This window comes from Helianthus annuus, chromosome 13, assembly GCF_002127325.2.
Source record: "Helianthus annuus cultivar XRQ/B chromosome 13, HanXRQr2.0-SUNRISE, whole genome shotgun sequence".
NCBI classification, from domain to species: domain Eukaryota; kingdom Viridiplantae; phylum Streptophyta; class Magnoliopsida; order Asterales; family Asteraceae; genus Helianthus; species Helianthus annuus.
The window spans coordinates 8,907,318-8,979,406 of record NC_035445.2 but is presented as its reverse complement, the minus strand read 5'-3'; the positions used below and the strand labels follow the sequence as shown (position 1 = coordinate 8,979,406).

At 38.5% G+C, this 72,089-nt stretch overlaps 2 protein-coding genes and 1 long non-coding RNA gene across 3 annotated transcripts; 1 reads left to right on the top strand and 2 right to left on the bottom strand.

Annotated features, from left to right (window-relative positions):
* The first annotated feature begins 59,454 nt into the window (after positions 1-59,454).
* Positions 59,455-62,164, top strand: LOC110897627 (ras-related protein RABA1f). Its single transcript, XM_022144387.2, has 2 exons — positions 59,455-59,851; positions 61,535-62,164. The coding sequence occupies exons 1-2, from the start codon at positions 59,631-59,633 to the stop codon at positions 61,956-61,958; spliced, it is 645 nt and encodes a 214-aa protein (XP_022000079.1). The 5' UTR covers positions 59,455-59,630; the 3' UTR covers positions 61,959-62,164.
* An 88-nt stretch (positions 62,165-62,252) lies between these two features.
* Positions 62,253-65,012, bottom strand: LOC110902537 (RING finger protein 44). The gene is made up of 5 exons (XM_022149119.2): positions 64,568-65,012; positions 63,998-64,213; positions 63,499-63,869; positions 62,764-62,931; positions 62,253-62,626 (listed from the first exon to the last, which is right to left on the bottom strand). Exons 2-5 carry the CDS (start codon positions 64,158-64,160, stop codon positions 62,498-62,500), a joined length of 831 nt encoding a protein of 276 aa, XP_022004811.1. The 5' UTR covers positions 64,161-64,213; positions 64,568-65,012; the 3' UTR covers positions 62,253-62,497.
* A 2,098-nt stretch (positions 65,013-67,110) lies between these two features.
* On the bottom strand, positions 67,111-69,114 carry LOC110902536. The gene is made up of 3 exons (XR_002571191.2): positions 68,661-69,114; positions 68,048-68,524; positions 67,111-67,437 (listed from the first exon to the last, which is right to left on the bottom strand). It is a non-coding gene; the product is annotated as an uncharacterized LOC110902536 (long non-coding RNA).
* Between the last annotated feature and the right edge of the window lie 2,975 nt (positions 69,115-72,089).

Genomic DNA, 72,089 nt, shown 5'->3' with positions numbered 1-72,089 from the left:
TGTCACGTTTGAAAGAGTAAACTACATCGCCGAGCTTGAAAACAATCTTCTAAGCATCTCACAAATCTGTGATCGAATGTATACAACCCATTTCACGGATAAAGAATGTTTGATCTTGAAACCAGGGTTTGTTGTCCCCGAAGAATGGATTATCATGAGAGCACCAAGAGTCAATGATCTGTATGTATTGGACATGAGTGTAGCTACTACAACCACGGGTACTCATTGTTTTATGTCAAGAGAAACGGAAAAAGAATCACAGTTGTGGCATCGAAAGATAGGCCACATTCACCTACGAAAAATGAATCACCTGGTGCATAATGACTTAGTTACTGGTGTTCATGTGAAAGGTTTTTATCTGGAAGGGGAGTGTATTAGATGTGTAAAAGGCAAGCAGAAGAAAAAGTCACACCCTAAAAAGCAAGTCAATTCAGTCTCAAGACCTCTGGAGAGACTTCACATGGATCTTTTTGGTCCTGTGAATGTCAAAAGTATTACAGGAGATCTCTACTGTCTTGTAGTTACTGACATTTATTCCATATTTTTGTGGGTATCATTCTTAAAGACAGAAGATGAGACGTTTGAAAGCTTGATGGCGTTGTTCAGAAAAATTGAAAATTTGTACCAGAGGCGTATCAAAAGAATCAGAAGTGATAATGGTACTGAATTCAAGAACAACAAGATGGAAGAATTTTGTGATGAAAGAGGTATATTGCATGAGTTTAGTGCTCCGTACACTCCACAACATAATGGAGTTGCTGAACGTAAAAACAAGACACTAATCGAAACGGCTAGAACAATGCTTGCTGATTCAAAGTTACCGATAAATTTTTGGGCAAAAGCAGTTGCAGCCGCATGCTATACGCTCAACAGAGTTCTCACTGTCAAGAAATTCAACAAAACGTGCTTTGAGTTGATCAATAACCGCAAACCAAATTTGAAGTATCTTGAACCGTTTGGGTCTCCCTGTACAATTCTAGAGCCTTTTGGAAAGTTTGGTGCTAAAAGTATTGAGGGAATATTCAACGGTTATGCAAGTCCATTACGTCAAGTTTTCGTTCCAAGTCTGAAACGGATTATTGAAGCTCACAATGTTGAATGTCAAGGTAATACAATGCCGCCGTAAAATCCTGGAGATTCATGGCGCTATCATTATGACACTTTGTGGGATTCGTTTGACGTGATGGAAGATCCAGAAGGAGAAGAGGATTTCTTTGATGAGTTGGATATTTTGAGGGAGTATGAGTCATCACAAGAAAGATTCCCAGCTGAGTATTCTAGGCAACCACGACAAACTTCAAACGATGATGAAGCCGGCCCAAGCAATGCTGGAGAACATGATGATGTTCAATAAAATGAAGTTGCTCCTGATAATCAGACGACAGAGAATGATAATCAAGAATCTGAGAACGGGCCAACATTTGATCGTGGTGATTAAGAGTCTGAGGGGGAGTAGATCCAGATTTCAGATCAAACAATTCCAGTCAGTGAACAAGATGCAAATCAAAATGTCATAAATTTGGAAGGCGAGGTAGATGTTCCAGGCGAGGTGATGCCAAGAACTCTTTCATATCATCCAGAGGAGTTGATTATTGGAGAATTGCAATCAGGCGTCCGCACCAGACGACAAATTGACCAAGGCCTTACTTGTTTTTATTCTACTGTTACTCCTTTACAAACAGAATTTTCACTTAGTTGTTTCATTTCGCAGATTGAGCCGAGAACGTACAAAGAAGCTCTAACTGAAGATTCTTGGGTCAACGCTATGCAAGAGGAGCTAAACCATTTTGAAAAATTGGGTGTTTGGAAACTGGTGGATCTGCCTGATGGTCCCAGGAAGATAAACACCAAGTGGGTGTTTAAGTGCAAAAGAGACGACCGAAGGGTTATTATCCGAAACAAAGCTCGATTCGTTGTCCAGGGCTTCAGTCAGTAGGAGGGTATAGATTTCACAAAAGTATATGCTCCCGTTGCTAGACTTGAAGCAATTCGAATCTTCCTAGCATTTGCATCATGGAAAGGATTCAAAGTGTACCAGCTTGATGTAAAGTCGGCCTTTCTTTTTGGCAAAGTGAAAGAGGAAGTCTATGTCGGACAGCCACCGGGCTTTACCGACCCAATTCATAAAGACAAGGTTTATCTCTGGGATAAGGCGTTATACGGCTTACACCAGGCCCCGAGAGCCTTGTATGAGACCTTGTCTCAACATCTGCTAGCCAATCACTTCATCCGCGGAAAGATAGACGCCGCCCTCTTCACAAAAGAAGTCGACGGACATCTTCTGATAGTACAGATCTACGTGGATGACATAATTTTCGGGTCAACAAATGATGAACTCTGCAAAGACTTTGAAAAAGTTATGAAGCAGAAATTTGAAATGTCATCGATGGGTGAGATGAAATTTTTCTTGGGGCTTCAGGTTGATCAACTACCCGAGGGAACTTTCATACATCAGACGAAGTATGTTCATGATGTCTTAGAGAAATTTGGGATGTCCGGGACTACTCCAGCCGCCGCCCCATTAGCGACAAATCATTGGATAAATCCTGATCTCACCGGAGATAAAGTGGATGAAACATTGTATCGCTCCATGATCGGATCGCTGATGTATCTGACAGCTTTAAGACCCGATATCAAGTATCCTACCTGCCTCGCAGCACGGTTTCAGTCAAGCCCCAGAGCATCACATTTGATGATTGTGAAAAGGATATTGCGCTACCTGAAAGGAACTCCATCTTTGGGGTTGTGGTATCCAAAAGAAAGCGATTTCACGCTTGAAGGGTATTCTGATTCGGGATTTCGGATGCTGCAAAGTCAACGCTAAGTCAACAACAGCGGGGTGCCAGTTTTTCGGACCACGGTTGGTCACCTAGCAATGCAAGAAGCAGACCTCTGTAGCTTTATCCACATGTGAAGCTGAGTATGTATCTGCTAGCAGCTGCTGCTCTCAGATCTTGTGGATCCAGCAACAGATGCGCGACTACGGTTTGCAATTTCTTAACTCCCCTATCTTTGTTGATAATGAGGCAGCAATAAACATCACAAAAAATCCTGTTCATCACGCTAAAACTAAACACATAGAAATTCGTCATCACTTCATTCGCGATTGTTTCGAGAAGAAGTTGATACGAATTGAGAAAATCCACACTGACGAGCAAAAAGCTGATTTACATACCAAAGCATTTGATAAAACACGTTTTAAATATCTTTTAAAACTAAATGGTATGATGCTTTTATCGGTGTTGGATGGAATCATTGGCGTTGATGAAGATACCACTGTAGATGATGTTGAAAAGCAATCTGCAATGGTTTGTCGATTTTTTACTTGTTTTGGTCTTTAGGGGGAGATAGGTTATAATTCCAGAAAATACAAAAACAATAAAAAATTGAAAAACCCAAAAACATGAAATATTTCAAAAAATCCAAAAACAATAGAAAAAGTGAAAAAGAGCTTGTGTATAAAGGGAAAATGATAGTACATTAGCTAGACAGTTACAGTATGCTAAAGATATGTAAAGTTTTAAAATCATTAAACAGTCTCGCTGATGATGTGCCGATAGGTTTTTACACATTTAGTAGGTTTGTTCGGGATATAAGCATAAAATTCAAACTTACTTATATCGTGGGAACATCTCTCGGATATATGGGTAACCCCCGAAATCTTGTTTGAAAGGTCCCTCTTTCTGAGATACTAGGTCTTTATACTCAGTGATATCTGGGGTATTATCCCGGGACTTCTGATTTTGCGGAAGCAATGGCCTAGTCCCCATATAATACTTTGTGCTTGCTTGAAATAAAGCTCACCCTTAGCATAAAAATGATGAAACATTGCAAAATGCTAATCATGTGCTGTTGAAGAAAAGATTCTCTAAAGGGAACACACCAAAGTCGAACCTTCATCTCTCTGTTGAACGGAAGTTCTGACCTGAGCTCTCACGGTTTCGCATTTGACCCCTTACAGATATCATCTAGGTATACTCACTTGTAAGACTGAATATTGGGATCTGGATACGGGAGTATATTCAAGAGGTGGGACACACATATAAGTTTAAGTCATTAATTCACCTAAATCATATCCTCAACAGATTGAAATTTGTGTGAAAATTTAATGAGGACCAGTTTATCGACAATCTAAGCGAATTGTTTAATTCTTAGTATGTTATGAAGCTTAACGGTACTTGTAACTTGTCGGTAGCTGATATGATTCCCTAACACGCTCACCAAAAATATGTTTGTAAATAGTTTACAATTCATGCTTTATTTCTTTCTAGTTTAGAAACTTTATTCAAAAATCAAAAAGATTTTATATTTCTGCTTTATTTTCCGACAAACCAAAGCAGAGAGCTGATCTTCAGATTCACAGTCTGATGCTGATGCAGGAAGTTTTCAAAACTGGGAGATGGATTGTGAGCTTATCATGAATAAAACCTCAGAAAATTCAAAGTCTATGCAAATTCATTAACTTGAAACTTGTAATTTTCAGAAAAAGATTGATCAAAATATCAGTATGTTTTGTTTCGAGTCAACCAAGGTCATTAAGTTGAACTTGGTGGGCAAATTAAGTACCTAGGGTCATTAACTTGGACCTAGATACTTAAGTGGATTTTCAATCACTGATAAAATCAAAATGACAACAAGTCAAAAAGTCAATGTTTTTGAGAGTCAAAGGATCACTTGGATCGGACAAGCTAACCGATCGGCCAGCATTGCTAGTCGATCGAAAAGCCAAGCCGAGTCAAGGCCCGCTATAAATAGTCGGTCAAGGGTTCAGTCAAACGGTTACAATATCCGATCGGCCGACCTATTCTCTCTCAAATTATCTACTGATTTTCTTGATTCTTGATTCTCTTTGGAATTAGATCATTGGTTTGTTGATTTGCACATCATTCACAATGCCAAATGTATGTTTTTCACGTCCAAATCTGATAAATTTTTATATGTTCTTCGTGTTCTTCGCTGTCGGTCCTTTAAACTTAGATATAGGAAGATTTAGTAACTTTTGATGAGATTTAAACATAGGGTTTTGTTCGGAATGCTTAGATCTATAGATTTGCCGGATCAATTTGTGTTAAAACATGTTTAATCTGTGTAGATCTGAGAATTATGTGTTACGGAAGTCGGAGATGTTTTTGTCAAATTAAACCCTGGTTAGAACGAATTAGACAAGAATGAACATAGGGTTTTGATCGCGACAAGATTATGCAAATAGATCTGTGTTCAATTTTTGTTAATATTTGTCTGAAAATTTTTGAATCTCTTGTGTTTTCTTAACTGTTCTTGAACGAGATACCAGCCGATCGGCTAGCCCAGCCGATCGGACAGCCACCAGAGTGTGTACACTTGTGTTGTTATTTGATAGGACAATTCATGCCTTGAAAATTGTGCCTTTATGTATTGTAAAATGTTTGTCATGATATGTAGTGTGCTAGCTGATCGGTCAGCATTGCTAGCCCATCGAACAGCATTGCTAGCCGATCGGTCAGCATTGTCGGTCGATCGGACAGCATCCTTAACATTACATTGAAATCTATGAAAAATCCCCGACCGATCGGTCAGCATTTGCCAGCCGATCGGACAACATTTTTGTTACTCCATTGCTGTTCAAACTATGATGCTAGCCGATCGGACAGGCGTTCGATTGAACAGCAACCATTGTCACTACACTGATGTTCAAATAGAATTGCTAGCCGATTGGACAGCGTCTGCCAGCCGATCAGACAACATTCTATCTTTCCTTGATATCTGTGCAATATGACAGTTCGATCGGAAAACATCACTAACCGATCGGACAGCATCACTAGCCGATCGGACAGCATTGCCAGCCGATCGAACAGCATTACTAACCGATCGGACAGTATTGATTATTTGATCAAACAAGACATGCTAACCGATCGATCAGCCTTACCAGAACAAGTTTCACAAGATGAGCCATCCGATCGGACAATAATGCTAACCGATCGGACAAGCCATTCGATCCTCTAGTTCTATCACATAGGAGTCTCAGTGTTAGAAAAATTTTCAAAAATTTAAATCTTTCATCCTTATTTCTCAAAGACCTGTGAAATTGATAATACATATATTTACAGGGAAGAGGAAAGGACACAAATAAAGGTCACAATGTTTACTGCGTGATTGATGCCGATAACACGAATGGTACGGTGGTTGAAAAGATGGCCAAATTTTTTAGAGAAAGCAGAGTGGCAAAGGCTTTGTCTGACAGAACAGTTATTTATGAATCTCATGTTAGAGCTTTCTGGAACACAGCAAGATATGAAGAATCAGACAAGATGATACACTCAGTTTTGAGAAAGAAGGACCAAACAGGAAAAGACATTGATGTAGAATTTAAGTTTGATGTTGGAGATCTTAGAAGAGTTCTAGACTTGAGAGATTCCGATAACGACCCAACAATCATGTCTGAACGTCTTGCTAAAGGCATGTGGTGTAGAATGGGATTTTCTGGTCATCTCAATGATAAGATGACTAAGACAAGTTTTTCAAAGGCTTATAGATACTTGATGCACTGCATGGTACACTCATTGTCACACAGGAAAGGAGCTTATGATGAAGTTTCTGATTATATCATGAACACAGTCACTAGCTTGGTATTGAACAGACGGTACAACATTTCTCAAGTGATCTTTGAGTTTATGAAGGAGAACTGCCAGGCGAAAGGAGACAGATATATCATGTATCCAAGATTCATTATGATGTTGATCAATGATAAGATCAAGGATCTTCCAAAGATCAGAAGTGACATTATGGATGTGAGAAACATGACATATGATACAATTGTAAGAATCACCAAAGAAAATGATGCAAAAACGAAACAAATGATATGTAAGATCAAGGATCCAGAATATGTTGCTCCTGAGAATGAGAGATGGAGACATGACAAAAGTGATTCTGACAATGAAGACGTAAAGATGAGTGAAATGATTGAGAAGAAAACAAGATGGTGGTGTGCAAGAGATGGGAAAAGGAAGAGAACTCCAAAGTCGTCCCCTGTTGTTTCTATTCCAAAGGATGGAGAAAAGGGTATAGTGAAAGGGGGAGTTTTAAGGAAATTAGAATTTTAACTATTATAAATTTTCTAATGAATCTGTCAATATTTGTTTTGTAGGGTCTTCTGGAGAACCACAACAAAGACTGGTAGATGAAACTGTCTTGGAGCCATCTGTAGCTATTGAGCAAGGAATTGATCTTTTGAATCAATCATTTGAAAGCTATCTGAAGAAGAACGAGGAAGCAGCGGCACAAAAGGATCAAGGATCAAGTGCTCAAGATCCTGAAGATGAGGATCAAGATAACTCGAGTGAGGATGATTCTAAAGCAACCCAATCAGAATCTGAACTGGATCCAACAATTCTTGGGAGAGGGAAAGCTCAGTTAAAGAAGAAACCTTTAAAGAAAAAGAAAGCATCAGATGAAGAAGATTCGTCTTATGATCCTGATCAGCCAAAGAAACAAGTAAAGAAACGAAAAGCAGTTCAAGCTGGGGTAATTCCAAGAAATGTTAGAGCAAAGAAATCAGGAGCTGAACTGCGAAAAGATAAAGGTGGAAAGAAAGAGAAACATCTTCAGAAGTCAAAGGTTCTTGAAGCAGAAAAAGATCAAAGTATTGAAACTCCAAAAGAACCTGAGGTACAAAGTATTGAAGAACCTGTGGTGAAAGCTCAAGAAAGAACAAGAGGTGATGATGATTATGTTGAAATCACTGGATTCAAAGCTGCTACTCCACGTCCTCCTCCACAAGATAAACCAGGATCGTCACATCCTAAAGATTCAAAGTTTGATTACATTTTTGAAGGTCTTCCAGAAGCAATGGGAATTTACACAGAAGACATTCCTGAAGACGATTATGACATGTTCAACAATGAAGCAGTACAATAATTGTTACAAAAGGTCAACAAGTTGGAAAAAGATAAAGCCAAAAGAGAAGCAGAGCGTGATATTCTAAAGAAACAGGTTGATAATTTGATGAAAGCTTCTAATCAAGTCAGAGTAGTGTTGATAGACCAAGAGGAAACAATGAACAGAATGAAGAATGAAGCTCATGATAATTCAAAGGTGTTTGAACTGTTGACAGCAAAAATTGCTTTGTTAAATGTGAAGATAAAGAACTTGGAAGATGTGAATCAGACTCTTAATCAGCTTCTCAGTGAGATGAGTGAAGCTTCATCAAACGAAATGAAGGCAATGAAGTTGGAAATGGAAGCCATGAAGGCAGACAAAGTAGTGAAGGATGAACAACTTCATATGTTATACTCTGTAATGGAGAGTCACCTAAAGATGGATGTTCATGCTGCCTTCAATGAAATTGATGTAAAAAGAGCTGAAGAAAGGAGAATTGAACGAGAAAGACGTCTAGCTGAAGAAGCCACCCAAAAGAATAAAAATGTGATTGAAGATATTCAAGAAGCTGGTGGATCTTCAAGTCAGCCAGAAGTTGGTGGTTCATCATCTCAACAAGATATTGAAATGGTTGATGATCAAGAACAACATGTTGATGGGATTCAAGAACAAGTCATGGAAGATGTCATTGATGAACAAGTTCAAAACTTCATGATAATTGGTGAGTCTTCTGAACCTTTGATGTTGACAATGTTCTTCGAAGAGTAGCTGTTATTCAAAGGAAGAGAAAAGCTAGAGAAATGTTGTTGTTAGAATGGAAGACGAAGCAGTTTGTTCTTGTTGGAGATGCTCGCTTAGTGCCTTATAGTGTTAAGGAAATTGCTCGTCAAATGAAGATAAAAGAAAGGCGAAGAAAGGCAAGAATAGCACGTGGAGAGATTGTTGATGATGATTCAGATATAGAGTTATTTGGAGAAGATGAAGAAGAAGATGAAGATGATAATGACGAAGAAAAAGATGACAAGCCTGATGATCATGATGATAAAGATGATAAGGGAGATGATGGTAACGATCAGGGTGCTTCCGAGTTATTGATCAGAGATCCAATTGTTCAAGAAAGAATCGATGAATTGATGAATGATGAAATCAATGAACAAGAGGATGACTTACAAAATGAAGCTTCATCATCCGGAAAGCAGCATGCTGATCAGGTATTTCTTTCAAACCCAATTGTCATTTATTTGAATGTTTAACAAGAAGGAGAGGTTGAAGTTCGGATAACTAGAGCTGAGATGCTAGAAGATTTGGGATTAGAAGATGGAAAGTTTAAATTTGATATTGAGGACGAGATTCCTCAGTCACCAGCAAAGATTTTGAGCCAATATATGCATATGAAGCTGATCATTACGATGATGTCATTATTGAAGATGCTTCAGATTCATCTGATGATGAGATTGATTTTCATTATGCTGGAGTTGATGAAACATTTCCTTCATTAGCTGAAATGTTCAAAGATAGAAATGAAGAGGAAATCAGAAGGAAAATCGTTGAAAAAGTCTCTACTGAAGGTGTTCCTGAAACAATCCCAAGAGAAATTCTTGCTGAAGAGCGAAAGAAGTGGTTCAAGGTTATGCCTAAAGAAAGAAAATCTCTTAGAGCTCTCCAGTATTTCACTCACAACAAAAATTTGTCATGGGGAGACATTTTATCATGGGGATATCTTGAAGATCTCAAAGTCTATGCCATCAGAAGAGAAGAAGGTGTTCAGTACTTCGAATTTTTGCCAGATATCAGTTCTTTACCATGGTGGGATGTAGATGAGTTGGTGAAAACAAAGAATATAAAGCAGTTCTACTATGGTCCAGAAGTTAGACAACATGATCAAGATTTGTGGAACTACATCAAATGGCAGGCAAAGAATGGTTATCCAGATTGGAAGCCATAACATCCAAAGCAGATTGTTACATACCTGGAGAATGGAAGAAAAGATATAACTTTGGATGTTAAGCCGCCTAAATGTTTGAAGAATATGCCTCTCAGAGCCATCGAGCAATATTTTCATGATTTATTTCAAGGATGGTTTTACAACGAAACAACGGCTGAGGCAGTTATCTCTCTTTATGACAAGTCCACTGGAAAATCTCAAAGTATCAGTATATTGGATCCAATGTGGCTTGTCAACTGCTCGAAGAAAGACATTGATTGCTTGTTCCTTAACAAGATCGTTTATGAAAAAAGAGACAAAGCTCAAGCAATGCAATATCAATCTATTGTGGATGTATGCTTCGCTCAAGACATCAATTCAGGTAGATATTGGAAGTCTAAATGGAGAAACATTGAAATTGAAGAGTTCTTGAAAAGATACAAGCGCAGTCAAAGATCTGAAGCAATAGCAAAGAGAGCAGCTGAATTGGGAAGACGGAGGATGGGGATTGTGCCACCAACAGATCAGACACCAATTGAATCAGAAGAAAACAAGATTCCTAAATGGGATCGAAAGCGTGATGGTGACCCAGAATATAGGAAATGGTGGATGACTGAAGGTAGACACAAAATACGAAGAATGTTAGAAGAAAGAGAAGAAAAGAGGAGACAAAAGGCTAAAGAGCGAAGACAGAACAGGAAGAAATGAAGACTATGCTGGAAGGAACAACAGCTACATCCGTGGGGGAGTCTGTTAGTGTAAAAACGTATGTAGCTTCCGTCAGCATGTAGTCATATTTTTGTATGTTTATGAATAGTTTATGTTTGTATGTATGATAGTTAGTTTAGCAGGTCAGGATATGGCATGTTATTGTTAAGTGCTGACTTGTGTTGACTATGCCAGCCGATCGGCTAGTCCAGCTGATCGGACAGCCCAACCGATCGGACAGCCCAACCGATCGGACAGGTTGTTCGATCAGTCAGCAATGTCAGTCGATCGGCTAACCCAGCCAATCGGCCAGCACTCATCCTATCCTGACACTGCCTATAAATAGCTGGCCGAACAATTCATTTGTAACTTTTGCTACTTTGACTCTCTGGAGAACTCATGTCAGTCTGAACTTTCAGAGGCACTCGTGTACTTTCATATCTGATAAATGAAAGATCAGACAGCATTTTAGAGTTGAATACATTGTCGTATATCTGTGGTTTGATTATATGGATTCCGCACATTAGTCAAAGCCGATTCATCTAAGTTTCCATCAAACAGATCCTATCCAAGGGACCAACACTAAGCAATAGTTAAGACCCATGGATTATTAAGTACTATTCCAAAGTTAAAGAGACCCTTTGGTGGTCTAGTTAAAGAGATCATACATTGATCTAGTTAAAGATATCATTCATTGATATAGTTAAAGAGACCCTTTGGTGGTCTAGTTAAAGAGATCATGATCTAGTTAAAGATATCATTCGTTGATATAGTTAAAGAGACCCTTTGGTGGTCTAGTTAAAGAGATCATGTGTTGATCTAGTTAAAGATATCATGTGTTGATCTAGTTAAAGAGACCCTTTGGTGGTCTACTTAAAGAGATTGATTCGTCAATCTAGTTAAAGAGATCATGTGTTGATCTAGTTAAAGAGACCCTCTGGTGGTCTAGTTAAAGAGGTCGTTCGTCGATCTAGTTAAAGAGATCATGTGTTGATCTAGTGAGATCATTCGTCGATCTAGTTAAAGAGATCCCTTGGTGATCTAGTTGAAGAGACTCTTTGGTGGTCTATTTAAAGAGATCATTCGTTGATCTAGTTAAAGAGACTCTACGGTAGTCTAGTCAAGTCATCAGAGGATTATTCGTTTGTTGGTGCATACATTTGTCGACTTCGTCTTGTATCGAGTCTTGTACTAGATTTGTTAGATCAGGGCACGTTGTTCGAGAAAATAGCAGATTTATGTGTTAATTATGGAGATTCCGCTTGAATGAGCTGATTCCGCTTGAAATGTCATGTGTCACTTTCAAGCGAAATCAACAAGTTCTTATTCCGCTTGAAATGCACCTTGTCACTTTCAAGCGAAACCTGATGTCTATATATAGCAAGTTCAAGCGAAATCTCAAAAACAGTTCTTGATTTGGATACCGAGGTGCTGCCGGTTTTTCCAGTGATTGTAATCAGTGTTAAATCAATCAGAAAGAAGTTTAAAGTGATTTGCAAGCTGTTTCGAAGTCTATTTCTCTGTTTCCGCCTTTGAAATAGATTAAAACTCCTCTAAACGACTCGTTTGGGTCACAACTCGATCCTACATGTTTGATTTTTCCCCTACACATTATAAAATGAACTGTGCGGACTGTGCAAGGAATTACGTAATTATGGATGCATACATAATTATGGAATTCAGTGCACAGAAACCACATCAAGTTTTGTCATGTGTAAGAACCTATAGTGATAAGAATAACGAAACGGGAACAATGTAATAAGGGCATGGTGGACACGCCGATGGTACTTCCTATATATAAGTGTTCCTTATTACATTGCAAGCGTGATGTTATTTAAGTTACTAGAAGTTTAGGACCTTGACCATTGTTGTTTTATCTCTCTGACTCCAAATTTCGAGCACACACAAGTTTCCTATAATAGTCTTCAGAGGAAACATTCTCTCTATCCGTTGTTCGAAACTCCAACTCCTTGTCGAAATCACACGCTTTCCATATTTTACTGCAACAAGGACATCACTTTGACAATTAGATGACACTCTTGAGGTTCGGTAGAATCATACACAAACCTATTAGAATGGAGTTAAGATCTTCGGATCTGAACTCTTCCCTATAAACAACAGACGGGTACGAATAACAATGTTCGCTGGAAATCCAAACGTGGCCCAGAGTTTTACTCAGGGAACGGAGGATCATATGAAAGCGGAACATCCCCATCTGTTTTCACAAGTTTCCTCTAAATTAAATTTAAGGACGAAATTTCCTAAAGTAGGGGAGACTGTGACACTTGTGCCTCTACGACCATCATACAAATACGAATCTAATGAAATCTTGTGTTTCATTCCTGGGATTTGTCCAATTACATGTAACAGTTACACATATCAATTCTTGTTCGATTTCAAGCTTTTTAACACTTTCTGGAAAGTTATACACAAACTTTTACATAAACGTAATCAGTTTAACGTGACATACACTCCGGAATAGTGACACAAGCTTAACACATTAAATAACCTTTATATAACTTAGAAATAAGTTTTGAAAGGTTTGGTATGGCTAAAACAAGTTTATTCGATCACAGGGACTAATTGCGACAAACTGCAAAAGTCTTCCAATTCGTATAACAACGTACACTCCAGAACAAGATCATAAGCTAAACACACCCTAAATACCCTTTACATAGCTTAGAAATAAGTTTTGAGGGATTCGGTATGCGAAAATGCGCTTATTTGATCACAGGGACTAAAAGCGTCAAAACTGCGAAAGTTTGCATATACGTGCATATCTTGCGTTCTGACCATATCTGGACATCCAAAAATTTTTTATAAACACTAGAATATTGTATTTTAGTGATAGAAATGCAAAAATACCATTCTTCGCTTAATTTGGATCGTTTTCGCATCCGTTCGAGTTTCATCGTAGTTAACCAAAAAACGCAATCGTATGACCAAACGAGCCGACATCCGTGATATTTCCAAGCATTTTTTAAGCCCCCTATACTTTAACATCCTTGTAGAGCCTTGAAAATTGGTTAACGGGGGTTAAACGCGTCAAAAATCAAGCTTTGAGCTGCAGGGACCTGTTTTGCCAATTCTAAAAAGTCTGGCCTGAGTGCTCACGAAGCGCGACGACCCTGGTCCTTTGCTGTCGTGCAGCGCGATGCCTATATCTGGGCAGAAACTTCTTTGTTGGAACCAGCTCTTTTTTCTAACTTAGTTTTTCAATGTTGTGGGCTATTTTAAGTGATGAGCAAGGCTTTGATTCTCAACCACACACTTGTATTGATTTTGTTGATCCTTGGTGAGCACACATGATCTTGTGGCTTCAATTCAACTATAAATAGGCCTCAAATCTGCCCGTTTTTCTTGCTCATTTCCAATTTCTCATCTCAAACTCTAAGTAGAGGCTACCACTTTGTTGGAGGCCGCTTACTTGAGTTTCTCTAGTCATTTTTCTAGCCTTAGAGCACTTGTAAGTGTTCTTTCATGGCTTATTCATTCATTTCAGCAACTACAAGCTGAAAGTCAAACAGTTTGACTTTCGGTTTTGACCATGAATTGGTTAAGTCAAAATTCAATTGAACTTTGCAACATGATCGTAATCACGATGGTTATAATCCCTTGCGGTTATACCTATTGATACCACGTTTACTAGTCGAAGTGATGAGTCAAAGTTTCGATTAAAATGCACGTTTATGTGCATTTTGCGACGAAACTATTTTCGGGTATCAAAACATTTTGTTTTGATACCAAATCAGTTTTCTAACCTAGTTAAACATGTTTTAACATGTTTAACTTGTCACTTTTAGTTTAGTGCTTGTTTAGGGTCGTAAGTCAAGCGGTCTAAACAACCGCTTAAACTTTCGAACCCGACCCGTTTGGTCGATCATTAGGATCCGACCAAACATATTTTGTGACCATAGTTATATAAGGAATAGCCTTCCGAGGTTATACCTTATGGTCACTTCGTTTAATTAATTATATGATAGGTAGATTATATACCTTAGGAAAATGACCAAAATGCCTTTTTTGTGCATAATTTCTATTTAAGCCTATGAAACCTAAATTTTGACACTTAAACTGATTATGCAACATTATTAAACATGTTAGGGCATATAATATGTCACACCCCCAAAATCCACATGCGGAGTATCACTGCATGGAGGCGTGACATGACCAGGATCAAGCCACCAATCATATTGAACAATGTAAATAGTAAATGTAATTCAACCAAACCAATTTGAAAGGTGTTCAAAACATAAGTATTTTCAATGTTTAGCGGAAGCATAAATGTAAACCCAACATAAGTATAAAGTTTGAAATGTCATAAATGTTTAACAACGCATCCATGATCCATGTCCACAACGACCGTGCCTCCCTGTGCAAGCTCCATGTGTACCTAACGACATGCAAGGCATGTAACAGAGAGTCAACAACTAGTTGAGCGAGTTCACAGTTGGTTGTTTAGTTATAGTGTTCGTTTCGTAAATCGTATGTTTGTTTAGTAAACCATGTATCATATTTATTTGTATCGCGGCCCTCCAGGCATGTTTGCGAAGATTAGTGGGAGTTTCCCATGTATTGTAGACTAGTTATATTTGTATCGCGGCCCTCCAGGCATGTGTGTGAAGATTAGTTTTGTATCGCGGCCATTCCAGGCATGTGTGTGAAGATTAGTGTTTGTATCGCGGCCATTCCAGGCATGTGTGCGAAGAGTAGTGGGGCTTCCCCATGTATCACTAGTCTAGCAATATCTATAAGTGACCTTCCCCTAACGAGGTAAGTGGTACGTAATTCCAATCACAATGTAAGTACAAGTAATCATTCCATCCCATTCCCTACCGCGGGAATCCCATGCCTTGGTAAGAGTGTGAACTCACCTTAGTTTTGCTCGGCGGAATTAAGTTACTTGTTCCCAAATAAATCAGTCAAAGCCCGAAAAGGTTGATCGATAGGCTGAAGTCTCGAAGGGGAAAATCCCCTACCGCACATTATATCTTGATGGGGCAATGTTTTGTTTAGGGTTTGCAAACAGGTTAATGTATTCATATAACACCTCACATAAACAAATAATTGAGAAACAGGCTTGGACTGGTTTGAGCTTGCGAAGCCGGCCCAAAGGGGTAGCCAAAAGTTTAATAGTCAAACATATACTAATACCACTCAACTCATAACAGTGGGCCAAAGATTTGCTTATGTGTGGGCCGACATGATTTGGAGTTAAAAGGGATGTATGCGTATAAACCTGAGGGGAGGGAAATGGGCCGAGCCCAGTTTATTGCCGAGAAGGTTTTGGGCCGGTTATTGATTGGGCCGAGGACTGGTCCAAGGCCAATGAGGAGTATGGAGAGGTGAGGTGTGCGGTCGCCGGGGTTTTGTGCGATCCTAGAAGAAATGTGCGACCAAGGGTTCCCATATGTTGTAATCACAAGATGCACAAGAAATCAAACCCATTCTCCTAAGTAAATACATTCACATTTAATACTTCACACGACACGTATAAATAATTCATGAGCGTTCAATGTAGTTTAATCAATCAACTTGTATCGTAGAGTTCATGTAGGTTACATTTACATTTAATATTTCATAACATTACACAATACTTAGGCTTTTACTAAACACCAACCCAAACCATATTTCAAATATCCATACATCAAGCACGAGTTGCAACGTCAACGAATTAAGAAAAACAGAATTGTGAATACGCAATGCATAGAGAAAAGACCAAGAAATTTCGGGTTGTCACGTCATCCCCAACTTGAAAGAAATTTCGTCCCAAAATTTAGCACGTAGTTACTGAGGAAGCTAGTTAGGTTGCATGGTTTCCTGGCTTTCCTGGGTTGTCACATCATCCCTCCGTTGGTTTGGAATTTCGTCCCGAAATTCCGCAGTAGCTTCAGCCTTAGTAGTGGTTTCATTGCTCCCGAACAACAAGGGATATTTGTGTTTCATTTGGTTTTCTCGTTCCTAGGTGAACTCTGGGCCACGACGGGAGTTCCAACGAACTCGAACAAGGGGTATTCTGGTGTGCTTGAGGACCTTAACATCCCGGTCCGTGATTTCAACTGGTTCCTCGACGAAATGTAATTGTTCGTCGATAGTTAGTTCCTTCAAAGGAACTATGAGGGTCTCATCTGACAGACACTTCTTCAGATTCGACACGTGGAAAACGTTGTGAACTGCACCGAGTTCTGGGTTCAGTCTGTAGGCCACTTTGCCTATTCTTTCTGTGATTTCGAACGGTCCGACATACCGCGGATTGAGTTTGCCCCGTTTACCAAAACGAACTACACCCTTCCAGGGTGAGACTTTGAGTAGCACTCGATCCCCAACCTGGAACTCGAGCGGTTTCCTGCGCTTATCAGCGTAGCTTTTCTGACGGTCACGAGCTGCCGCCATGCGTTGTCGTATCTGTGCAATCCTTTCAGTAGCATCAACTACAAGTTCTGGACCTGTGATTTGACTATCGCCCACCTCTGCCCAACAGAGAGGGGACCGGCGTTTACGTCCGTATAATGCCTCGAATGGAGCGGCCTGGATGCTGGTGTGGTAACTGTTATTGTACGAGAACTCCACTAACGGGAGATGCTTTTCCCAGCTGTTGCCGAAATCGATAACACATGCCCAAAGCATGTCTTCGAGAGTCTGGATAGTGCGCTCAGACTGCCTATCCGTCTGAGAGTGATAAGCCGTGCTCATGTCTAATCGTGAGCCAAAAGCTTTGTGCATCGCTTGCCACAGTTCTGAAGTGAATCGTGCATCACGATCCGAAATAATAGAGGTTGGCACTCCGTGCCTCGAAACCACTTCTTTCAAGTAGATGTCTGCTAAGGTAGAGAACTTGTCTGTTTCTGTGATAGCCAAGAAGTGTGCAGACTTAGTGAGTCGATCCACGATCACCCAAATGGTATCGTTACCACGCTGAGATCTAGGTAGGCCAGTAACAAAATCCATGGAAATTTCCTCCCATTTCCATTGTGGTATCTTTGGTTGCTGAAGTAGGCCTGATGGTTTCTTTTCTGCTATTCCGTCTTAACCCTCGCGCAGGTCAAACACTTGCCGACGTAAGTTGCTATGTGGGCCTTCATGCTAGGCCACCAATACGTTGTTCTGAGATCGTAGTACATTTTATCCGAACCTGGATGTACCGAGTAGCGAGACTTGTGTGCTTCATCCATCACAAGTTCTCGAAAGTTGCCATAGAGTGGGACCCAAATGCGTCCTGTTACGTAATAGGCGCCGTCTTCCTTTTGTTCTAATCGCTGCCTTGAGCCGCGTAAGGCTTCAGCCCTGACGTTTTTCGGTTTCAATGCTTCTACCTGAGCATCTCGTATCTGTGCAGGAAGACTAGATTGAATAGTAAGTTGTAATGCTCGTACGTGTCTAGGTGCCGTATCCTTTCGGCTGAGAGCGTCAGCGAAATGTTGGCTTTGCCTGGATGGTACTTGATGGCGCATTCGTAATCATTCAGTAGTTCGATCCATCGACATTAACGCATGTTCAACTCCTTCTGCTTGAAGATATGCTCGAGACTCCTGTGATCGGTGTAGATAGTGCACTTGGTACCGTACAGGTAATGTCGCCATATCTTAAGCGCGAAAACAACAGCTCCCAGCTCTAAATCGTGTGTGGTGTAATTCTGTTCGTGGATCTTAAGTTGGCGCGAAGCGTAAGCAATAACTTTATCCTGTTGCATCAATACACAGCCAAGACCCTGAATCGATGCGTCGCAGTAGACCACAAAATCGTCTGTGCCCTCTGGCAATGAGAGAATAGGTGCGCTGCAGAGTCTATCTTTTAAATGCTGAAAAGTTGTTTCCTGTGTATTACCCCAACGATAAGTAACACCTTTCTGTGTCAGTAGTGTAAGCGGCTGTGCAATCTTTGAGAAATCTTTGATAAACCTCCTGTAGTAACCTGCCAAACCCAAGAATTGGCGAATTTCCGTTGGTGTACGTGGTGCAGGCCAGTTCCTAATCGAGTCTACCTTGGATGGATCAACATGAATCCCATCCTTGTTTACCACGTGGCCTAGAAAGTGGACTTCACAAAGCCAGAAGTCGCATTTCGAAAACTTGGCGTATAACTATTATGTTCGAAGGAGCTTCAAAATAAGTTGTAAATGCTGCTCGTGTTCCTCCTGACTCTTAGAGTAGATCAGGATGTCGTCGATGAAGACTATGACAAACTTGTCTAGGTAGGGTTTGCACACTCTATTCATAAGATCCATAAAGACTGCAGGTGCGTTCGTTAATTCGAATGGCATGACAAGAAACTCGTATTGGCCGTAGCGAGTTCTGAATGCTGTTTTGGAGACGTCCTCATCCCGAACTCTCAGTTGATGGTAACCTGACCTCAGATCAATCTTCGAGTAGTAGCTCGACCCTTGCAGCTGGTCGAACAAATCATCAATATGTGGAAGAGGATAGCGGTTCTTCACTGTCACCTTGTTGAGTTCACGATAATCTATGCACATCCTGAAGGTACCGTCTTTCTTTTTCACAAATAATACTGGAGCTCCCCAAGGCGAAGAGCTAGGACGAATAAAGCCCTTATCCAAGAGCTCTTGTAGTTGTTTGGACAGTTCTTCCAGCTCAGTTGGAGCTAATCGATACGGTGCGCGAGCTATTGGTGCTGCTCCAGGAGCTAGTTCAATCTGGAATTCGACATGGCGATGAGGCGGTAGCCCAGGTAAATCTTCAGGAAACACTTGAGGAAATTCATGTACAACTGGGATATCCTCTAATCTCTTCTCTTTCGTTGATGCGTCTGTAACAAGTGCCAAAATGGCAGTGTGTCCCTCTCGCAAACATTTCTGAGCGTTCAGAAAGGAGATGATGCCAACCACGGCACCACTCTTGTCGCCTTGAACTTCGAGAGGTTCTTTACCAGAACGAGGTATACGAACAATCTTCTCCTTGCATAAGATCTCTGCTTTTTGTCACTGGGAGTAGCAGGAGTAGCAGAAGTGGTAGCGGTAGTAGTAGCACTGATATGTTTAGGCAGCCTGTTCTGTTCCATTGCTTGATCTATGAGGCGATGAGCAAGACGTGTAATATCCTGGATGTTATCAAGGTTGGCCGATGTCACATGGCTTTGAATTTTTGGTGCTAGCCCTTTGAGATACAACTCAATACGCTTGATAGGAGGGTCCACCATAGTTGGACACAAGATGGCCAGCTCGTTTGACCTTTTCGTATAAGCCTCAATTTCTGACCCCGTCATTTTCAAATGAAAGAACTCCACTTCTAACTTGTGGATGTCATCACGTGTGCAGTATTCCCGTTTGATCAGTTCCTTGAAATCATTCCAAGGGGTGGCGTTAGCAGCTGCCAATCCTAACATCTGAACTTGCGCATTCCACCAAGTCAGCGCAACGCCTTCTAGTGTACCAGTGGCGTACTTCACCCTGCGATCCACAGGGCATTCACACATCTCAAATACGGACTCGAGCTTTTCAAACCAATGGAGGAGTCCAACTGCTCCTTCAGTGCCACTGAACATGCTAGGATGACAGTCCATGAAATTCCTGAAAGTGCAAACAGGTGGCTGAGCGTGTTGACCTGTTGTGTATAAGAACAGGACAAGGTTAAACACAAGAGTTGGTTTAGGAGTGTAGGATCTAAAGATCCTAGTGTGAGTTATGACTGCAGGGTATACCTCCTGCTTGTGCGGCTGCAAGTGACGCAGCAACTTGTTCGTTAATGAGAGCCGTCAACTGGGCTTGTGTCATGTTAATGCGTCCAGCCATGATCTTCATAGCAAAGGTAACATGAGTGAGAGAGGTTCGTGAAAAGTGCAATGACAGAAGAGAGTAAGCACAAAAGTGTTCTCAAGCAATAGTTGTTACGTATATCTAAGCATACCATGAGCAAAGTTCTATGTAATCTAGTAAGTAGGCAATAAAACATATACCATATCATCTAGAATGTTGAGTCTTGCACGTGGAGCGAGGCGTCGTTGTGGATCGTTTAGCACTGAACAGGTTATAGTCTGGTTTTAATAAAAACGTTTTCCCCTTATTAAAACCAAGTTATGTATAACCAATGGCTTTGATACCAATCTGTCACACCCCCAAAATCCACACGCGGAGTATCACTGCATGGAGGCGTGACATGACCAGGATCAAGCCACCAGTCATATTGTACAATGTAAATAGTAAATGTAATTCAACCAAACCAATATGAAAGGTGTTCAAAACATAAGTATTTTCAATGTTTAGCGGAAGCATAAATGTAAACCCAACATAAGTATAAAGTTTGAAATGTCATAAATGTTTAACAACGCATCCATGATCCATGTCCACAACGACCGCGCCTCCCTGTGCAAGCTCCATGTGTACCTAACGACCTGCAAGGCATGTAACAGAGAGTCAACAACTAGTTGAGCGAGTTCACAGTTGGTTGTTTAGTTATAGTGTTCGTTTCGTAAATCGTATGTTTGTTTAGTAAACCATGTATCGTACTTATTTGCATCGCGGCCCTCCAGGCATGTTTGCGAAGATTAGTGGGAGTTTCCCATGTATTGTACACTAGTTGTATTTGTATCGCGGCCCTCCAGGCATGTGTGCGAAGATTAGTTTTTGTATCGCGGCCATTCCAGGCATGTGTGTGAAGATTAGTATTTGTATCGCGGCCATTCCAGGCATGTGTGTGAAGAGTAGTGGGGCTTCGCCATGTATCACTAGTCTAGCAGTATCTATAAGTGACCTTCCCCTAACGAGGTCAGTGGTACGTAATTCCAATCACAATGTAAGTACAACTAATCATTCCAACCCATTCTCTACCCCGGGAATCCCATGCCTTGGTAAAAGTGTGAACTCACCTTAGTTTTGCTCGGCAGAATTAAGTTACTTGTTCCCAAATAAATCAGTCAAAGCCCGAAAAGGTTGATCGATAGGCTGAAGTCTTGAAGGGAAAAATCTCCTACCGCACATTATATCTTGATGGGGCAATGTTTTGTTTAGGGTTTGCAAACAGGTTAATGTATTCATATAACACCTCACGTAAACAAATAATTGAGAAACAGGCTTGGACTGGTTTGAGCTTGCGAAGCCGGCCCAAAGGGGGAGCCAAAAGTTTAATAGTCAAACATATACTAATACCACTCAACTCATAACAGTGGGCCGAAAATTTGCTTATGTGTGGGCCGACTTGATTTGGAGTTAAAAGGGATGTATGCGTATAAACCTGAGGGGAGGGAAACGGGCCGAGCCCAGTTTATTGCCGAGAAGGTTTTGGGCCGGTTATTGATTGGGCCGAGGACTGGTCCAAGGCCAATGAGGAGTATGGAGAGGTGAGGTGTGCGGTCGCTGGGGTTTTGTGCGATCCTAGAAGAAATGTGCGACCGATGGTTCCCATATGTTGTAATCACAATATGCACAAGAAATCAAACCCGTTCTCCTAATTAAATACATTCACATTTAATACTTCACATGACACGTATAAATAATTCATGAGCGTTCAATGTAGTTTAATCAATCAACTTCTCTCGTAGAGTTCATGTAGGTTACATTTACATTTAATATTTCATAACATTACACAATACTTAGGCTTTTACTAAACACCAACCCAAACCATACTTCAAATATTCATACATCAAGCACGAGTTGCAACGTCAACGAATTAAGAAAACAGAATTGTGAATACGCAATGCATAGAGAAAAGACCAAGAAATTTCGGGTTGTCACATAATACTTATCATAGGGCTAGTTAGACCATCCGAATGTGCATTTGCACAAATTACGCGTTATAGTAGCATAAACTACCTTAACGGGTCATAACGGGTCATAAGCACTTAGGATAGTTATCAAATCAGAATGTAGGCTTTGTTAAACCATATCATATGAGTTCAATACTCATTTGGTTTACAAGACCTCATTCTATCTGATCTCCCGATTTAGGTCCTGGTTATTAACATAGTAATCCGATACTAGGTGCCACTTGATTCCTTGATTTCCCAAGCTTTGTTATATCACTTAATCAAGGATACTTGCAATCTCAAGTGAGTAAATAGCTCCCCTCTTTTATGCTTTCAATTGTTTTGGGGTGACTCATATGTGCTAAATGCCTTTTAAGTTTTCATAAACAAATTCTATGGTTTATATAAACACGAAGATTTCAATAATGTGAACGAACTTGTTGGGGCGTTAGTCGAAAGACATACGAATGACATTCATTAACTACGATCAAGCCGACCAATAGTATGTTATGGTACCATAGGATCTGACAAATCCCGTTTTTGGACCATCCCTTTGGTGGGTAATGTGGGTAACGACAGAAACTGTTTTCCGGTTAACAAATCATGTGTTGGTTTGTTAGTCTTGTTAAAGAGGTCTTTCAGGGCCTATTAAAAATACCCAATGGGTGGTATAGTTAAGTCAGAACACAGGTTTGAATGTATTCATTAAAGAACGACCAAAAGTTGTATTTCGCAATTAAAATACGAACGATTGAACGATGGTTTATAACACGGACAATTGGAAAGATTTGAACGATTGAAACTATTTGAACTATTTTGGACGAATGTTTTCAAACGATGACACACAACGAGGTTTACTTAAAGATATAAACCAGACAATGTTTACTTTTAAAGACGATTTAATACTTGGTTTTACAAGGACAAATGTTTTCAGTCAAGATTCATGGCTACAATGGTTTTGGTTTTAATTATAACAACTTTTAAAGTTGATAAAACATATTGCAATATCAAACACTTTTTGATTTCAAGGTACATACTTGACAACTCTTGTAGTTGGACAAGGTATTGCAATATGGATTCAAAGCCGTGCCTGTAACGCTTCGCATTTTTGCAGTTTCTATTTATAGCAAGTTGTATTGTACTTTCTCGATTTAATCAGTTGTACTCTCGTTATATCCTATTTGTAATCCGAGACTTGAAATCATAATGAAAATGCATTGTTTTGATCACATCCTTGTCATAATTCTATGTTTTGTGTGCACGACACAATACGATTGAAAACACGTTAAACTATTTCACACATGTGAAAACCTTGGGAATATATTCTAATTTACAACTCTCGAACAATCCTTACCAAGAGATTACCCTAAACCGTACAAGACTCAAGAATTAGTGCGCTAATTCGGTTAAAACAAATAGTTATAAAAATTATTAAATTATATTCTAAATAATTAAATTAATAAAGTTAATTACATAAAAGTATTAATAAATGAATTATAAATAAAAAAAAGTTTAATTTTTTTAATTAAAGAGGTTAATCTAGTTAATTAATTAATGTGAGGGTTAACTAAGTTAGTTAAACTAATATTAAAACTAACAAGGTTAATATATGAGCTAAGTTCAAGAGGTGGTATGTTAACTATGTTAGTAAGTTAGGTTAACTCAGTTAGTCAGTTCAGAAACCACAGGGACAAAACTGTAACATTGTAACAGAAAATAACAAAAAGGGGGTCTCCTGGGTGAGAACCGGCCCTTGTGCGGTTCGAACCCGGGTCTCCTACTTCACACACACGCGCATTAACCAGACGGGCTACCGTCATCGCTGGTTATAACTCGCATCCTTTAATTCTCATACTCACTTTCGAACCTTCCATTTTTTAAAGAGATCCAGCCAAAACAAATCGACAGCAAGACAAGTTGACCTTCCTTTTCTGCGAAAGATTTGATTCCAGTAAATAAATCTCGTTCCAATCATTCCCAAAATACCCGATCTCATTCCTTTATTCGGTTCAATCACAGATCATTTCCGAATTTACGTGACCTCATAGATGGCCTATACATACCGAGTCACTCCATACCGAATTCACACCTCTCACCTTCACCTTTGTCCCGAGACCACACAACCCCTCTGCTCCTCTGCACCTCGCCGGAACTCGCCGGAGAAGACAACTCCAGTCGCCGGAAATCAAGCTGACCATCGGAACTTCGCCGGGACCTTCACGAGCACGTTTCGGTATAACTCCTTCGCCCATGTTCTTCTGTTTAAATCTGGTTAACATAAGCTTGACATGTACTGAACGTTTCAAATATATATATACGAACTGTGCATTTGATCTAATATAAATTAATTAAAAAGACGAGGACAACACCAAACTGGACTTAGTCCAGTGGTGTTGCTACCGACTTGTTGCACAATGGGCGCGGGTTGCCGGCCTGTTGGCCAATTTTTTTTTTTAGATTTGTTATTTTCTTATTTGTTTAATAAGATTATGATGATTAATAGTATTATTAGTATTATTATCATTATGATTATTATTGTTATCACTGTCATTATTATTATTGTTGTTATTTAAAAGTGATCTAGATATAAGAGACTAATATTAAAGATTTGATTAATATTAGATATAAAACTATCAAAAGGAATTAGTCTTAATTATTATGGAGATGAACCTGATTATCATTAATTATATTACTTTGGTAATTATACTATTATTTTTACTATCACTAAATATCGTATTATTATTATTAGTAAATAGTAAACAATATTATTGATATTACTATAAAAATCACTATTTCTACGAATACTAACAAATTAATAAACTTAATACATGTTATTTTAATACCATTCAAGTTAATCTTAATATTTTACTAATACTAGTCATTTTAATATTATTATTACTACCTATACAAATATCATTAGCATGGATATTATTATCAATCTTAATAAGATTTGTGATAATAATTAATATTATTTTCTCTATTAGTTGGAATTTCCCTACAACGTCACATTATTAAATTCCTTTAAATCACCATAGGAGTCTTTAACCCAAAACAAACCATATTAACATATCTCAATCAATTAGGGTAATCGCTTGGAACTTCTTGGATAATCTCTACTCTAGTCTCTTTCCCAAGAAACGCAACGCAATCTAAGGTGAGTATACATGACCCGTTTTCCATTTTCACACTTTTGGGTGCAATATGTATTCTATATCAAACACGTTATTCACTTCAAACAGCTTTATGCACACTCTATCCAAATTGCACGTGATACATTTGATTCATGTTATACATGTTATGCTACTGTAAACTCTCATGACTATGTGTTCATTAACTTTGCAAGCCTCCCCTAACAATGGTAGCGCTATAGGTTGAGAAACGCCCCTCCCGTTATTCTCCCGGGTATTGTTAGGTTAATCTATGTTAAAACCTCCCGTTATTCTTTGGGATTGGCACGTTAATTGCGTTAAACTTTGGTTTGGACACATAGAGTAACATCGTTTCGAGTATATACTGTTAATGTGAAATCATGTTATTCACGTTGGATATGAGCAACTCAAACTTTTTATTATATTATGTATCAAACTTGTATACTCGCCAACATGTTTTTATTGAATTTATTTTAATACATATTGCAGGTTGATTGATCAAGATTCAAGAAAACAAGCTAGGATGGCATTAGAAACCCATTTTAGCAATTAAAAAAATGTTTGGATTTATGTTTTAATGTTTGAGACTTTGTACTACTTTTCTAGTTTTAATAAAATGATTTAATTCATATTGTCACAATTAGTGTTATGTTGTTTTGAGCAATTTGTTCGTCTCATCCCGATGTTTCCGCCATCGGTTGGGGTGTGACAGATTGGTATCAGAGCCCTAACCATAGGAAATTAGGAATGCCTTGCCTAGTCTATAGTTTAAGAGCTTATTCACTATGTGTTGCTTAAAACAACTTCCTTTCTGTCTTCTTTGCTTCCCTCTACTTTCTTGGACTCTTAATATACATGCCTTTCCTAAGGCTAACACAATACACTTGGAGGCTTTGAAGACACTCTTATAACACAATCGAAACGACTCATCAAAATAGGGGTGATTCCCACATTTGGTGATGACTTTCACTCAGCTATACTTTAAATTTTGCACGAAATCTACCCTCATGTTAGGAGTGATATCCAAATCTTGAAGGAAATTTCCATTTCATATTCTAGTGGACCCTTATCTTTGGATAAGTACCAACCACACTAGGGTTCGATGTTATCAAGTAAGAGGTGAAACTCGCATCTTGTTAACTAGTCCCACTCCTCGATTTTTGCTCTCGCCAAAGTTTCGATTTTCCCAATCGATTAAGGACGTGTAGTAACTGGAAGGACAAATATCTTAGTCGCTCCTTGATGATAGTATTTGTCTATTAGGCCAAAGCACGTTTCCTTAATTCGAGAAGGACTTCGATTTACTTTGGAAGTGTCGTATGTTACGTTCCGTGACAATCCATGTTTTACGTTAAATCTCTTTTTATGTTATCTCAATTTCTATGTGATTTACATTTGAGCGTTATCTTCATTTCAAGCTAGGAGTCATCACTCACACTATCGTCGCAATCTAAAACAATTAATGATACTCTTTCGTAAACAAACTAAATTTATTATGCTTCCATTTTGCATGTTACTCAATGTGGATAATTCATGTTATACTATGTGAAATTCTATGTGAAACAAGATGCTATATGGTGCATTCGTGAAAACAATTTTTTCCTAAACAAACAGTATGATTAAAGTCTCGTCCATTCTTCGTTTTGAATTCGTAGATGTCGTCATCTCGTCAACTTTCCCACTCATCCAAGAAGTCAAAGATCAGTTCGCAAAAGAGAATGATGACTTTCATGGCCAAGCAATTTACTCGCTATGGTCACTTTGCCCCTTACTGTCGCAATACCCTTGCACCTGCCCAAAACCCTAAACCAGCCAACGCAGTGAGAGTCTGTTTCAATTGTGTGGATACTACGCACCTTCGTCCTCAATGCCCTCAACTAAAACAAGAGTTACGCCAACCAGCTCCACGTGGTCGTGCTTTTCACCTCAACGTCAAGCAAGCTCAAAACGACAATGAAGTCGTTACTGGTACGTTCCTCGTTAACAACTTATATGCTTCGATTTTGTTTGATACTGGTGCGAATAAAAGTTTTGTATCTATTGAATTCGAATCATTGTTAAATTGCTCACGCTCAAAACTACCTAAGTCATTCTCAGTCGAAGTTGCCAATGGCAAATCTATTCTAGTTGACACAATTCTTCGTAATTGCACTCTCACTCTAAATGAGCATACTTTCTCCATCGACCTTATACCCATGGAATTGGGAAGCTTTGGTATCATAGTAGGCATGGATTGGCTTCGTAAGAACCATGCTGAAATCGCTTGTCACGAAAAGTGCGTTCGATTGCCTCTTCCATCTGGTGACACCTTGCATGTCTTTGGAGACCAACCCTCTCGAGGACTAAAGTTGATGTCATGCACCCAAGCGAATAGATACTTACGATAACGGTACTTTGCCTTTTTAGCCCACGTAGTGGAAGAAAAAGGCAAGGGAAAGAGCGTAAGCGACATTCCAGTGGTGTGTGATTTCCCTGACGTCTTCCCAGAGGATTTACCTGGCCCCCCTCCATCTCAATCTGTTGATTTTCGTATTGACCTCGTACCTAGTGCAACTCCTGTTGCTCGGGCTCCATATCGTCTTGCACCATCTGAGATGCAAGAGCTTTCTAGCCAACTTCAAGACCTCCTCGATAAAGGCTTCATACGACCAAGTACCTCGCCTTGGGGTGCTCCTGTTCTATTCGTCAAGAAGAAGGACGGCTCATTTCGCATGTGCATCGACTATCGTGAGCTCAACAAGCTCACTGTCAAAAATCGTTATCCCCTCCCTCACATCGACGATCTTTTTGATCAGCTTCAAGGCGCAACGTGCTTCTCCAAGATAGACCTTCGATCTGGCTATCATCAACTTCGTGTCCTTGAAGAGGACATTCCAAAAACCGCCTTTCGCACTCTCTATGGGCACTACGAGTTCGTGGTTATGCCTTTTGGCTTGACTAACGCATCCGCTGTGTTCATGGACCTAATGAATCGTGTTTGTAAACCATATTTGGATCGCTTTGTAATCGTTTTCATCGATTATATTCTTATTTACTCAAAAACTCGAGCTGATCATGAACGTCATTTACGCCTCATACTCGAACTTTTGCGTGGTGAACGGTTATACGCAAAGTTTTCCAAGTGCGAATTCTGGATCAAGGAAGTCCAATTCCTTGGTCACGTCGTTAGCGAGAAGGGAATTCATGTCGATCCTGCCAAAATTGAAGCAGTGAAGAGTTGGATAGCACCTAGAACCCCATCAGAAATCCGTTCATTAATAGGATTGGCAGGTTACTATCGTCGATTCATCTCAAATTTTTCGAAAATTGCTGTTCCCCTTACCATGTTAACCCAATAGGAAAAACCTTTTGTTTGGGGTCTCGAACAAGAGGAATCCTTTCGAACTCTCAAGGACATGCTTTGCAATGCTCCTATTCTAACTCTCCCTGATGGAACTGATGACTTCGTGGTATATTGCGATGCATCGAATCGTGGTCTTGGTTGCGTTCTCATGCAACGAGACAAGGTCATCGCTTATGCCTCTCGATAATTGAAAATTCATGAGAAAAATTACACCACTCACGACCTCGAACTTGGCGCGGTTGTCTTTGCGTTAAAGATTTGGCGACACTACCTATATGGTACAAAGTGTGTGTGGTTTTCACTGACCACAAGAGCCTACAACATATCTTTAATCAAAAGGAACTAAATATGCATCAGCGTCATTGGGTGGAATTGCTTAACGACTACGACTGCGAAATTCGCTACCATCCTAGAAAGGCGAATGTCGTGGCCGATGCTCTTAGTCGTAAGGCTCACTCTTGTGGTATTCGTTGTTTTCAAATCACCAGTGACCTTCACACTTGCATTCGTGAGGCACAATTTTCGTCAGCCAACGAAGGAAGTCTGATTGTCGAAATACGAGGTGGTTCTATAGACCAACTTGTAACAAAATCAGATGGACTTCAATACTATCTCGATCGAATTTAGGTGCCAAATCGCGACAATCTGCAAGAATTCATCATGAACGAGGCTCACAAATCCAAATACTCGATTCATCCTGGTGCTGATAAGATGTACCACGACCTTCGTACGTCCTATTGGTGGCCTGGTATGAAGAAAGACATTGCCTCTTATGTTTCTAAATGTCTCACCTGCTTGAAAGTCAAGGCTGAACATCAGCGTCCGTCTGGCTTGCTTGAACAACCAGAAATTCCTGTTTGGAAGTGGGATAGCATTGCTATGGATTTCATAACCAAACTCCCTCGAACGCCTTCTGGTCATGATAGCATATGGGTCATCATCGACCGTTTAACCAAGGCAGCTCACTTCTTGCCCATTCGCGAAGACTACAAGGTTGAAAAGCTTGCTCGAGTGTATACTGATGAAATCATTTGTCGTCATGGCATTCCCCGTGACATCATCTCTCACCGCGATGGTCGTTTCACGTCTCGTCTTTGGCAAATATTCCAATCCGCTATGGGTACTCACTTAAACCTCAGTACGGCCTTCCATCCCCAAACAGATGGACAGACAGAACGTACTATCCAAACCCTAGAGGATATGCTACGCTCTTGTGTCATTGACTTTGGTGGTAGTTGGGATAAGCAATTACCTTTGGTCGAATTCTCGTACAATAACAGCTATCACTCTAGTATTCAAATGGCTCCATTTGAAGCATTGTATGGACGCAAATGTCGATCTCCTATCGGCTGGCATGAGATTGGGGATAAATAACTTACTTGTCCTGAGATCATACAAGAAACAACAGATAAGATCCTACAAGTCCGTGACAACTTACTCAAGGCCAGAAGTCGTCAGAAGAGTTATGCCGACAAAAGACGTAAACCATTGGAATTCAATGTTGGCGATCGCGTACTACTCAAAGTGTCTCCTTGGAAAGGAGTGGTTCATTTCGGTAAAACGGGTAAACTTGCCCCTCGCTATGTTGGTCCTTTCAAGATTCTTGAAAGGGTTGGCAAGGTGGCTTATAAACTTGACCTACCCCAAGAACTAAACAACGTACATCCAACCTTTCATGTATCGAATCTCAAAAAGTGTTTGGCTGAAGAAGGACTTCATGTTCCAGTCGACGACTTGCAAATCAATGAGTCCCTCCATTTTGTGGAAAAGCCAGTCGAAATCGTGGATCAAGGAACCAAGCAACTCAGGCGCAGCAAAATTCGCATAGTTAAAGTGCGATGGGAAGGGAAACGTGGTGCCGAGTTCACTTGGGAACTTAAGAGCGATATGAAGACTAAGTATCCACATTTGTTCAATCAGTCATCCTCCTAAAGATTTCGAACCTTCCATTTTTTAAAGAGGTCCCGCCAAAACAAATCGACAGCAAGACTAGTTGACCTTCCTTTTCTACGAAAGATTTGATTCCGGTAAATAAATCTCGTTCCAATCATTCCCAAAATACCCGATCTCATTCCTTTATTCGGTTCAATCATAGACCATTTTTGAATTTACGTGACCTCATAGATGGCCTATAAATACCGAATCACTCCATACCGAATTCACACCTCTCACCTTCACCTTTGTCCCGAGACCACACAACCCCTCTGCCCCTCTGCACCTCGCCGGAACTCGTCGGAGAAGACAACTCCAATCGCCAGAAATCAAGCTGACCATCGGAACTTCGCCGGGACTTTCACGAGCACGTTTCGGTATAACTCCTTCGCCCATGTTCTTCTGTTTAAATCTGGTTAACATAAGCTTGACATGTACTGAACATTACAAATATATATATATATATATATATATACACAAACTGTGCATTTGATCTAATATAAATTAATTAAAGACACGAGGACAACACCAAACTGGACTTAGTCCAGTGGTGTTGCTACCGACTTGTTGCACAATGGGCGCGGGTTGCCGGCCTGTTGGCCAATTTTTTTTTTTTAAGATTTGTTATTTTCTTATTTGTTTAATAAGATTATGATGATTAATAGTATTATTAGTATTATTATCATTATCTTAACTAATATTATTTTTGGTACTAACCTTAATAAAAATATTATCATTATGATTATTATGGTTATCACTATCATTATTATTATTGTTGTTATTAAAAAGTGATCTAGATATAAGAGACTAATATTAAAGATTTGATTAATATTAGATATAAAACTATCAAAAGGAATTAGTCTTAATTATTATGGAGATGAACCTCATTATCATTAATTATATTACTCTGGTAGTGATACTATTATTTTTACTATCACTAAATATCGTGTTATTATTATTATTAGTAAATAGTAAACAATATTATTGATATTACTATAAAAATCACTGTTTCTACGAATACTAACAAATTAATAATCTTAATACATGTTATTTTAATACCATTCAAGTTAATCTTAATATTTTACTAATACTAGTCATTTTAGTATTATTATTACTACTTATACAAATATCATTAGCATGGATATTATTATCAATCTTAATAAGATTTGTGATAATAATTAATATTATTTTCTCTATTAATTGGAATTTCCCTACAACATCACATTATTAAATTCCTTTAAATCACCTTAGGAGTCTTTAACCCAAAAGAAACCATATTAACATATCTCAATCAATTAGGGTAATCACTTGGAACTTCTTGGATAATCTCTACTCAATTAGGTGAGTATACATGACCCATTTTTCATTTTCACACTTTTGGGTGCAATATGTATTCTATATCAAACACGTTATTCACTTCAAACAGCTTTATGCACACTCTATCCAAATTGCATGTGATACATTTGATTCATGTTATACATGTTATGCTACTGTAAACTCTCATGACTATGTGTTCATTAACTTTGCAAGCCTCCCCTAACAATGGTAGCGCTATAGGTTGAGAAACGCCCCTCCCGTTATTCTCGCCGGTATTGTTAGGTTAATCTACGTTAAAACCTCCCGTTATTCTTTGGGATTGGCACGTTAATTGCGTTAAACTTTGGTTTGGACACATAGAGTAACATCGTTTCGAGTATATACTGTTAATGTGAAATCATGTTATTCACGTTGGATATGAGCAACTTCAAACTTTTTATTATATTATGTATCAAACTTGTATACTCGCCAACATGTTTTTGTTGATTTTATTTTAATATATATTGCAGGTTGATTGATCAAGATTCAAGATAACAAGCTAGGATGGCCTTAGAAACCCATTTTAGCAATTAAATAAATGTTTGGATTTATGTTTGAATGTTTGAGACTTTGTACTACTTTTCTAGTTTTAATAAAATGATTTAATTCATATTGTCACAATTAGTGTTATGTTGTTTTGAGCAATTTGTTCGTCTCATCCCGATGTTTCCGCCATCGGTTGGGGTGTGACAGGTTGGTATCAGAGCCATAACCATAGGAAATTATGAATGCCTTGCCTAGTCTATAGTTTAAGAGCTTATTCACTATGTGTTGCTTAAAACAACTTCCTTTCTATCTTCTTTGCTTCCCTCTACTTTCTTGGACTCTTAATATACATGCCTTTCCTAAGGCTAACACAATACACTTGGAGGCTTTGAAGACACTCTTATAACACAATCGAAACGACTCATCAAAATAGGGGTGATTCCCACATTTGGTGATGACTTTCACTCAGCTATACTTTAAATTTTGCATGAAATCTACCCTCAAGTTAGGAGTGATATCCAAATCTTGAAGGAAATTTCCATTTCATATTCTAGTGGACCCTTATCTTTGAATAAGTACCAACCACACTAGGGTTCGATGTTATCAAGTTAGAGGTGAAACTCGCATCTTGTTAACTAGTCCCACTCCTCCATTTTTGCTCTCGCCAAAGTTTCAATTTTCCCAATCGATTAAGGACGTGTAGTAACTGGAAGGACAAATATCTTAGTCGCTCCTCAATGAGAGTATTTGTCTATTAGGCCAAAGCACGTTTCCTTAATTCGAGAAGGACTTCGATTTACTTTGGAAGTGTCGTATGTTACGTTCCGTGACAATCCATGTTTTACGTTAAATCTCTTTTTATGTTATCTCAATTTCTATGTGATTTACATTTGAGCGTTATCTTCATTTCAAGCTAGGAGTCATAACTCACACTATCGTCGCAACCTAAAACAATTAATGATACTCTTTCGTGAACAAACTAAATTTATTATGCTTCCATTTTGCATGTTACTCAATGTGGATAATTCATGTTATACTATGTGAAATTCTATGTGAAACAAGATGCTATATGGTGCATTCATGAAAACAAATTTTTCCTAAACAAACATTATGATTAAAGTCTCATCCATTCTTCGTTTTGAATTCGTAGATGTCGTCATCTCGTCAACTTTCCCACTCATCCAAGAAGTCAAAGATCAGTTCGCAAAAGAGAATGATGGCTTTCATGGCCAAGCAATTTACTCTATTGATTCGAAAATGGTCCAGCCTAAGCCTGTCACCTTCAACTACAAACATTTTGCTTCTTGTCACCCCAAACCTTTCACTGGCAAGGAAGGTGTGACAGCTATGCTTGAATGGTTCAACAGCATAGAGGTTACCTTTATCAATAGTGAATGTCCTGACGAACTAAAGACACGTAGTGCTACTGGTGTCTTCCAAGCAAGAGCCCTAGAATGGTGGGAGAATGAGAGGAACATTCGTTCGAACGAATTAGCGTATGCTTTGCCATGGGAAGAATTGAAACAACTCATGATGGAGGAATTCTGCCCTCCTCATGAACAGCAAAAGCTTGAGGAAGAGTTTTGGGCTCTCAAGCAAATTGGAGATGACAACCTTGCGTACACCACCCGTTTCAAGCAATTGAGTTTCATTGTACCCCACCTCGTTCTCACCATTGATCGTATGATTAGGAAGTATACCAACGGTCTACCCCCTACCATGAGAGACACCATTGAGGCAGCCAAGCTTGATAACATTGAGGCTGTCTATCGGCTCATTGCTAGCTTGAACAACAATCGCATACGCGACAAACAAGCTGTTGCAGCCGCCAAAGCAACTTCCACTGCTAGACCAGCTCACCAAATCACCCATCAACCCAATGGTAATTGGGGCAAGAAATGTCAATTTTAATACCCTGTTTGCAATGCGGTTGTACCAGCTGCACCCCAAAACCAAGAAAACCCTGAGAAGAAACAATACACTAGAACCCACCCAAAATGCGCCATTTACCTATTTCACCACCCACCCACCAACAAATGTCGCCATTGGACCTCTTGCAACCTCTATGGTCAGTTTGCCCCTTACTGTCGCAATACCCTTGCACCTGCCCAAAACCCTAAACCAGCCAACGCAGTGAGAGCCTGTTTCAATTGTGGGGATACTACGCACCTTCGTCCTCAATGCCCTCAACTAAAACAAGAGTTACGCCAACCAGCTCCACGTGGTTATGCTTTTCACCTCAACGTCAAGCAAGCTCAAAACAACAATGAAGTCGTTAATGGTACGTTCCTCGTTAACAACTTATATGCTTCAATTTTGTTTGATACTGGTGCGGATAAAAGTTTTGTATCTATTGAATTCGAATCATTGTTAAATTGCTCACGCTCAAAACTACCTAAGTCATTCTCAGTCGAAGTTGCCAATGGAAAATCTATTCTAGTTGACACAATTCTTCGTAATTGCACTCTCACTCTAAACGAGCATACTTTCTCCATCGACCTTATACCCATGGAATTGGGAAGCTTTGATATCATAGTAGGCATGGATTGGCTTCGTAAGAACCATGCTGAAATCGCTTGTCACGAAAAGTGCATTCGATTGCCTCTTCCATCTGGTGACACGTTGCATGTCTATGGAGACCGACCCTCTCGAGGACTAAAGTTAATGTCATGCACCCAAGCGAATAGATACTTACGCAAACGATACTTTGCCTTTTTAGCCCACGTAGTGGAAGAAAAAGGCAAGGGAAAGAGCGTAAGCGACGTTCCAATGGTGTGTGATTTCCCTGACGTCTTCCCAGAGGATTTGCCTGGCCCCCCTCCATCTCGATCTGTTGATTTTCATATTGACCTCGTACCTGGTGCAACTCCTGTTGCTCGGGCTCCATATCGTCTTGCACCATCTGAGATGCAAGAGCTTTCTAGCCAACTTCAAGACCTCCTCGATAAAGGCTTCATACGACCAAGTACCTCGCCTTGGGGTGCTCCTGTTATATTCGTCAAGAAAAAGGACGGCTCATTTCGCATGTGCATCGACTATCGTGAGCTCAACAAGCTCACTGTCAAAAATCGTTATCCCCTCCCTCGCATCGACGATCTTTTTGATCAGCTTCAAGGCGCAATGTGCTTCTCCAAGATCGACCTTCGATCTGGCTATCATCAACTTCGTGTCCTTGAAGAGGACATTCCAAAAACCGCCTTTCGCACTCGCTATGGGCACTACGAGTTCGTGGTTATGCCTTTTGGCTTGACTAACGCACCCGCTGTGTTCATGGACCTAATGAATCGTGTTTGTAAACCATATTTGGATCGTTTTGTAATCGTTTTCATCGATGATATTCTTATTTACTCAAAAACTCGACCCGATCATGAACGTCATTTACGCCTCATACTCGAACTTTTGCGTGGTGAACGGTTATACGCAAAGTTTTCCAAGTGCGAATTCTGGATCAAGGAAGTCCAATTCCTTGGTCACGTCGTTAGCGAGAAGGGAATTCATGTCGATCCTGCCAAAATCGAAGCAGTGAAGAGTTGGATAGCACCTAGAACCCCATCAGAAATCCGTTCTTTCCTAGGATTGGCGGGTTACTATCGTCGATTCATCTTAAATTTTTCGAAAATTGTTGTTCCCCTTACCATGTGAACCCAAAAGGAAAAACCTTTTGTTTGGGGTCTCGAACAAAAGGAATCCTTTAGAACTCTCAAGGACATGCTTTGCAATGCTCCTATTCTAACTCTCCCTGATGGAAATGATGACTTCGTGGTATATTGCGATGCATCGAATCGTGGTCTTGGTTGCATTCTCATGCAACGAGACAAGGTCATCGCTTATGCCTCTCGACAATTGAAAATTCATGAGAAAAATTACACCACTCACGACCTCGAACTTGGAGCGGTTGTCTTTGCGTTAAAGATTTGGAGACACTACCTATATGGTACAAAGTGTGTGGTTTTCACTAACCACAGGAGCCTACAACATATCTTTAATCAAAAGGAACTAAATATGCGTCAGCGTCGTTGGGTGGAATTGCTTAACGACTACGACTGCGAAATTCGCTACCATCCACGAAAGGCGAATGTCGTGGCCGATGCTCTTAGTCGTAAGGCTCACTCTTGTGGTATTCGTTGTTTTCAAATCACCCAGTGACCTTCACACTTGCCTTCGTGAGGCACAATTTTCGTCAGCCAACGAAGGAAGTCTGATCGTCGAAATACGAGGTGCTTCTATAGAACAACTTGTAACGAAATCAGATGGACTTCAATACTATCTCGATCGAATTTGGGTGCCAAATCGCGACAATCTTCGAGAATTCATCATGAACGAGGCTCACAAATCCAAATACTCGATTCATCCTGGTGCTGATAAGATGTACCACGACCTTCGTACGTCCTATTGGTGGCCTGGTATGAAGAAAGACATTGCCTCTTACGTTTCTAAATGTCTCACCTGCTCGAAAGTCAAGGCTGAACATCAGCGTCCGTCTGGCTTGCTTGAACAACCAGAAATTCCTGTTTGGAAGTGGGATAGCATTGCTATGGATTTCATAACCAAACTCCCTCGAACACCTTCTGGTCATGATAGCATATGGGTCATCATCGACCGTTTAACCAAGTCAGCTCACTTCTTGCCCATTCGCGAAGACTACAAGGTTGAAAAGCTTGCTCGAGTGTATACTGATGAAATCATTTGTCGTCATGGCATTCCTCGTGACATCATCTCTGACCGCGATGGTCGTTTCACGTCTCATCTTTGGAAAACATTCCAATCCGCTATGGGTACTCACTTAAACCTCAGTACGGCCTTCCATCCCCAGACAGATGGACAGACAGAACGTACTATCCAAACCCTAGAGGATATGCTTCGCTCTTGTGTCATTGACTTTGGTGGTAGTTGGGATAAGCAATTACCTTTGGTCGAATTCTCGTACAATAACAGCTATCACTCTAGTATTCAAATGGCTCCATTTGAAGCATTGTATGGACGCAAATGTCGATCTTTTATCGGCTGGCATGAGATTGGGGATAAACAACTTACTGGTCCTAAGATCATACAAGAAACAACGGATAAGATCCTTCAAGTCCGTGACAACTTACTCAAGGCCAGAAGTTGTCAGAAGAGTTATGCCGACAAAAGACGTAAACCATTGGAATTCAATGTTGGCGATCGCGTACTACTCAAAGTATCTCCTTGGAAAGGAGTGGTTCGTTTCGGTAAAACGGGTAAACTTGCCCCTCGCTTTGTTGGTCCTTTCAAGATTCTTGAAAGGGTTGGCAAGGTGGCTTATATACTTGACCTACCCCAAGAACTAAGCAACGTACATCCAACCTTTCATGTATCGAATCTCAAAAAGTGTTTGGCTGAAGAAGGACTTCATGTTCCAGTCGACGACTTGCAAATCAATGAGTCCCTCCATTTTGTGGAAAAGCCAGTCGAAATCGTGGATCAAGGAACCAAGCAACTCAGGCGCAGCAAAATTCGCATAGTCAATGTGCGATGGGAAGGAAAACGTGGTGCCGAGTTCACTTGGGAACTTAAGAGCGATATGAGGACTAAGTATCCACATTTGTTCAATCAGTCATCCTCCTAAAGATTTCGAGGATGAAATCTCCTAAAGTAGGGGAGACTTTAACGCTTCGCATTTTTGCAGTTTCTATTTATAGCAAGTTGTATTGTACTTTCTCGATTTAATCAGTTGTACTCTCGTTATATCCTATTTGTAATCCGAGACTTGAAATCATAATGAAAATGCATTGTTTTGATCACATCCTTGTCATAATTCTATGTTTTGTGTGCACGACACAATACGATTGAAAACACGTTAAACTATTTCAAACATGTGAAAACTTTGGGAATATATTCTAATTTACAACTCTCGAACAATCCTTACCAAGAGATTACCCTAAACCGTACAAGACTCAGGAATTAGTGCGCTAATTCGATTAAAACAAATAGTTATACAAATTATTAAATTATATTCTAAATAATTAAATTAATAAAGTTAATTAAATAAAAGTATTAATAAATGAATTATAAATAATAAAAAGTTTAATTTTTATTAATTAAAGAGGTTAATCTAGTTAATTAATTAATGTGAGGGTTAACTAAGTTAGTTAAACAAATATTAAAACTAACAAGGTTAATATATGAGCTAAGTTCAAGAGGTGGTATGTTAACTATGTTAGTAAGTTAGGTTAGCTCAGTTAGTCAGTTCAGAAACCACAGGGACCAAACGTAACATTGTAACAGAAAATAACAAAAAGGGGGTCTCCTGGGTGAGAACCGGCCCTTGTGCGGTTCGAACCCGGGTCTCCTACTTCACACACACGCGCATTAACCAGACGGGCTACCGTCATCGCTGGTTATAACTCGCATCCTTTAATTCTCATACTCACTTTCGAACCTTCCATTTTTTAAAGAGATCCCGCCAAAACAAATCGACAGCAAGACAAGTTGACCTTCCTTTTCTGCGAAAGATTTGATTCTGGTAAATAAATCTCGTTCCAATCATTCCCAAAATACCCGATCTCATTCCTTTATTCGGTCCAATCACAGACCATTTCCGAATTTACGTGACCTCATAGATGGCCTATAAATACTGAGTCACTCCATACCGAATTCACATCTCTCACCTTCACCTTTGTCCCGAGACCACACGACCCCTCTGCTCCTCTGCACCTCGCCGGAACTCGCCGGAGAAGACAACTCCAGTCGCTGGAAATCAAGCTGACCATCGGAACTTCGCCGGGACCTTCACGAGCACGTTTCGGTATTACTCCTTCGCCCATGTTCTTCTGTTTAAATCTGGTTAACATAAGCTTGACATGTACTGAACATTACAAATATATATATATACAAACTGTGCATTTGGTCTAATATAAAATAATTAAAGACACGAGGACAACACCAAACTGGACTTAGTCCAGTGGTGTTGCTACCGACTTGTTGTACAATGGGCGCGGGTTGCCGGCCTGTTGGCCAATTTTTTTTTTTAAGATTTGTTATTTTCTTATTTGTTTAATAAGATTATGATGATTAATAGTATTATTAGTATTATTATCATTATCTTAATTAATATTATTTTTGGTACTAACCTTAATAAAAATATTATCATTATGATTATTATGGTTATCACTATCATTATTATTATTGTTGTTATTAAAAAGGTGATCTAGATATAAGAGACTAATATTAAAGATTTGATTAATATTAGATATAAAACTATCAAAAGGAATTAGTCTTATTATTATGGAGATGAACCTCATTATCATTAATTATATTACTTTGGTAGTGATACTATTATTTTTACTATCACTAAATATCGTGTTATTATTATTAGTAAATAGTAAACAATATTATTGATATTACTATAAAAATCACTGTTTCTACGAATACTAACAAATTAATAATCTTAATACATGTTATTTTAATACCATTCAAGTTAATCTTAATATTTTACTAATACTAGTCATTTTAATATTATTATTACTACTTATACAAATATCATTAGCATGGATATTATTATCAATCTTAATAAGATTTGTGATAATAATTAATATTATTTTCTCTATTAGTTGGAATTTCCCTACAACGTCACATTATTAAATTCCTTTAAATCACCTTAGGAGTCTTTAACCCAAAACAAACCATATTAACATATCTCAATCAATTAGGGTAATCACTTGGAACTTCTTGGATAATCTCTACTCTAATCTCTTTCCCAAGAAACGCAACGCAATCTAAGGTGAGTATACATGACCCATTTTCCATTTTCACACTTTTGGGTGCAATATGTATTCTATATCAAACACGTTATTCACTTCAAACAGCTTTATGCACACTCTATCCAAATTGCACGTGATACATTTAATTCATGTTATACATGTTATGCTACTGTAAACTCTCATGACTATGTGTTCATTAACTTTGCAAGCCTCCCCTAACAATGGTAGCGCTATAGGTTGAGAAACGCCCCTCCCGTTATTCTCGCGGGTATTGTTAGGTTAATCTGTGTTAAAACCTCCCGTTATTCTTTGGGATTGGCACGTTAATTGCGTTTAACTTTGGTTTGGATACATAGAGTAACATCGTTTCGAGTATATACTGTTAATGTGAAATCATGTTATTCACGTTGGATATGAGCAACTTCAAGCTTTTTATTATATGATGTATCAAACTTGTATACTCGTCAACATGTTTTTGTTGATTTTATTTTAATACATATTGCAGGTTGATTGATCAAGATTCAAGAAAACAAGCTAGGATAGCATTAGAAACCCATTTTAGCAAATAAATAAATGTTTGGATTTATGTTTGAATGTTTGAGACTTTGTACTACTTTTCTAGTTTTAATAAAATGATTTAATTCATATTGTCACAATTAGTGTTATGTTGTTTTGAGCAATTTGTTCGTCTCATCCTGATGTTTCCGCCATCGGTTGGGGTGTGACAGTGCCAACCAAGCACGGGGCCGTGTAAAGCTACTGTTTTCAAGTATAAAATGAGGTGTTTGGCTCATTTATAAACCATCCCTTGGAAAACCATTTCGCTCACACTTGCCACCACTCCACCACCACTATACCACCATCATCCACCACTATCATCCATCATCCATCCTTAGAGTGTGTGTGTAGTCTCGGGATCCAAGATCGATAGTAAGAGTTTTTGTCAAACAAATGCCATGCTTAGCTAATCTCTTACATCACTTGGTGAAGACAAAATCATTTATGTATTACTTTTGATTTCCTAGCTTTGGTAAGTTTTTATTTGGGTTTGTATTAGCGACTTTAATAACTAATTGAAGGTGAACTTTAATTAATTATTTCTTCATGTTTTGTTGATTCACTCATTCGTGTCTTTACGGTCTATATAAAGCGCGTTAACTGCCTAGAAGGGGTTAGAAGGGTGGTTGGTAAAGTTCTTGCATCGTTCGGTGTATGGATCCTGCGAGGACCTGATTCAAGCTTATTAGCACTTCCCTTGAGGCAGATAACATCAAATCGGAGGAAGTAAGAACGGCTTGTAATCCCTTATAAATTAATTACTATTAAAACTTTAAACCGGCCTTGCGGGACTCTATCCCTGCTGACTCGGACCAATATGGCCGAGGGTAGCATTGCCTCCAAAAGAGGGACATGTCACTTTTTGTATTAATAACTTTAATTATCTTTCAATAATCCGGCCTTGCCGGACTGTATCTCTTCTAAGTCAGACCAATATGGCTGAGGGTAGCGTTGTTTCCAAAAGAGAGACATGCCACAATAACTAAGATAATCTCTTAAAAAACCCAAAGCGGGGAAATCATCAAAGGATACGTAAATGAAAAATCGGATCCAAGTGATTCTATCTTGTCTATCTGTTTTATTTATTTTATTTCTTTATTGTTATTTATTTAAAAACAGAAACAACAATTTTCTCCATATTTGGTTAGATTAAACGCCGACGCTATTCCGGTATTAAAAGCTTTTGTGTCCTTAGATGACCTCGGTATCTTACCATCACTATGTTACGCTAACGATGGGTGCCCTTGCCCTAGCTTGTTGTAGAGAGTGATAGTTCTATATCGTGTTTTATAAATTTAAAGCTTGATTAAAAGGTAAAAAGGTACTAAAAATACATTAAAAAAACCGTACACGCTCCGACACGTCACCCCCTGACCCTCCTATAGTCCCGCTCTGAATCATGTAACATGCTAGTGCTTTTTAATTAAAAACATAAAACAAAACCAAACTTAAATTTAAAAGAACAAAATGTTGTTATTTGTGATGTATTTTTTCTTAAAAAAAATATTTAATGTGTGAAAAAATTATGGCGGTTTAAAAATCGTGTAAGAAGTTTGTTTAAAAGTCAATAGTATGTTTTAAATGATTTTACAATATTTTTAAAAGTTGTAATTACCTATAAGAAGTTTGTTTAAAAGTCAATAGTATGTTTTAAATGATTTTATTATAAGTTTTAAAAGTTTTAATTACCTAAAGTGCTACAACTACGTAAAATTAACGTCATAGTACAATGTAAGGCTGTGGGTGTGGGATGGTAGTTTGGGTCATAGATTGGCACATGAGATATGATTCGCGTGATATGTCACACCCCGGCCGCGTATAACATGCAACCGTGGCGGAAACGCCGGGGAGTGTTGTGGACAGAATTAAATTGTTTCACGCCCCGTTACTTGAATCATTTACCCAAACCAATCCACCATGTAAATTGTTCATGTGTAAACCAAATGTCAAGTGTTATTGTAATCCATGTCAAGTGTTTATGCTCAAGTGTAAACCACCAAATGTATATGTCAATGTCGACGTGTTTATGTTCAATGTAAATCATGTAATGTGTAATCCCAAAATGTATCATGTATGGTAAGCGAAATGTATCAACTTAAACCATATGCACAAAACAAGTCGTTGAAGTAAAACGTGGTTTAAATCAGCGTTATGTTCTGCGGGAAATGCATGCTCTATTGATATTAACATTTATGTGGTATTGTAAACTATGCATACATCCAAGTCTTGAGACTGCGGCGATAAACCCTTAAACAAATTAAAGGTTTATCTAAGTTATGTATATCGAATTCGGTCATTCCTTCCAGTCCTATCAAACCCAGGACTTCAGGAATGGGAGTTGTCAATTCCTATGGTACCACTACCTACTAACGAACGGCGTAGCTAATGTTAATGAATGTATTGTCCCATGTTAAACATACCATAAATATCCTTTACATGGCTTAGAAATAGGCTTTGAGGGGTTTGGTATGCTAAAATAAACTTTTGGGTCATTCAGGGACTAAAAGTGTCAAAAAGTGCACAAGTTTGCACTTTTGCGCATAACTTACGTTCTGAATACATCCGGACATCCAAAAATTTATGTAAGCATCCTTATATTATGCCTTAGTGTTTGGCATAAGAAAAATCCATTCGTCGCGTCATTTGGATCGTCTTTCACACTTATGCGCATTCCGTCGTAATTAAGCGAACACCGCGATCGTACGGCCAAACGAACCAACATCCGACACATTTTTGAGCACAATGTTTAGGCATCATTTTAGGGCCTTAAAGTTGGCTTTACGGGCCTTAGAAATGTCGGAAATGGCTTAAACACGCAACAGGGACCAAAACTGTCATTTTTCAAAGTATGTGCAGATCAGACGGGCTCAGGCGGCCCGCCTGAGTTTTTGCATATCCTGATGCGGGCCGCGTGGGGATGTCTGACAAAAAGATTTTGCATTTAATGCAGAATCTGGCCTTTCGTTCGATCAAAGGGCGATGCCTTTTCACCCAAATGAAGGGCCAAGGGCCAAGTTCAGTGTATTTAACCCCTGGACACATGTACGCACGAGATCAAGGCACGATATTCGATAAAACGATCCTAACGGTTCCACTTTTCCTATAAATACCCCCCCCCCCTTTAGTGTAAAAATCACAAAATCAGATCCTAAAGCTCTAAGTTGAAACCATTGTTTCATACCTGAGCTGTTTGATCTTGATTTGCACTCGGGGACCCTCCGTAAGTCTTCTTTCGCTCTTTTATTCGCTTTTCGAGTCCGAAAGTCAACGTTTTGTTGACTTTCTGCATTGACCAGCTTATGGTCGATGCGAAGTTCATGGAACTTCATAACGTGAGCGTGATCATGATGGTTATGGTCCATAGTGACCATACCTACTGATCACCACGTTATCTAGGCTCAGTGACGAGTCGTAGTTTCGGCCAAAATGTGCATTCTTGCATATTTTGTAACCAAACTACTCGTGAGCATCAAAGCCGTTTGTTTTGATGTCAAACCTGTTTTCAAACTTAGTTAAGCATGTTCTAACATGCTTAGCTCGTCACTTTTAGTTTAGTGCTTATATAGGGTCGTAAGGTAAGCGATCTAAACCATCGCTTATGCTTTCGAACCCGACCCATTTTGTCGGTCATTAGGACCTGACCAAACACATTAGGTGACCATAGCTATAACCTTCCGAGGTTATACCTTGTGGTCACGATGTTAGGCGTTCCAGACGCGTTCTACGCGAACGACGCGTAAGGTAGCATAAGCTACCTAAACGGGTCGTGATGGACCGTAAGCACTTAGGTTAAGTTTCATTTTAGTATGTAGGCTTTGTTGAACCATATTACACGAGTCTCCATACTCGTTTGGTTTACGAACCCGCGTACTGTCCGATCCTTCCGATTTGGTCAGGTATATTAACATAAGCTACCTATTAGGTGCCGTTGATATTCCGTGATCTTTAGCATTATCTGGTTATTATACAAGGAACTCAAAGCAATCTCAGGTGAGTACATTGAACCCCATCTTTTACATGTTTTCGAGGAGTCAATGTGAGTACATAGAACCCCTCTTTTACTGTTTTTCCAAACTGTTTTGGGGTGAAACACATGTGCCTATCTGTTACATTCATGCTTTCCATGTTTTCACATAATATGCCTGCTATGTTATTAATACATGATTTCATTACATTTTATGCTATGTATGCCCATTGTGTGCGTACTTAGTACATTGATTTACATTACATTTCTGTTGCATATGTTTACTCAGCATATGGACACATTGATTTACATGAACATTTCTGTTGCATATGTTTACTCAGCATATGGACACATTGATTTACATGAACATTTCTGTTGCATATGTTTACTCAGCATATGGACACATTGATTTACATAAACATTTCTGCTGCATATGTTTACTCAGCATATGGGCACATGCCTTCATTTTGTTATGACATTTGGTTTGTTTAACATGGGACAATACATTCATTAACATTAGCTACGCCGTTCGTTAGTAGGTAGTGGTACCATAGGAATTGACAACTCCCATTCCTGAAGTCCTGGGTTTGATAGGACTGGAAGGAATGACCGAATTCGATATACATAACTTAGATAAACCTTTAATTTGTTTAAGGGTTTATCGCCGCAGTCTCAAGGCTTGGATGTATGCATAGTTTACAATACCACATAAATGTTAATATCAATAGAGCATGCATTTCCCGCAGAACATAACGCTGATTTAAACCACGTTTTACTTCAACGACTTGTTTTGTGCATATGGTTTAAGTTGATACATTTCGCTTACCATACATGATACATTTTGGGATTACATATTACATGATTTACATTGAACATAAACACGTCGACATTGACATATACATTTGGTGGTTTACACTTGAGCATAAACACTTGACATGGATTACAATAACACTTGACATTTGGTTTACACATGAACAATTTACATGGTGGATTGGTTTGGGTAAATGATTCAAGTAACGGGGCGTATGTAATATGATACAAACATGGTGGATACGCCGCTGGTACTTCCTATATATAAATGTTTGTATAATATTACATATTGTGGCGTTATCTAAGTCATTTCAGTTTAGACACATTACACTTTACATAAGTAACATATTCTTCACAAGACATTATTTTCACAAACAACTTATCTTATTCAACTCATTTTACTTGGTTATTCGTTTAACCTTGCAATTATCTATACATATCGTTTGATGTTATCGTTTTTCAAATGATTTGCAAAGCAAAACAAATTACAAGGTTCATGACTGACTGTTATTAAACATTCTTTAAAACTCAAGTCATGAACCCCATTTTCACAAAACCTATGTATCTCACAGGCATTTTTATGCTGACGTACCTACTTTCACATGTGTTTTCAGGAGCTATTCCATAGGACGATGATCATGATTCTAGGGCGGACCTGTGCCTTAGAGCCTAAAAATGAAGTTTGAACTAGCTTAATTATGTTTTGATTTCCGTACTCTCTTTCCAAGACAATGTAACACCTTTGTTTATAAATAAAATACAACTTGTATGCCATGGTCATGAAACAATTTAATTCTGTCCACAACACTCCCCGGCGTTTCCGCCGCGGTTGCATGTTATACGCGGCCGGGGTGTGACAGAAGAGTTGGTATCAGAGCCATTGGTTATAGGGAATTAGGTTATTAGTAATGCTTTGACCTAGACTATAACTTTCTAGGACCCTAACACAAGTTATCTTGTGTTTAGAGTTTAAAACATGCACATCACCTATCCTTAGGTGATAACCACAACGGGAACTTCGGTCCCGAATCCGCTTTGAAAATTAATCATCTGTTCTAGGATGATTGATTACTAGGTTTTGAACCCCTTTGGATTTTCAAAAATCCCGTCAAAGTGTTGGGTTAATAGTGTGAACACGTGCGAACTGGAAGGGTGAATGCCTGTACCCTGAGTTTTCTGTCTAAGGCTAGAGTGTTCGTACAAATCCACATAATCGGACCAGTCACTCTTACCTGGGAACTCTTGGGGTGAGTGTTCACTTATAGGCGAGCATGTCTTCACGATACACTAATTCTGACCCATTTACTTTGACTAGACATTTCATATCGTTTGTTTGCATTGCGATGCATAACCACCATCTTTGCTTTTATTGATTCTGTTTCATCTCATTCTCTACACCCAATCATCTCACTCGTCTCCTTTCATGTTTTCCTCTTCCAGAATGCCTCCTCGACGCGACAACCAGATAGCTACTGCCGAGCTGGCGGAGATTATTGCGCAGCAGATGGCTGCTCAATTTCCGAATCTCTTTGCTCAATGGAACCAGGCCAACAACAACAATGGTACATGCAAATACAAGGATTTTAACTCGGCTAAGCCACTCAAGTTTAGTGGTTCTGAGGGAGCAACTGGGCTTCTTCAGTGGTTCGAAAGCATCGAGAACACTTTCCGTCATGTGCAGTGTCCTGACAATCGCAAGGTCGAGTTTTCTTCAAGCGTGTTTCAGAAGAGGGCTCTTACATGGTGGAATGGGGTTATGAGAGATCAAGGTGCAGAAGTTGCTCTAGCTCAAACATGGGCTGAACTGAGAGCTCTTATGATGAGGGAGTTTTGTCCTCGTCATGAGCAACGAGCGTTGGAGAAAGAGTTTGATGTTTTGAAGCAAGATAGTGGCGAGCACAGGGCTTATACGGATAGGTTTGAGGAGTTGAGTCTTCTTTGCCCAACTATGGTTACCCCACTCGATAAGGCCATCGAAAGGTACATCGACGGCCTACCTGACTCAGTACAAGACATCCTTACTGGTAGCAACCCTACCACACTCCGTCAGGCAATCGAGTTATCGGCGACGTTGACTGAGTCGCAGATCCGAAAGAATAAACTACACAGGAAGGGCGACAAGGGCAAGAAACAGTCGGCTGACAAGGAGGATAGTAAGAAAGGTCAGAACAAGAAGGGAAAGGACTCTGGTTCCTCAAGGGGGTCAAGGAAGCGTAAGGCTTCCCAAAATTTTGCTGTCACTGCCCAAGCAAACCAGGCAGCTCCCAACCAGCCTCCAGCAAAGAAACCCTACTCAGGAAGTGCACCTTTGTGCAATCGATGCAACAGTCACCACCAGCCACAATATCAGTGCCGTTTCTGTACTAACTATGGGAAATCGGGTCATCTTGCCGATGTTTGTCGGTTTGCTCAGAATCACGCAGTCCAGAACCCTGCTCAACAGGTTGCTCAACAACAGGGTCAGGCTGCACGACCAAACTACCCACCAGGTGCATGTTATAATTGTGGGGATCTGACCCACTACAGAAATCGGTGTCCAAAACTAGTCAACCAGAACCAGAATGCAAACCAGAATCCGGCACCGGCTCGAGGACGAGTCTTCAACATGAATGCACAAGAAGCACAAGCAGACAACGAGGTGGTGAACGGTACGTTCTTTATTAATAATCAGCCAGCATCTGTTCTTTTTTATTCGGGTGCCGACAAGAGCTTTGTGTCATTGTCTTTTGAGACAATGCTTCGCGTGTCTAGAACGAAACTAGGTAAACCTTTGACAGTAGAGGTTGCCAGTGGTGAACCCATTGTTCTTAATTCCGTTCTACGCAACTGCCAGTTAAACCTTAACGACCATATTTTTCCTATCGACCTCACGCCAATGCAACTTGGAAGCTTCGACGTTATTGTGGGAATGGATTGGTTATCTAAACATCGCGCAGAGATAGTTTGTTCTGAGAAAATTGTTCGTGTGCCGCTGTCTACAGGCGAGATCCTACAGGTTCGTGGTGAGAAGCCTGCCGGTGGTCTCAAACTTATGTCTTGTTTTAAAACACGGAAGTATCTGCGAAAGCACTATGTGGCTTTCCTAGCACATGTTACAGCAGATAAAGGCAAGGGTAAGACTATTTCAGATATTCCTGTCGTTCGGGATTATTCCGAAGTATTCCCTGAAGACTTACCTCGTCTACCTCCAGCACGCCAAGTCGAGTTCCGTATTGATCTCGTACCTGGTGCAAATCCCATTGCCAGAGCTCCATACCGTCTTGCACCGTCCGAGATGCAAGAATTATCTAAACAGCTTCAGGAACTCTCCGACAAAGGTTTTATCCGTCCTAGCTTTTCACCTTGGGGTGCTCCCGTTCTTTTTGTAAAGAAGAAGGATGGATCCTTTAGGATGTGTATCGATTATCGCGAGCTTAACAAGCTTACCATCAAGAATCGATATCCCCTACCTCGCATTGATGATCTCTTTGATCAATTGCAAGGCGCTTCTTATTTTTCGAAGATTGATCTTCGATCTGGATATCATCAGCTCCGTGTGCATGAAGAAGATATTCCAAAGACAGCGTTCCGTACTCGTTATGGACATTATGAGTTCACAGTCATGCCATTCGGTTTGACTAATGCTCCTGCTGTTTTCATGGACTTAATGAATAGGGTCTGCAAGCCTTATTTAGATAAGTTCATCATCGTTTTCATTGACGACATTTTGATATATTCTAAGACGCGAGCTGATCATGAGCAACATCTTCGTCTTACTTTGGAACTCCTAAAGAAAGAACAACTTTTCGCCAAATTCTCCAAATGTGAATTCTGGCTTAAAGAGGTTCAATTTTTAGGACATATTGTCAACGAACAAGGTATTCATGTAGATCCCTCCAAGATCAGCGCGATTAAGGATTGGGATACACCTACTACCCCTACTGAAGTTCGTTCTTTTCTTGGTCTAGCGGGTTATTACCGCCGCTTCATAGAAAATTTCTCGAAGATTGCAGTTCCTCTAACTGCTCTAACTCAGAAGAACAAGCCATTTGATTGGGGAGTCAAACAAGAGGAAGCGTTTCAGACTTTGAAACAAAAGCTTTGCGACGCGCCTGTCCTAACATTGCCTGAGGGCAACGATGATTTCGTCGTTTATTGCGACGCATCTAAATTAGGACTTGGCTGCGTCCTGATGCAAAGAAACAAAGTCATAGCATACGCATCAAGGCAGTTGAAGATACATGAGAAAAACTACACCACTCATGATCTTGAGTTGGGTGCAGTTGTCTTCGCTCTTAAGATTTGGAGACACTACTTGTACGGTACAAAATGTGTGGTTTTCACTGATCACAAGAGTCTTCAACACATCTTCAACCAGAAAGAACTCAACATGAGGCAAAGACGTTGGGTTGAACTCCTAAACGACTACGATTGCGAGATTCGCTACCATCCTGGTAAGGCGAATGTCGTAGCCGATGCATTGAGTCGCAAGGAACGTACTAAGCTTCATTGTGTTCGTGTCCAATCTGTTATTCAAACCGATATCCAAGCACGTATTTTTCAGGCTCAACAAGCTTGTGTTTCACAAGGTTTAATGGATAAGGAATTTCCTTATCACATAACACCTGCTCTTGAACTGAAAGACAATGGATCGTACTATTTCATGGACCGTTTGTGGGTCCCAAGCCAAGATGATCTTCGTACCTTGCTTATGGATGAAGCCCATAAGTCTCGTTATTCCATTCATCCTGGCTCAGATAAGATGTATAAGGATCTTCGTATTCAGTATTGGTGGCCTGGTATGAAGAAAGACATTGCCTTATACGTATCCAAATGCCTTACTTGTCTCAAGGTTAAGGCTGAACATCAGCGTCCTTCCGGATTATTAGAGCAACCGGAGATCCCAGTTTGGAAATGGGAAAACATTACTATGGATCTCATTACTAAACTTCCGCGCACAAAGAAAGGTCACGATGCCATCTGGGTAGTCGTGGATCGTCTTACCAAATCAGCGCATTTCTTGCCAATCCGTGAGGATTTTTCGGCTGACAAACTTGCTCAAATCTACGTGGATGAAATTGTAGCTAGACATGGTGTTCCTTTGAGCATCATTTCTGACAGAGATGCTCGTTTCACTTCTCACTTTTGGAGAACCATGCAATCTGCTATGGGGTCCCAACTTAATCTGAGCACAGCTTATCATCCGCAAACGGATGGTCAATCTGAAAGAACAATCCAGACACTGGAGGATATGCTTAGAGCTTGTGTGATCGACTTTGGTGGTAGTTGGGATTCACATCTTCCGTTGATTGAATTCTCCTACAACAACAGTTATCACTCCAGCATCAACATGGCTCCTTTCGAGGCTCTCTATGGTCGTAAATGTCGTTCAGCAGTCTGCTGGAATGAGATCGGTGAGGCTCAACTTACTGGACCTGCCCTCATTTTAGAGACAACAGAAAAGGTAAAGAAAGTTCGTGATAACCTTCAGACAGCTAGAAGCCGTCAAAAGAGTTACGCGGACCTAAAACGCAAACCCTTGGATTTTCAAGTCGGTGATCGTGTATTACTTAAGGTCTCACCTTGGAAAGGTGTGATCAGATTCGGAAAGAAAGGAAAACTTGCACCTAGATATGTTGGACCATTCAAGATCGTCGAAAGAATCGGTAAGGTAGCCTACAGACTTGAGTTACCTCCTGAACTTGGAAATGTTCATCCAACCTTTCACGTGTCCAATCTCAAGAGGTGTTTAGCTGATGAAAACCTCTACATACCGCTTGACGAAATTCGTGTTGATAAAACACTAAGTTTGTTGAGAAACCGGTAGAAATCATGGAACGTGAAGTCAAGTGGCTTAAACGCAAGCGCATTCCTTTGGTCAAGGTTTGTTGGGAATCTAAGCGTGGACCCGAGTTTACTTGGGAACATGAAGATCAAATGAAAGCAAAATATCCGCATCTTTTTCAATCAGTTTCCTCTAAATAAATTTCGGGACGAAATTTCCACAAGTAGGGGAGACTGTAACATTTGTGCCTGTAATCATCATGAACAGTTCAATTATCAATAAAATAATGTTATTTGATCCCAATGTTTGTTTGGTTGTGTTTTTCATCTTTCATGTTTTGACTTTTGTACAAATTCAAACTCTACATCGCTTTCTGGAGCATTATACGCAAACTGGTGCGTAAACGTACACAGTTTATTGCGACAAATACTCCGGAACATCAACATACACTCAACGTACCTTAAATAACCTTTACATAACTTAGAAATAAGTTTTGAAGGCTTTGGTATAGCAAAAACAAGTTAATTCGCTTACAGGGACTAAACTTGACAAACTGCGAAAGTATGCCAATCTGAACTGTAACGAACATTCCGGAACATTTCCATAAGTTAAACATACCATAAATATCCTTTACATGGCTTAGAAATAGGCTTTGAGGGGTTTGGTATGCTAAAATAAACTTTTGGGTCATTCAGGGACTAAAAGTGTCAAAAAGTGCACAAGTTTGCACTTTTGCGCATAACTTACGTTCTGAATACATCCGGACATCCAAAAATTTATGTAAGCATCCTTATATTATGCCTTAGTGTTTGGCATAAGAAAAATCCATTCGTCGCGTAATTTGGATCGTCTTTCACACTTATGCGCATTCCGTCGTAATTAAGCGAACACCGCGATCGTACGGCCAAACGAACCAACATCCGACACATTTTTGAGCATGTTTCATGTCCACAATGTTTAGGCATCATTTTAGGGCCTTAAAGTTGGCTTTACGGGCCTTAGAAGTGTCGGAAATGGCTTAAACACGCAACAGGGACCAAAACTGTCATTTTTCAAAGTAGGTGCAGATCAGACGGGCTCAGGCGGCCCGCCTGAGTTTTTGCATATCCTGATGCGGGCCGCGTGGGGATGTCTGACAGAAAGATTTTGCATTTAATGCAGAATCTGGCCTTTCGTTCGATCAAAGGGCGATGCCTTTTCACCCAAATGAAGGGCCAAGGGCCAAGTTCAGTGTATTTAACCCCTGGACACATGTACGCACGAGATCAAGGCACGATATTCGATAAAACGATCCTAACGGTTCCACTTTTCCTATAAATACCCCCCCCTTTAGTGTAAAAATCACAAAATCAGATCCTAAAGCTCTAAGTTGAAACCATTGTTTCATACCTGAGCTGTTTGATCTTGATTTGCACTCGGGGACCCTCCGTAAGTCTTCTTTCGCTCTTTTATTCGCTTTTCGAGTCCGAAAGTCAACGTTTTGTTGACTTTCTGCATTGACCAGCTTATGGTCGATGCGAAGTTCATGGAACTTCATAACGTGAGCGTGATCACGATGGTTATGATCCATAGTGACCATACCTACTAATCACCACGTTATCTAGGCTCAGTGACGAGTCGTAGTTTCGGCCAAAATGTGCATTCTTGCATATTTTGTAACCAAACTACTCGTGAGCATCAAAGCCGTTTGTTTTGATGTCAAACCTGTTTTCAAACTTAGTTAAGCATGTTCTAACATGCTTAGCTCGTCACTTTTAGTTTAGTGCTTATATAGGGTCGTAAGGTAAGCGATCTAAACCATCGCTTATGCTTTCGAACCCGACCCATTTTGTCGGTCATTAGGACCTGACCAAACACATTAGGTGACCATAGCTATAACCTTCCGAGGTTATACCTTGTGGTCACGATGTTAGGCGTTCCAGACGCGTTCTACGCGAACGACGCGTAAGGTAGCATAAGCTACCTAAACGGGTCGTGATGGACCGTAAGCACTTAGGTTAAGTTTCATTTTAGTATGTAGGCTTTGTTGAACCATATTACACGAGTCTCCATACTCGTTTGGTTTACGAACCCGCGTACTGTCCGATCCTTCCGATTTGGTCAGGTATATTAACATAAGCTACCTATTAGGTGCCGTTGATATTCCGTGATCTTTAGCATTATCTGGTTATTATACAAGGAACTCAAAGCAATCTCAGGTGAGTACATTGAACCCCATCTTTTACATGTTTTCGAGGAGTCAATGTGAGTACATAGAACCCCTCTTTTACTGTTTTTCCAAACTGTTTTGGGGTGAAACACATGTGCCTATCTGTTACATTCATGCTTTCCATGTTTTCACATAATATGCCTGCTATGTTATTAATACATGATTTCATTACATTTTATGCTATGTATGCCCATTGTGTGCGTACTTAGTACATTGATTTACATTACATTTCTGTTGCATATGTTTACTCAGCATATGGACACATTGATTTACATGAACATTTCTGTTGCATATGTTTACTCAGCATATGGACACATTGATTTACATGAACATTTCTGTTGCATATGTTTACTCAGCATATGGACACATTGATTTACATAAACATTTCTGCTGCATATGTTTACTCAGCATATGGGCACATGCCTTCATTTTGTTATGACATTTGGTTTGTTTAACATGGGACAATACATTCATTAACATTAGCTACGCCGTTCGTTAGTAGGTAGTGGTACCATAGGAATTGACAACTCCCATTCCTGAAGTCCTGGGTTTGATAGGACTGGAAGGAATGACCGAATTCGATATACATAACTTAGATAAACCTTTAATTTGTTTAAGGGTTTATCGCCGCAGTCTCAAGGCTTGGATGTATGCATAGTTTACAATACCACATAAATGTTAATATCAATAGAGCATGCATTTCCCGCAGAACATAACGCTGATTTAAACCACGTTTTACTTCAACGACTTGTTTTGTGCATATGGTTTAAGTTGATACATTTCGCTTACCATACATGATACATTTTGGGATTACACATTACATGATTTACATTGAACATAAACACGTCGACATTGACATATACATTTGGTGGTTTACACTTGAGCATAAACACTTGACATGGATTACAATAACACTTGACATTTGGTTTACACATGAACAATTTACATGGTGGATTGGTTTGGGTAAATGATTCAAGTAACGGGGCGTATGTAATATGATACAAACATGGCCGCCTGAGCCCGTCTGATCTGCACATACTTTGAAAAATGACAGTTTTGGTCCCTGTTGCGTGTTTAAGCCATTTCCGACACTTCTAAGGCCCGTAAAGCCAACTTTAAGGCCCTAAAATGATGCCTAAACATTGTGGACATGAAACATGCTCAAAAATGTGTCGGATGTTGGTTCGTTTGGCCGTACGATCGCGGTGTTCGCTTAATTACGACGGAATGCGCATAAGTGTGAAAGACGATCCAAATTACGCGACGAATGGATTTTTCTTATGCCAAACACTAAGGCATAATATAAGGATGCTTACATAAATTTTTGGATGTCCGGATGTATTCAGAACGTAAGTTATGTGCAAAAGTGCAAACTTGTGCACTTTTTGACACTTTTAGTCCCTGAATGACCCAAAAGTTTATTTTAGCATACCAAACCCCTCAAAGCCTATTTCTAAGCCATGTAAAGGATATTTATGGTATGTTTAACTTATGGACATGTTCCGGAATGTTCGTTACAGTTCAGATTGGCATACTTTCGCAGTTTGTCAAGTTTAGTCCCTGTAAGCGAATTAACTTGTTTTTGCTATACCAAAGCCTTCAAAACTTATTTCTAAGTTATGTAAAGGTTATTTAAGGTACGTTGAGTGTATGTTGATGTTCCGGAGTATTTGTCGCAATAAACTGAGTACGTTTACGCACCAGTTTGCGTATAATGCTCCAGAAAGCGATGTAGAGTTTGAATTTGTACAAAAGTCAAAACATGAAAGATGAAAAACACAACCAAACAAACATTGGGATCAAATAACATTATTTTATTGATAATTGAACTGTTCATGATGATTACAGGCACAAATGTTACATGATACACCACCCCCTCTCAATCCATGCATGGTGAGCATGGATATTTCCATGCCAACCATGAGTATGGGAATTTGATTGGTGGTGGACGATGTTGGATGATAGTGAAGATCAGGGACCATACCATATAAGGTGGTAGATAAGAATGATGGATAAGGGTGAAATGATGTGATGCATGTGTAGAGGGTGGTGGTGGTGATTAGAAATATAACCACACCACATAACCTAAGGAGCATATATTAAAACTGACTAAAATAGTTGGATATATTAAGTTTCTTTTAATTACGTTTAATGAACTTGTATACTTTTTATATTACGAAAATTAAGATATGGTGATAAAAGATTAAGGGTTTGTTTGTTCACGGATTGTTTTGTAAATGAATTGAAAATGAAAATGGAATTGGAATAGAATACTTTCAAATTTTATAAGATATTTGATTGTTAAGGGGCTGTTTGGTAGCCTCTTAATGACCATTCAGATGATATCTCTTAATGGTTTAAAATCTCTAAATGAATAAGAGGTAACCTCAAGTCTGAATGATTAAGAGGTAACCTCTGAATGGTAAATCATCACATGTCACATTCTTCTACCTTCTCATTGGTAAAATTCTTAATGGTTCCATTAAGAGGTAGTGTTTTAATAACCATTCAAAGGCTACCAAACAACCCCTAAATTTATTAATGAAATTCATTATAAGAAAGAAAGGGAGAGTTATTTCTCCTCAAACATTCCAACGAAATGTTTAGAATTCCATCATTAGTACGAAGGAATGTGCATTTCTTTGAAATTGGGAAAACTTTCCAACTGTAATTTCTTTAATTGACCTATCAAAAACATTTTTTTGTTAAAATTAATTCATTCCAATATTATTTTGATCTAATTATTAGGTGAACTAAATGGACCATAAGTTTGGTCATAACTTCTCCATAGATCCAAACACAAAGGGAGGGGACTCTCTTGACTATCAATGGAAAAATATATTTATTTCTTGTTCTTTTGCCTATCAATGGAAAAATATTTTACTCTCCCTATCTTCTCATCATGTTAGACTTGCTCGCCCCCTCCTTCATCATCGGCTATTGGCATGTCCAAAGGGTATGCGATATACGACAATATATGATTGTGCAAGTATAGTTGAACATTTAATGTCCGAAGTCCGTTTTTACGTGAGTTTAAGACCCAAATTTGGTTACTGAAAATTACAACGGATAATTTTAACCATAAAAGAGTATAAATAAAACCGTACCCGTACCCAAAAAGCCATACCAATGGGTGTTCATAAACCGCCAAAGCCGGCGGAATGTCAAAAACTGAAGAAAGATAGTCGGTTTTCCGGTTTAAAATATATACTATTCGGTTCACTATTCAGTTTTAACAATTTGGCGGCTTAGAGCATTCACATCCAACCCACCATATTTTCACCCTAAATTACACTAAAAAACACTACATTTTATCTCTCCTTTTCAATTAAATAATGTTTTTATACCTTTATCATTATCGTTTCTCTCTCCTCCACTCACAACCACTTTCAAAATATATTAAAAATTATAGGGGGTGAACAGTGCCCCCCCCAAATATACAGATGAACAGTAACATTTTCTCTCTTATACTTTTTATATTTTAAAAACAACACACATATTTAGATTCCTTGGATGTGAATGCTCTTATGGTTTAACTTACACTTTGGAACTCCAAACATGTTGTGAAAGCTTAACAAGCTATTTACCATTCAATAGTTTATTTTTCCATCTTAGAAACATGAAGTCATTCATAAATATTAATATATTATATTTATGTACAATCCTTATATATTTTTAAAATTAATACAAAGTTACGTTTGTTTAAAATGATTTTTACTAAACAGCTAAATCATCAAAATCGAGGAACACTCAAACCGTAAAAGTGTAAAACCATAAAAACTGACCAAACCAATCAAGCGAGTTCTCTTAATCCTTTCTGAAAACCGTTGTTAACGAGTTAACAGGTTATTTTCATCAAAACTAGATGTCAATGTATACCTACTAACAAATAGTTGACAAGTATAAGACCAAATATAAACCACAAAATAACAACAAATATAGAAATAAGATTTTAAATCCCATTACTAGTCAAATCTTATCAAATTGCACACTCGAAACCAAAAACTAAAATAAAAAAAAAAAAAAAGAGAAAAATGCCTGGATAGTCCCATTGGTTTGCTCATTTTTCACTTTTAATCTCTAACTTTCTAAAATTATAGAATTAGTCCCTAATTTTTGCAATTTCATTCCTGGATAGTCCTGGCACGGATAGGGGTTAGTTTTTTGTGTTAAGTGGATGTAAAATTACTAAAATGCCATTGTTATTAAAAAATAACTTAAATGTAAAAAAGAAATATATTAATTCAGGTGGGGCCCACATGGTTTATTGTAAACTTATCCCCTTTCTCTCTCGTTCACTATAGCCACCAACATCAACTACAACCACCACCACCCTCCGCCGGAGAACCACCACCACCTCCGTCGTGCGTCCACCATCCACCATCATTCATCTCCGCCATTGGCTCTGGCTGCTGCAATCAAAAAATCCGGCCGACATCTTGATTACTGCAATCAAAACCACCTCTATCTCCACCGTCGCCATCACCACTCAGCCACCACCACCATCACCATTGCCACAACCACCAAACGGCTACTGCAAGTAACAATAATAGAGTTGCCGCCAATGGCCAACATAACTCTCGTTTCCCCTTGTCTCATCGTTTCCCTTTTAATTCTAATTCTAATTCAGCCCGCTTCACTTACTACCGCAATCTTAATTTAACAGTTAATCTTGATTCTCACGTGTGCCCTGATCCAAAAATTTTAGTTGAATAGTCAGCTTAAAATTAAATCTTGTGGCAGGTTGAATTTAAAGTGGTTTTCATATTTATAGGTTTAAGTAGTTACTAGTTGAATAGTCAGCTTAAATTAAATCTTGTGGCGGGTTAAATTAAAAGTGGTTTTCATATTTGTGGGTTTAAGTGGTTAAGATGGTTGTGTTGGTGGGGATGAATAGAAAAATATTTTAAGAGGGGTCGGATTTAATTAAGTTATAGGTGGTGGTTATGGTGGAGGCGAGTGGTGATATGGTGGTTAAAGGTAGTGATGAGATGAAAAAAAAGTGAAGTTGGGGGTGGACCCCACAAATTTTTTTTTAATTAATTTGTTTTTATTATTTAGGTGGAGCCTATTTGTATTGTTTGGTTTTTAACTTTTATTTTTAACAGAGAAGATATTTTTTTTTAATTTAACATTCACTTAACATCAAAACTAGGGCTGTAAACGAACTGAACAAACACGAACAAGGCTTTGTTCGTGTTCGTTCGTTAAGGAAATAAATGTGTTCACGAACGGTTCATGAACACTTACCGAACGAGATTTTATGTTCGTGTTCGTTCATTAAGGAAATGAGCGTGTTCGCGAACGGTTCACGAACACAAACGAACACAAATAAATTTGGCGAACACGAAGAAGGATAAAGATAGATGGCCCAGAGAGTAGCACTCGAACTTGAATCCCTTATTGTGGAACGGGGGTCGATCGTATTCGTGGATGTAAATAATGAGAAATGAAAGGGAAATGATGTATAAGCAAGGTGAAAGTGGGTTTCCTAGTTTAATTGTTAGGGAAATAAAATAAATAAAAGTTTAATAATATAAAAAATACAAACAAAATATAAGAAAGTACAAAGATCTTCAATTAAAACACAAATATACGAACATAAACGAACGCAAATCAACGAATGTTCACGAACACCTTACCGAACGTTTACGAACGCAATCGAACGAACGAGACCTCTGTTCATGTTCGTTCATTTAACTAATCGAACGAAATTTCTTGTTCATGTTTGTTCGTTTATTAAATGAACGAACATAAACGAACTTCCCGCCGAACGGTTCACAAACTGTTCACTGAACGTTCGGTTCATTTACACTCCTATAAAAAAAAAAACACATCACTTTAACATGCAACATCCTTCTCATTATCTTTTGCTAAAAAAAAGAAAATAAAAAAAAAGAAAAAGAAAGTTTATCTATTTTTTTTTTTTTTTGAACGGTAAAAAAGTTTATCTATTAAATCTCCATTGCGAAAAGCGTCCCCGCCTCCCTCTCTCTCTCTCTCTCTCTCTCTCTCTCTCTCTCTCTCTCGTGAATCTTGTGCTACCAAATCTTGATCATCATCATCTTCACATAAACCCTAGAAAAGCTTCATACATAATCTAACTCCAAATCATCAATCGGACACACAATCATCAACCCTAACAGCAGCAAATCAACATGGCGGCTTACAGAGCCGACGACGACTACGATTACCTCTTCAAATTAGTCCTGATTGGCGACTCCGGTGTCGGCAAATCCAATTTGTTGTCCAGATTTGCTAAGAACGAGTTCAATCTTGAATCTAAGTCGACTATCGGCGTCGAATTTGCTACTAGAAGTATCCGTGTTGATGATAAGATTGTTAAGGCTCAGATTTGGGATACTGCTGGTCAGGAAAGGTATTATTATTATGTTTTTATTGGTTGTATCTATATATACTCTTGTTATACGTATTGATCTGTACGCGTGCTCTACTGTTTGAAATCTGAGATTACTTTGTATGAGATTTGTGAATTGGATGATTTCTAGGTTTTGTATTTTTTAATCTCCGGTGATTTCGGATCTCGATCTGTGATATTTTCTAGGGTTTTTTTTTTCACGAAATTGCGGATACATAATATTGCATTTCTTTTTTGGCAGTTAAATCTATCATGATCATCCATTTATATATCTTTTTTGGCAACTAGTCCTTCATGATCATCCATTTGTATATCTTTTTTGGCAATTAATAAACTAGTGATACTATGCAAACACCACTTGCAAATGTGTCCTTTAGCGTGCTTGTCACATCGTACGGCTGTATGATGTTAAATAAAGCTTGCACACCAGAGATTGTCGTATGTGACTTTATTTGTGGTTACATCAGTCATTTCAACACATCATACGGCTGGTCATACACATAGTTGTTAATGGCGCTATAGCGAATAGCGTACCGAAGCACTCATTCATCGCTATCTGATTTGGGCACCTCCATAGTGAGTAACTAGCGAGATTTCAATTTTTTTTTTTCTTTTTGTTTTTTTGGTTTTAATATAAATAGTGATAAAATATACTTATACAATATCTGGATTTCAGGATTTTTTTTGTTAAAAATAGGTATAGAAACGCCGTATTTTGATATCATATACATATAAATTATTTCTAAAATTTTCTCCTAGCGCGTCGCTAAGCATAAAATAGCGCCCACTATTTCATCGCTATCGCTATGTAGCGTATTGGTTGCTTGTCGCTACCGTCCGCTATTCGCTATTAACAACTATGGTCATACAATGCTTATGAACATTTTCGCTCTATCATATGATCAGTACAACGTGTCAGTGGTGAGTGGTGTCAGTACAGTGTTCTAGTCATAGTTATTAAAGGCGCGAGGCGCACTCAGGGCGATTTGTTGGGCGCGGGGATTTATTTGCTGCGCTCGCTTTAATAACTATGACATGAACTAACCTGAAGCATAGTTATTAAAGGCGCGAGGCACACTCAGGGCAATCTGTTGGGCCCGGGGCTTTATTTGCGCCTAGGCGCGCCTGGGCGCTCGCTTTAATAACTATGGTGCTAGTGTTGGGTTTAATGTGAAGACTTTTGGGGTTGGGTTAGGCTCAGTTAAAGTTGTCTAATTAGAAGCATTTGGGGCCAGCTTTGTTTAAGTGGTTAAAGCCCATATTTATGTTTTTGTTTAGCAAGTTATAAACCCTAGTTTAGATCTTATAAATACCCTGTGATGTAATTGTAATCTGCTTCTACTAAGGACGTAGGATTCACATCGAATCTGAACCACGTAAATTGTCGTGTTCTTGCTTTTATTTTCAATCGTTTGTGCATCTTGTGGGTTGCTTTTCGCTGTGCCACTTAAATCGTTAACAGTCAGTGGTATTTGTGTAGCACTGGCCTTGAATCTCTTGAATTTATGTGGGAAAATGTGCTTTCTATCCAAGAACCATTGTAATATTTTATTGATTTTGGAATTTAATTGGTTGGATTGAAAAGATTTTTCCAGTTTTGGTATTATCTGCGATTAGTTATAGATTTCATTTGGCCCTAATTATATTGTCAATTTTTAAGAAACTACACTGATTGATCTTTAGGTACCGTGCAATCACAAGTGCATACTACAGAGGCGCTGTTGGGGCACTGGTAGTGTATGACACATCACGCCACGTCACCTTTGAGAACGTTGAGAGATGGTTAAAAGAGCTTCGCGATCACACGGACCCAAACATTGTGATAATGTTAGTAGGAAACAAGGCCGACTTGCGCCATTTGCGCGCAGTCCCCACTGAGGAGGCAAAAACGTTTGCGGAGAAGGAGAACACATACTTTATGGAAACGTCAGCTCTTGAGGCATTGAATGTTGAAACCGCATTCACAGAGGTTCTTACACAAATACATCAGGTTGTGAGCCGGAAAGCACTTGAAGCAGGTGATGATCCTTCAGCTCTGCCTAAAGGTCAAACCATTAATGTTGGGTCAAAGGATGATGTTAAGAAAGTTGGTTGCTGCTCTGCTTAAGAATATGTTGAGTTATCTGAGTAAGTATCCTCTGTTTCAAATTATTTGGTCCATTTGTGTTTTTATATGTGTAGGATTTGAGACAGTTTTCTTGAAGTACATTTGATCATTTTGGGTTCAAGACTATTAAGTAACATATGCGATTTCTATGATTCTTTTTGTAATATCAAAGAGTTTCTTTATATGACATTAATCGATTCGATAAACCCGTTGTTCCATGTGTTTGCTTTTTTGTTGTATGAGTGATGGTAATTGGTAAACTCCAATTAATAAAATAAAAGCAAACAACTGGCATTGTCTAAGCTAAACCATATATACAAAATTACCAGCATCCAAATGAACAACAATCTATATGTACACACACACACACACCAATATATACATATAAACACACTAAGAAACTCCGCGACAGTAAAAATAGTCTGCTAGAAAAGGTTTCGAAAGAGATTTATCGGCTGTTGCATCTCCAAAACGACTATAAGACATGAAAGTTTAATATTTACCATTTATTTATAAGGGAAAGATAAAGCACCATTCGTTTAGCGAAGTGCTGTGGATTTGCAAACGGGGCAGTTGTTCTTCACAGTTAACCACTTTTTGATGCATTTTGCATGGTACTCATGGCAACAATCAAGCATCCCGATCTTTTCTTGATCCTCAAACTCCATCTGCAATAGCAACAATCATGTGATTTCCACAAGCGAAAATCTTAATTCGAAACTCTAAATCCCCGAAATTATGATATGATTGAATAACCAAAGCCAATAGGAATATAATGAAAACCGTGGTTTTTGTTAAGAAATACCTGGCAAATTACACAGAGATAAGGTTCTTCATCAGCAGGTGATGTTAAATCTTGGGAATGATGTCTTGGTGAGGTGAATATTCTTGTTTTTAGATTATCTGAAATAAACTTAACCGGCAAGCCTGTGTCAACAGCTTCGCCAAGCTGTTCGCGTAGTGCTTGAAACGCCTGCATAGAAATAAAACGACAGCGAGAATGATGTGATGATTAAAAGACCAAATATAAGATATAATAAATGATGATCTTCATAGTTCATACGCATTTACGAGACCGACTTTTGATCCGTCGTATTTGGCATTTGTTGTAAAGCAATCATTGTTGCTCAAAATGCCATTTATAGTTTGAAAGAATATCGGAAAACATATACGCAAAAAGCAAAAAGAACGTCTGTCGTTGCCACTTTTTACCTAAAGTCATTCTTGTAAAGTGTAGTTTCGTTTTCTTACTATCTTCTACAGACTAGTGGTGGCAAGATAGGAGGGTCAGACGAGTTTAGTAATGGGTCAAAAGGGCTGCAGGTTGAAACAGACCGGATCGTGGTTGGGTTGTCCTACAAACACCTTTTTATTCTTTTTCTTAAATAACAAATGTGTTAACTATGATTAATTTCTAAAAATTATGATTTGGGAGACTGTATGCGTTAGAAATAGACTTTGAATGACTTTAAGCCGGTTAAATTAATATGATGATTTGGCCCATTTGTGCATGTCGGCTTGTGTGAGAGCAAGAGAGTACCTCTTCGAGAGTAACTCTGTGATGGGAAAAGCTACGATGCCTTGCAATTGAGTTGATCATCAATTGTTGTCGACGAGCTTCGTATACCATAACACCATGTGGTAGTGCAGGACCCACAAACCGAGGCACTGGAGCATCATTCTGATAGGGATACATCTGCGAGGTTCTTGTAGAATGCCTATGTGAAGTTGATGGTTGTTGCAACTGAATGTCCATGTTTTGAGCTTGTATTGGCAGCATAGGTGGCGGTGGAGGTAGTATCTGCGGTGGTAGTGGTGGTTGATAAACATTGTAGGTCACTTGATGAGGATGCATAACAGCCGGCGAGTTTCTACTCATGGTTGCAACTCGGTATCCATGAAACCCCGAATCTAAAATACAATAATAACACATTATAGTGTTTTCACACCATATCTTTCATTAAACGATCGAGATTTTATACAAACGAAACAAATATAAGTAAACCGACATCTTTTCAAGATAACATGGAAATAAATACCTTGCAGATAGGGCACACCATGAGCGTGATTCCATGAATAACCGCCAGCAGGTACTGCTTGAACCAATTGACCACCACGAACCAAATGGCCACCGTTACTCACCACCAAGGGATCAAACTCAAACCCCACCGCACCAGTGACTCTATTCCCCTCAGAGGTCATAGGTACCACACCCGAACAACCTGATCTTATAACAATCTGATGATTCACTGCAACTGTAAAAATACATGTGTGTTACAAAGTTCACTCGCATAGGGCAGCTGCCCGTGATTTTCGGGCAGGTAACACAACTACACAAGTTTGTTGAAACTTGAAACAACATGACCCCACCATAACATACCATACAAGGTTCATCATATGCATTGGTGGCTCATTGTACAACATATTTTGTTGTCCCATGATCACATGATGTTCAATAATTAACAACATATAAATTTGATCCAAATAACAAAAATCAACCTAAATTTCTCCAAATTTTCACCAAACAGTCAACAAACATTATGATCCTACAACAATCCCACTTCATAAATTAAAAAAAAAAACCCATGTTATACAAAACTCAACAATACCTTTTGATCATCAACACCCTCCACTGCTCCAAAGCTCAAACCGAGTTACGAATCTGATCACTTCAACGGTAGAATCTGCCTTAAATTGAAAAACCCTTTTCCTTAAAACAATGACGATGGATTTGTGCTTGAATTAACGTTGTTTTTATCGATTTTAGACGTCAAAAACGAATTTAACGCAAGGAAATGTTAGATTTTGGGAAGTGGTTTGTGGGAGATATGATCGGAGGTTGGATAATGGACCGACAAAAGATGTTTTAGAGAGAATTCAATGGAAAGAAGATCATGGTTTTTGTATAATCGTCCTTAACATCCGCTTTTATTTGTTGTTCTTCTCCGTCATCAGCGGTTGGCGGTTGCATAATAATATTACGAGTTATTACACGATGGTGGTATTGTAATTGCTTGGTAATTAATGTTATAAAATTACGAACCTAGTCATTTTCTCATGTGTGATACATTATAGTTAGAGTAAGGGTTGTTTGGCTACATCTGAATGGTTAAGTGCTGAACCATTAAGAGATCTGAACCATTAAATGTTGAACCAGTAAGAGGTCTGAATCGTTAAGAACCTGTATAATGCTTAACCGTTCAGAGGTAAATATCTGACCAATTCAGATTAAAGGTCTTTAACCATTCAGACTTTATATAAATCTTAACCATTCAGAGGCAAATGTCTGAACCATTCAAGCATCTGCTTGTGAAACAAACAGTCTGAACCATTAAGTGCTAAATCAGTAAGAGGTCTGAACTATTAAGAGCTTCATTAAGAGTTAACAAACAGCCCCTAAATTACTTTTTAATTTCATTTAATGTGTTTTAGTAGTTTTAACCATTTGAATCCAAAATCAAAAAGTATAACGCTCTAAGTCTCTAACCGCTCATTTTATAACATTTTGAGTTCTAGCGTTTTAGTGGTTTTAACCACTTAAGTCCAAAATCAAAAGTACAAGTGTTAAAAATTGGACTCAAAACGTTATAAAATGAGCGGTTAGGGACTCAAGCTGTGAAACCTTTTGATTTTTGTTTCAAGTGGTTAAAACCACCAAAACACTGGAACTCAAAAAGTAATTTATTCTTATAATTTTTAGAGGGTGTCTGAGCGATGCAGTGGTAAATGTTTGAATAATTTTATTTGACCGTCTAATAAAACTAGGTCATCCAGGTACATCTATTTATAGGCAAAAGGTCATCCACGCCCATGGTCGCAGACAGCACCGATGACCCAATCCTTTAGCATTTCCAGAGGAAACTCATCGCCCGAAGGCTTACTGTGGTAAAACCCTTTGTTTCCGCATAACATTTTGTCATGAAGGAGACTCTAACTAGCGACCTCCCCTAAAGAAACTCTTCAGGGTACCGCTATAGCACTATCCTTTTAATGCGTTTGAATAATTAATTGGTAAAGTATCATATAGATTTGAATTTTAATAAAAAAATTATAAAATAAAGTAAATATGAAATTATATAAATTAAACACGATTTTGAGAATTTAATTAAACATGAATCTGATTATCTTATATAATTAGACTAGGTTATGGACCCGCGTATTACATGCGTTTATACAATATAAACGATATAATTATATAATCTTTAAAAATTACTTTATGTGTTTAACGACATATGTTAATTAGCAATACGAGACTGAAATACCATGATAGCCCGTGTATTACATAGGTTGAATACTGAAAACGATGTATTACACACATATATACATATGAATGAGGTTACGAATTACGCTACATATAATAGTGTATAAAAATAATATTAATTTTTATTATAGCGTGAAACAGGGTAGAAGTACCATTTGCCATTAACAAAGGTACCCTAAAACATTATAGAAAATGTTAATGTTTTATAGTACTATTTTTGCATATTTGGTGTAAAATAGAGTAGGAGTATCATTTACCCGCTAAAAAATTGGAAATATATTGTATATTTTTTAACTCTATTAAACTAAAAACACATTTATTTATCACAAATCAGTGTGGCTAAAGAACCTTGATATTCTCTCATCTATAAATTAAAAGGTGTCACAACTCTATAACTTCAAAATATTAAATTCTCTCCATCTATAATTTTAAATCACATTTCAATAACTTTTAGTCTTTTTGCAAGATGTCCTCCCAATTAGTTTCTCTTTTTAGTTTTTATTCATACGTTAGATAAACTCATGTATCAATTTTATATATAATCGCATAAGCTTTTATGTAATTTAAACTATTTTATTTTATGAAGTATTAAAATAATAGGTTTTAACTATAGATCATTTATGTATTTATTTAATCATAAATTAGAATTAGATATTATATTATATAATTAATTTATTATTAAAGAATTAAATAATTTTATAAAATAAGAGGATGCCATATGGCATTTATTGTATTCTATAAAATAAGAGATTGCCAAGTGGCATTTATTGGATTTTTTTTTGTTAGTATTAGATATTAGATTTCTAAAGAAACTAGGTGTATCAGCCGTCGAGCGTTGCGCGACATTACAAGCTAGTTTCAAATAGTTATGTTTGCAAACATTAGTCATATTAATAACAACTTGTGATTAAGTAAGCATGTAGCTTTTTATAGATGCAGCTAACAAAAATTGGCATGGCTAGGCATACATGGCGTTGACATTAGCATAAACTTTAACATTAGTTACAAGTTTTCCTAGTTAATCCATAAAGCTGCTTATATACGTATTTAGTAGGGAGTCGATGATGTGTTGTTGCTTGAAGGATGATTTGTACAAAAGGAATGCATTAGGCGATTTTAGTTCAAGACTACTAAGTGGACAAAAGAGAAGGCTTCAGCAAATCAAGCTTTACTCCATGAATCCGTCTTAGCCTAACCTTTTTGATGGTGGATCAGAATCTGAAAGTGAACAGATTTAGTAAAGGTTATTACAATACATAAATATAATAAATAGCAAAAGTAAATGGATTTAGGATACACGTATAAATTTTTGGGCCAGGTTAAAGCGGGTCTAGGCTCAATTAAAAGACTATAAAAACCACTTAATATGAAAATTCTTAACGGCCTAGCCTTTTGATGTGCTCAATTATATGTCATCTAATATGCTGATCTCAAATAAAAAGAAATTAAGAGCTCACCTACTTTGAATAATTTACTAACAGGTTATTGAAGAAAATCCATACTTGGTATTTCCAAAGCACATGAAGACTATAAAAAACACTCGATCCATCTATTTAAAATTATCTGACAATTGCGTAATTGGTTCAGAACTAAATCCTAAAAAACATCAATTAAAAACCCTAATCAAACCACTCAATCCAATAATCAAAATGAGTTAAGAAACATCATTAATCGCCATAAAAAACCATTGCATAATGAAAATTTAGATAGAACGAAATAAAAGTTACACTTTTAGGTACAGTGAGATCACTCACAAATAAAGGTTACATTTTAAGGACGTATGGTGTATTCATTATATGAAAAATAGTCAAAATAAACACCAAGATACCTTAAAGCTCACTTGAGATTCGATCTCCTAGCTTTGCAAGCTGGAAAATGCACATTAATGCAAAATGGGCTGATTAGTTTTAGTTTTCCTAAAAGCTATACAAACCAAGTTATACAATCCCACTCCAAAGTACTCATTCAACACCTAATTACGATGCAAACGAACATTTCAACTCTGAAAGTGCAACTTCTATGATATGTATATACTTCCAATCTGAAAGTCGCATGTTCAATTTTCAAATATAAAAAAAAAATATACTCAAAACTCACATTTGGTGGGGCTTTCTGGTTCCTTAAAGAGTACTTAACCTCAGACCATCCAAATAAACAACAATAACTTAGCACATTAATTCAAGAAACTCGATAGTGATAGTTCTTTACGTGTACAAGCTGGTGCCTATGTACATCTTTTTTTTAGTGAGAAGAAAAGTAAAATTACAACCAATCCAAATGAAATTCGCTAAAGGAAACACAACACCTTAAGAAAGGGTTGGGGTTTGCAATTCAGAAAGGGTTGGCGGCGCAGCTTGTTGCCCGTCTACCTTCTGTTTTGATGTAACTTAACAAGTTTTCTGGTTATATCCTCTAGTTAGAATCGGTAAAAAAAAAAACACCTTAATTTGAAACATCAATCCCTGAATTTGTGGATGAAGCAGAGAAGACCAAAAATGAGTTAGAAAAGATTAGAACTTCAAAAGGCAATGAAGCAGAGTATCAGCAATATGAACTTCCATCCCTAACCATAAAGACAACTTGGAGTCACCGATTTAAAGCCGCAAACAAAAAAAGTTCACCTTAAGATAATTGAAATCAGAATTAACAGCTACACATAACTGAAATTGTAAAGTCATGAAGAACGCCTTAAACTGAAACTTAGTATAATTATTATTGTTCAATATCGTAATCCATTGAAGTACTGAAAACAATAGATAAAAGTGTGCGTGTAGAGTGAAGTGAGGTAGATCTAGAATGAATACCGTTGACGATCGGTGGCCGGATTGATGACGGGGATGAAACGTTGCATAAAAAAAAAAAAAACGAGTAAGGAAATACCTGCATAAGAGCTGTTGTAAAATGGTATAGATCTAACAAAGATATAAAGAACACACCAGATCTAGTGACAAAACAGTGACAAAACTTTATTGATTTACCCAAACCAGAAAAAACACCCAACCAGTAACCCTAGATCTCAAACTTATGAGATCTATATGAAATACAATACAAGTTCAACAGATTAGTAAAATCTGTTGAACATAACAGAAATACAAAACAAAGTAAAATCAAAACTGAGATCAACAAGATCTCTAATACAATCACGATCTCAACACTGAGATCTACAACTCTAGATGATGAAGATCTTCAACACCAGATGAACCAAGGTGAACAATCCAGATGAACACCACAAGCACGAACACATAGAGAAGTGAATGAAACCCTAGAAAATATCCGGAACAAGTGAGAAGCTTCATTCTCTCTCCTCCATTATATATCAGCTGTCATCATAAGATACAAAGAAGACCCTGAACTTTTATGTACAATACACAAAACCCCTTGATGTTACACTTAACACCCTGAGCCCATAACGAACTTGCAACAACTGTAACAACTTGACAAGCCCACAACATGACATCATAATATCCAGAGCCCAATAACAATCAGCCCAATAACAGTATATTTGTAGTATGAATTACAAGAAATATAAGCCCATTTATTTTAACATCCCCCCATAATTCATACAGCAAACATATCAAACAAACCTAATTTTTCACACAACACACTGTGTTGTCCAACATTTAGGCCCTTAGTGAAAATGTCTGCAATCTGATTATCAGATGCAATTTTTTTGTGGGTCAATAATGCCACTTGCAATTTTTTCTCTCAAAAAATGCAAGTCCAACTCAAAGTGTTTTGCTCTTTCATGGAACACAGGATTTAAAGAAATAGAAATAGCAGACTTGCTATCATAGAATAGTGTTACAGGCAAAGCATAATTCACATTTAACTCAGTTAAAATGTTCTTAATCCACATTACCTCACAAGTGGCTGAGCACATCGCCCTGTACTCAGCCTCAGCAGTAGATCTAGAAACAATACCTTGTTTTTTGCTCTTCCAAGACACAAGTGTTCCTCCAAGAAACACCCCAAAAACAGTAACAGACTTTCTAGTCTTAGTACACTTTGCCCACTCAGAATCCACATATCCTGACAAATCAAGGCTACCTGTTTTCCTGAACATAACACCCCTGCCAGGGCTTTGCTTTAAGTACCTTAACAGTCTTAAAGCTATATCTAAATGTGACTGACAAGGTTTGTGCATATATTGACTCAAAAACTGAACTGTATAACTTATATCCGGACGTGTTAATGACAAGTATATCAACTTGCCAATTAATTTTTGAAAACCATTGATATTTTCCAAAAACTTCTCATCTTTGTCAGTTTTATTTGTAATAATATGAGACTGCTCAATTGGAGTACCAACAGGTTTACACCCTAGGTATCCAAACTCATTGAGCAACTCCAAACAGTACTTCCTTTGAGACAAACAAACAGACCCACCAGAATACAAGACTTCTATACCAAGGAAGTACTTCAAAATGCCTAAGTCTTTAATTTGAAAACTTTTACTTAAACAACTTTTAACTCTTGTGATTTCTGGTAAACTGTTTCCAGTAATCACAATATCATCAACATAGACAAGCAATATAACTAACACATCACCTTTGTTCATAACAAACAAAGAATGGTCACACAGACTTTGAACAAAACCCATATCAAGCAAAACAGAAGTTAACTTTTCATTCCACTTCCTAGGGGCTTGTTTAAGCCCATAAAGTGATTTAACTAGCTTACACACTTTATTTTTCTCATTATCAAAATAACCCTGTGGTAATGACATATAAACATCTTCAGATAAAGAACCATACATAAAAGCATTATTTATATCAAGTTGATATAAAGGCCAACCTTTATTAACAGCAAGCTTTAATATAACTCTAACAGTTACCATTTTAACAACAGGTGAAAAAGTTTCACTAAAATCAATACCTTCTCTTTGATTAAATCCTTTAGCAACTAGTCTAGCTTTATACCTTTCTACTTCACCATTTGCCTTATACTTTATCTTATACACCCATTTACACCCAATGGGTTTTCTACCCTTAGGCAAATCTACAATAACCCAGGTGTTATTTCTATACAGATCCTCCATTTCATTGTTCATGGCCTCTATCCACCTAGGGTCTTTTACAGCTTCATTATATGAACTAGGCTTAACAGCTTTATTGAAAGATGAAACAAAGCACAAATTCTCAGCAGACAAATTTGCATAGTTAACCACCTTTTCAATATCATATTTAACTTTTCCTTCTACAACATATTCATTAAACCTTTGTGGAAAAACTACTTTTCTAGATGATTTCCTAACAGATTGTCCCTCAGATAGGTTGGTCTCAACATGTGATCCTACAGTGTCCTCTGCCTCACCAATGTTACCCAAACTACTACCTAACTGTTCATTATCATGTTGACCATTGTCAACACTTGGAGCAGTGGCAGATGTAGAGGGTGACACTGGCTGCTGATCATCACTGCAGTGATCTTGAGCACCAGCTGTACCCTCTTCATCATTGGGAACTGCAGGAACTTTAGATGCTATTGTTTCAATAAAATCAAAAAAATTAATCTGATTTAACTCAGTTTTATTAAGCTGCTCTTGATTTTTATCCAAGTTAGACTTAAAAGGATACACACTTTCATAAAATTTCACATCTCTAGAAAAGTATACTTTTCTATTATCTAAACACAGCAATTTATATCCTTTTTTTATATTTGAATAACCAATGAGAACACACTTATCAGCATGATAAGCAAATTTATCAGATTCAGACAAGATTATACTAAAACAAAGATATCCAAAGTTCCTTAGATGAACTAATGAGGGTTTAAAACCAAACACAACTTCATATGGACTCCTACCATTTAACACAGATGAGGGTAACCTGTTAATCAAGTAAACAACAGTTAAAACACAATCAGACCAA

What these genes read in the sequence shown, in the direction of transcription:
- LOC110897627 (XM_022144387.2), top strand. Translation starts at nt 59,631, where the DNA reads ATGGCGGCTTACAGAGCCGACGACGACTACGATTACCTCTTCAAATTA. An exon ending in GATACTGCTGGTCAGGAAAG is followed by an intron (nt 59,852 to 61,534) that starts GTATTATTATTA and finishes ATTGATCTTTAG; the next exon opens with GTACCGTGCAATCACAAGTG.
- LOC110902537 (XM_022149119.2), bottom strand. Translation starts at nt 64,160, where the DNA reads ATGACCTCTGAGGGGAATAGAGTCACTGGTGCGGTGGGGTTTGAGTTT. An exon ending in TGGTGTGCCCTATCTGCAAG is followed by an intron (nt 63,870 to 63,997) that starts GTATTTATTTCC and finishes ATTGTATTTTAG; the next exon opens with ATTCGGGGTTTCATGGATAC. An exon ending in ATCTCTGTGTAATTTGCCAG is followed by an intron (nt 62,627 to 62,763) that starts GTATTTCTTAAC and finishes TTGCTATTGCAG; the next exon opens with ATGGAGTTTGAGGATCAAGA.